A 70,269-nucleotide genomic window follows, 5' to 3' on the forward strand; every position below is an offset into this window, starting at 1 on the left:
GTGTGGGTAGACTGGTGGAAGAATGAGTGGATAGATGTGTGAGCGGATGGGTGAAGAAAAGAAGGATGAGAAGGAAGGCTGGAAAGATTGGGAGGAAGTCCAAGGTTACCCCTGAGAAAATTAGCATTTCAAATGATCCCTCTGGGCAAGAACTGGGTGCCAAAAGGAGGGAAAGTGAGATACAGGATACCCTTTCAGTAACAACATTGCAAACTTCAGTGTCTCAAAGGAATACAGAAAACCGTCTGCCACAAAGGCAGTGGGAGCTGAGGGGACAGAAAGGAAACTGGTGGTGGGAAGGGTGCACTGGTGAAGGGATGAGTGCAGGAGCACTATATGCCTGAAACTCAACCATCAGCAACTTTATAACTGTGAATGTCATGGTGACCTGAGAATAAGAAATAAGAAATAAGAAAATAAAATAAGAATAAGAAAAACAATGTCATATGGGGCCGGAGAGATAGCACAGAGGTGGAGCGTTTGCCTTGCATGCACCAGACCCAGAACGGAAGGTGTTTCGGTTCCTGGCATCTCATAGGGTCCCTCAAGTCAGCCAGGAGTTATTTCTGAGTGCAGAGTCAGGAATAACCCTTGAGCACCATGGGATGTGACCAACCAAAAAATGTTAACAAAAAGAAGAAAAAAACCTATTCAAATATAAAAAAAAATTTTTTAAAAACTATTCAATCTCACTAAACTTGTTTCTCCTTTAGTAAAATGAACAGAATAAAGTATTTACCTTCAGATATACCTCCACCCCCCAAGAATCTACTGAGCACACACCCTTTAATCCTGAGACAACCCATGGGCTATGTTATTGTCTCCCCATCTTTCTCACAAGGAGATGCCCCATCCTTACCAGGTTGGGTTTGACCCTGGAAGGGCTCTCCACACTCTTGGTCCAGCCCTGCGTTGATCTACTTGGAAGATTCAGGGATCCCAGGGGTGGTGCGTGGTGCTGTTCCCTGAACCCCAGAAGCCCAATGGGCAAGGCTGTCAAGTGACAAACTTAATCAAGGGACACATTCATGGTGAAGCCTACCCCCACATCTAGAGAGGCACCCCAGACCCCAGATACTGGGATGGAAACAGATCTCCCCTCTTTATCACAGATGCTGATCATCTGCGAAAGAGATTGAGGGGACAGATGAGCCATTGGATCGGGGATCTCACCCCAAACTTTCTAATTGACTGTCTGGGGGTCCAGCTCAGCAGCTCTACCCTAGCCCCTGGGGGGTTAGAGGTAAAGTTTATTCCCAGCATCCTATGGGCCTTCCTCTGTCATGTGACCAATTTTGGACAATGATAAGCAAGGAGAGGCTGGGGAACAGGGGAGTTGAGACTCTCAGCTGGTGCCCAGCTAGAACCCAATCTGGAGGCTTGTGGTCACTACCTGGTACTGTCGCCTAGGTAAACTAAAGCAAACACCTGAATACCCAACGGAAATGTGGGGGCAGCTGGTTTAGTGGTGGTGAGATGCTGAAGGAAACTCCAGAAACTGACCTTGCAGTCCTTGCACCCCAAATAACATAGAAGGCTTGCACTGCAAAATGCAGAGAGAGGAGATTGAAATTGAGTCAGATTCTTTTGGGGGGGGGTTGTTTTTGTTTTGTTGTTGTTGGTGGTGGTTTTTTGTTTGTTTGGGTTTTTGGTTTTGGTTTTTGGGTCACACCCAGCAGCGCTCCGGGATTACTCCTGGCTCTATGCTCAGAAATTGCTCCTGGCAGGCTCGGAGGACCATATGGGATGCCAGGATTCGAACCACCGACCTTCTGCATGCAAGGCAAACGCCTTACCTCCATGCTATCTCTACTGCCCCCAGATTCTTTTGTTGTTGTCAGGCCACACCCAGCAGCTCTCCAGGTTCCTCCTGGCTCTGCACTCAAAATCACTCCTGGCAGGTTTAGGAGACCATATAGGATGCTGGGGATCAAACCAGGGTCACTTGTATTAAGGCAAACTGCTATATCTTTGACCCCTTTAGTCAAATTCTTAAGTTTATAAACAAGGACATTGGGTCTGACCTTGCACCCGGCTGACCCAAATGTGATGCCGGCACCCCATATGGTCCCCTGATCACTAGCTGAAGTGATCCATGAACCTAGATCCAGGAATAAGTAAGCCCTGAGCACTGGCACTTGATTGATCCACCAATCAATCTATCAGTAATAACAATAATAATAATAATAATAATAATAATAATAACATGGATGAGTATTCCTGAGCCCAGCATAAGCCCCAGAGAGAACTGGAGAAAGGTATAGCCCGATTCTCCCAAAGACAGTCCTTGTACCCCATGGAGACATTGCAAAGGAAAGCAAAGACTAGATCAGTGTTGGGGTCCCTGCAAAGGGAACAAAGACTTCCCAGCAGGTATTGGGGTGCCTGGGGCTCAAGGGGGCATTTGTACCATGCAAAGTAAAGCCTTTGCTCTGTGACAGTGACATGAGGGCCTTGGAAGACACCCCCAGCTCAGTGAGTCCCATGCACCCACAATTGACAAGTGCGTGCAGAGAGGATCTGGGGATACCCACTGCAGATTTGGGGAGACCGAGCTGAGCATGGACTGCCTGGGGGGCCCTTAGGCTGCCTGAACTCATGATAGTAAACCCCTCCCCAACCCAGTGCTGCGCAGAGATTCCTCCTGGCTCTGCACTCAAGAATCACACCAAGCTTTCTCTGAGAACCATATGGGATGTTGGGGATCGAACCCTTGAACCCCTGTTGGCCTGGCCATATACAAGGTAAACGCCCTTCCCACTGTGCTTTCTCCCAGCCCCCTCCTCTCACTTTTTGGTTTTTTTTTTTTGGGGGGGACACCTCTCCAGCAATGTTCAGGGGATACTCCTGGCTCTGTGCTCAGAAACCACTCCAGCCAGGATCGGGGGACCACATGAGATGCTGGGAATCGAACCTGCTAAGGATTAAATCTGGCCTCAGAGCAAGCCCACCCATTGGGTTCTGTTACTCCCCCCAAAGGGAATAACTGTCCTCCAGATAAAAGAGACCTGGAACTCTATTCTTGCCCCTTACCCTGCAGCCTTTCAGAGGGTCCCTATTTCTTTGGGTCCCTGAACCCCAGTGACTACTTCCTTCCACCCACACTTCTACCAGAGACTCAAACTCCAGCAAGGATCTCTGGAGCACCACCCAGTTCCTACTCCCTGCTCCTGAAGTCTGGGCTCCACCCCGGGCCTACATCCTCTCCATACACACACCCCCTGGAAGTTTTTCCTTCCACTCTGCCCAGTTCTGCCCACCCCTAGCCCGGGCCAACCGCCTCCCTCCTTCCTGTCCACGTGGCATAATAGTGGCAGCAGCCGGTTTCCAGCACCCCAGCCAAGCCGTTGGGGTTCTCATGAAAGCTACTCATTCATTCAGGCCTCCAACAAGCACCCCTCTCACACACCAGCACCCCATCTCCTGGAGCTGTCCTAGCACAGTGGAGGACAACTTCCCCCACCCAACCCCCCCTACACACACACACATACACAGGTGACAACAAACCAGTGCTGTTGGCTTGGAGTTGGGACAGTTCTTTTTGTTTTGTTTTGTTTTGTTTTGCTTTGCTTTTGTGCCACACCCGGTGATGCTCAGGGGTTACTCCTGGCTATGTGCTCAGAAATCGCTCCTGGCTTTGAGGACCACATGGGAAGCCTGGAATCGAACCGAGATCTGTCCTAGGTTAGTCGCCCCAGCCTGAGGGCCAGAGAGATAGCATGGAATTAAGGCGTTTGCCTTTCATGCAGAAGGACAATGGTTCGAATCCCTGGCATCCCATATGGTCCCCTGTGCCTGCCAGGGGCAATTTCTGAGCATAGAGCCAGGAGTGGCCCCTGAGAGCTGCAGGGTGTGACCCCCCCCCAAAAAAAAAACTAAAACAAAAAAAAAAAGAAGCCCCAGGCTGGGTCTCCTGGCTCTGGCTCTGACATGAATAGAAGTCCTTCTTGACAACTTCCCAAACTCCATTTCATGCCCTTTACTTTTTCTGACACCTTCTGCTCTCATGTTAGATGATGAATCCTGACTTGGGGCTTCTGGAAATATGGGAACAAAAAAAAAATGGGAATTTTTGTTTGTTTATGGGCCACACCTGGAGGGGCTCAGGTTATTCCTGGCTCTGTGCTCAGGAATCACTCCTGGTGGTGCTCAGGGGACCCTATGGGATGCCGAGGATTGAATCTGAGTTGGCTGCATGCAAGGTTTCAGCTTCAAGAGAGGGGATTTTGCTTTTGATGAGACAGATCAGGAGGATGAGACACTGAGGAGATCAGATAAGGCACCCATTGACCTTAGTCAAGTTGTTGAGGGTACAGCAGACATGGGGCTTCCCTGCCACTGTCGGGGAGACAAAGTCTGGCAAAGTTCACACTTGGAACCTCTCACCTAATCCCCATTGTCCCGTTTCATAAACAAGGAAACTGAGGCTCAAATGTAGGAACCTTGGGGCTGAGCAATAGCTCAGTGGGGAGGGCATTCGCCTTGTATGCAACCAACAGAGTTCAATCCCCTGATGCGATCCTCAGCATCCCTTATGATCGATCCCCTTGAGTACCAGAGCCAAGAGCATTGCCAGGTGTGGCCCACAAACAAGTAATGCAGGAACTTGGCCTTGGGGGACACTGTAGGCTCCAAGATACAGTCTGAGTATCAAGAGACTGGTTTCTTTTGGGTGCAGAGTATGCGCTAAGGGAGTTGTCCTCCCTATACCTAGGGTCCTCTTGCTAGGAACAGTGCCCTAAACTCTCCCCTTCCCAAAGGGGGCCGAGATAAAACACAGTAAGGACCATAGTAAATCATTGATGAAGCTGCAGGGCAGCTTTTAAATAGTGCTGGGATAAGGCAGGACAAGGAAAAGAGTTGGGGGACCCGGGGGACCCCCAAGAGAGCCCTCAGCTTGGCCCCTTGAGCCCAGCACTCCTGAAGAGGAATGTGCATAAGCTCCAGAGGGTAGAAACCATGCCTCTCTACCGAGGGGTAGGGTCAGGGCCCCTGGGGTGGGGGTAAGGGGGTCAGGGCAGGCGATAGACCCAGATGCCCTGGCCCATGGCCTCCTCCTGGGTCAGAGGAGGAACCCCTAATTACCCAGTAGGAACCAACTCAGACCTGCTGAGGGCACCAAAGCCGGTGAGGAGCCTAGGTTCGGGCCCAGAGTTTCTGGGTGTCTGGCCAGAGCCCCCCCCAATCCCCATCATAGGAAAGGGACCTGCAAGCATAAGACAGCTTGGGGGGGGGCAATGGGAGCCCACCAGCTCCGCAGCACCTTTCTCGGAGCCTGCAGCACAGGTGCCAGGCCGGAGGGGGACAGCGAGCACCTGGGGACATGGGGGAAACTGAGGCCCTGTCCAAGCTCCAGAATTAGGGCCAGCAGAGGGGAAGCAGTGATGTGGTCTGAAACTCCCAGACTGCTGGACCAGCTTTGTGGAGTGCTAAGTCTGGGCTCCCTTCCTCATGAGTCTCCTACACCCCAGAATGTTACACGAAGACCTGAGTCTTCCCCTTGAAGCACCGTGGCCTGAGGCCCCACTCTGGGATTGACCTGAATGACAGGCATGAGCAGGAAGGAGAGGTTCTGGCAGGGACCCACTTTGGTATCTTTGGGGACCAGTGGGTGACAAGGGATTGCAGGCTGGAACACCCAGAATCCAGATTTGTGTGGTCAAGTTTCCTTGTGTTTTCCTGTGGTTCGGTTCCCAAATATGGTGTCTCCTCAGAATCTGAGTTCTTTTCCTACTGCTCCCCCCAACTGAATACTTGGGTTTTCTGAAGTGAAAAAAGTGAGAGGGGAGGGGTAACAGAAAAAGGAAAGGGGCCAGGGAGTGGGGCAGAAGGTTCTTAGAAGGATGAAAAAAATGAAGGAGTCTGGGAAGATTCTACAAGGTCTGGAAGCGTCCAGAACTTTCTGGAACATGAGATTGTTGTGAAAGTTCTAGAACCTGGCCTTCAAGGGGGGAACCCCTCTCAAAAACCACAGCAGACTCTCCTAGAATTTACTTATCAAGGCAGGCTCCTGGGCTGAGCCACCGCCGCCTGATGTGGGCACACCTACCCTACATATAAAGAAGTGATGAGCTAAAAAATGAGGAATGTTCTGAGCTAAAAGATGAGAATGTCTAGAACATGGGAATAGGGACCTGTCGTAAAAATGTACCCAAGACAGGCTTGGAATGATAGCACAAGCCAGGAATGACCCCTAAGCAGAGAGCCAGGAGTTATCCCCTGAGCACCGCCGGGTGTGGCCCAAAAAACAAAACAAAACAATAAACATATTAGGGGCCAGAGAGCTAGTACAGTGGGCGGGCACCGGCCTTGCATGCAGATGACTCAGGTTCAATCCCTGGCATCCCCATATGATCCCACAAGCACCACCAGAAATAATTCCTGAGCTCAGAGCCAGGAGTAATCCCTGGCCCCCAAACCAGAAAATAAAATAAAACAAGAGCATTAAAAACAGTACCCCTAAAATATAAGACAGAGGGGAAGGCACTTAACTTGCCTGGCACAGGCCAGATTGGGGTGCAAATCCCCAGCACCCCTGACATGGTGGAGCACCACTTAGGAACAATCCCTGAGTGCAGAGCCAGGAAGGAGTAAGCCCTGAGCACCACCAGGTGTGACCCCAAAATAAAACAAAGAAAAAACTTATTAGGGGGCAGAGAGATAGTAACAGCGGGTGGGGCATCGGCCCTTGCGTGCAGGCTGACCAGATTCAACCCTGGCATCTCCTAGGATCCCCAAGCACCACCAGGAATAACTCCTGAGCTGAGAGCCAGGAGGAACCCTTGAGCACTGTTGGGTGAGACCCCAAAACCACCACCCATCCACCCCAAAAAAACACCCCACAAAAAAAAAATAAAGAGAAGGAGAGAGGCCTAAACAGAAGGTGAAGAGAAGGTGGCAGGCAGGGAGGGAGGAAGGCATTTGCCCACCTCCAGGGGGGCTAGCCCTGCTCCTCCTCCTGCTCATCGGGCTTGACCAGGTGGCCGCTGAAGGTAATATAGGTGTCCACGTCGTCGCTGTAGATGGCATTGTCGCGTTCACGCTTGAGAGTCGCACCCAGACGCTATCTCCAGGGGCCAGAGCCAACATCACACCTCTGGCTCTGCATGATGCTTCGGTCGCTGGGCTGCTTTGCCATACAGGATGACAGCGGCCTTCTCGTTGATGCACACGTGCCAGGTAGGTCTCCTTGAAGTTCCAACTGTGCACGTTGAGGCTGAGAAGTAGAGGCCCCCCAGGGTTGCCACGAAGCGGCCCGTGTCCATGTCCAAGTGGCCATCGGGGTTGACGAAGACCGTGTCGAAGACCAGGTGGCTGGGAAGCCCTCACTGCTGTGCAGGGCGGCCTTGCGACCCACCGAGAAGGCCGAGTAGTGCGTGCGACAGGGTGGTCCGGGGGCTGCCCGCCTGCCCCTTGGCCCCCTTACTGCCCTGGGCCACCCGGTCTCCCCGGGGACCCTCCCTGCCCAGCTTCCCCGGCGCACACCAGCGGGCCCACGGTCCCCCTTGTCACCTGGAGGAGCAAGAAGGAAAATAAGAAGCCGTCAGCAGGGGTGAGGTGGGATGACAGGCCCCCCTGTTTGCAGTCCAGGCCAGAGCCTAAGGTGGCATTGCTTGACTGATTTATCTCTTTATTAATTTGTTTTTTTTTGGGGTCACACCCGGGGATACTGGAGGGGTTATTCCTGCCTGACTCTGCGCTCAGGAATCACTCCTGGTGGTGTTCAGAGGAGGACCAAATGCCTAGTGGCTTCTGTGGTTGTCTGTCCCTGTTGGGAGAGCCTGTAGGAGGGAAACTCCCCCTTCTTCGAGACCCCCCAGGATACCCTCAGGGAAATGAGCAAAAAGGAGCAGGGAGAGAGGTGGCTAGGGAGAGGAACAAAAGGGGGTCTTTGGGTTAAAAAGCTGAAAGGAGGCGGTCAGACGGGCTCTGATTTACACCCCATGGGGAGAACCACTTTATCCTGAGCACCCCCACATTACAGTTGGCACTGTAAGAAGACACCCCACAACAGAGTGTGGAGGAGAGGTTATTCTAACACCTTGGTCTTTTATAGTGAGAGGTTGAAGGCCACACTGGGCAGGGCTGGGCAACTGTGCTCAGGGCTCTGCAGGGCAGGAAGTGGGCACCTAATGCCAGATTGCAAGCCCAGGGGCCCCTGAAAAAACATGGCACTTGCTGTGGGGGAGACTGGGGGCTTGGGGTACTTAGGAGGGTCCCTCACCCTCAGAATGGTGATGTTGATGTAAGGTCTGATTTCAGGTACCACGTAGGGGACGGCGGATGGAGACGTGGGCAGCATCGTTGGCCGGGAGCTCTCCGGGCTCACAGCACCGACGGCACTTTGGATGCGGGGTCAAGGATTCCCCAGACAGGGCCCCATAGGTGGGGACCCCCAACACCAAGAGCGGGAACAGAAGCACCAACCAGGGGAGGCCAGGGGCCACTCTTCTCCCCATGGCGACCTGGAGCAGGAAGGAGAGACTCAGATCATCAACTTGTCGCCTTGGGGAAGTTGAGGCTCAGAGGGCCACGTGGACACTCAAGGATGGCCAAAACCACTCCAAAGCCAGGAAGTGGCCCCAAAGAGCAGATGGGCAGATGGAGGCCTATCTCCAGGGTCCCTAAGGAGCTCTCTCCCACCAAACCTGGGCCTTGAAAGACAAAGGCCTGGCAGAATGTGGATGGAAGAATTCCTAATAGTACACGGTCCCCCTTGTCACCTGGAGGGACAAGAAGGAAAATAAGAGCCGTCAGCAGGGGTGAGGTGGGATGACAGGCCCCCTGTTTGCAGTCCAGGCCAGAGCCTAAGGTGGCATTGCTTGACTGATTTATCTCTTTATTAATTTGTTTTTTTGGGGTCACACCCGGGGATACTGGAGGGGTTATTCCTGCCTGACTCTGCGCTCAGGAATCACTCCTGGTGGTGCTTGCCTTGCTCACAACAGACCCAGGTTCGGACCCCAGCATTCCACACTCCTCCCAACACTGCCAGGAGTGTTCCCTGAGTGCAGAATCAGGAGTAACCCCTGAGCACTGCCAGAAATAAAATTAAAAAAATAAACAAGAATTCCAGACAGTCTTTGTGTGAAGCAAGCAAAGAACATCCACGCAGACCCTCCAGCCAGAACGTTTGCAATCCAGGGGGAGGCCTCTCAGCTAACAGGTTGTCCATGAGGTAGAATGTGGCTCGTTTCGAGCACCATTTGCAGGCCGCCTTCTGCACAGGGTCCCAGTTTTGCCTGAGTGTAGTGACAGGTCCAGACAGAAGAGCTGCGAGGGTCCTGGGCAGCATCCTGGGGACCTTTATTGTGCATTTGGGCAGAAAAATCAGAACCCACTGTGTTTACCCAAAGCCTTCAATTTGGGGGGATCCCAATCTTGCACCCACCCCTGAAGCCCTGGGCCAGAGAGTTCAGTCATTGAAATTGTAGGCGTATCAATCATGGGAGACCTGCCAATCAGTTGCCAGGGTGTTCCACCGACTCAAGGGGGCAGGATGTGGTCTGGAAAATCCAAAGAGATGCCACACGATGGAGGGCCTGGTCCAGGCTTTTGGCTCTGACCTTGGGCTGGAGAAAGGATCCCCGAGTGCCAGGCTGGGGGGCCTGATGGAGGAGGGGCAGGAAGAGGGTGCCCGCCTTATCGCAGGATCAGAAACTTGGCTTTTGAAACCAGCCTGGTTTCTTCTGCACTTCTGGCATTTCTCTGTTGATTTCCTTTTTTGTTCTCCTTTAACATTTTGTACAATTTAAAAATATTTTTCTGTGGTTAATACACGTCGAGAAGGTAGACTCGTGGCGGGCCAGGGCACGCCCCCCCCTTGCTTAAGGCCAACTGGGTTTCCATCCCCCTACCCTGCACCCCAGCACCCCCAGGAGTGAATCCTGAGCACAGAGGCACGAGTAAGCCCTGAGTACTACTGCTGGGTAGTCTCCACCACCACCACCACCCCCCCCAAAAAGTGGAAGCATTATTTTTAGGTAAGTTAGGTTCTTTCTGCAGGACACTGAGGTCAGAGATTGATACCAAAGGGCAAGGACACCCCCCCCCCCATTTTCCCATAGACACACATCAGGGCTGGGATTAAGGGAGAGAAGTGGAGAAGGAGAGGATGTGGGCACCTTTTTTGGGAAAAAAAAAAAAAACCTTTATTTCTGTTGGTTGTATTTTTACACAAATCACAGGGGATCAAATATCCCGGCTCTCTCCTACCTAGCTCAAGAGGACCAGCAAGATCAGAGTTGTACAGGGAACCCCTCGAAATTTCACAAGCTGGGATTTAGGGCAAGAGACTCATCCCTCGAGGGTTGGGATTCCCTGACTCCAAATGACCTCACTCCAGGTCCTAGCTGCCTCTCCAGGTCCCGGAGAAGAATGAAAGAAAGAAAGGCAGGCTGGGGAAAAAAAGGAACTTTATAAAAGTTGGTTGCTTCCTCTGTTTGCAGGAACTGTTCCCGGGGTCAGATTCAGAAAGCAAGAGTCCAACTCCTCCCAGATGCTGCTGGGGGGCCCCATGGGGTGGTGACTGGTGCAGGGATGTCCAGCACCTCCCAGAAATTGGGAGACAAAAGGGCTTAGAGATAGAAGCAAAGCACTTAACTGGACTGCAGGAAGCAGAGTGACTTTGAGAAGACTCCCCTCATATCTGATGCTGGATTGAGGGGGGGGGTATCTGCAAGGGTCCAGTGTTGGGGATCAGTGATTTTGGGGTCTCCTCGCTGGATAAAAGGGGTGCTGAATTGCTGTATGTCCAGGCAATGGCTCACCCGAATGGAAACAGAGGACAGGGTGCCTTGAGGAAAAGTCCAGGGAAGGAGAGAGGTGTTCTGGGCTCTGTCCCCCAGCTCCCCCACTCCCAAAATAACCAGACCTCACTCACCGGCGATCTTGCAGTGCTCCAAGCCCCCACAGTTCACAGTCACGGGGCTGGGCTCCTCCCGGCTTCTGGGTCCATGACCAGAAAGGCAAAGCGGTTGCCGGCTGGGAAGGACCCCCAGGCTGCAGGAGGAGGCAGGCTGGAGGCGGGCGAAGGAGTGCAGAGGGAGCTCCAAGCTGCTCCGGAATCCCTCCTCCCTCCAGTTTCCCTCCTCTCTCCCCACCCCTCCACTCCAGCCTGGGATTCTGCGGGATTTCCTGGGCTTAACCCTTTGCTGGGGTTGAGAACAGGGAGGGAAGAATTCCGGATGTTCCAGTGGAACACACACACACACACACACACACACACACACACACATACACACACACACACACACACACACACACACACACACACACGCATACACACATACATTCAAGACTGGACTCCCAGTTTTCAGTCACCCCGGGCCAGAGAACGCTGGACATTCAGTCCTGCAGGCAGATATTGGTCCAAATCTGGCCCTGCCACCCACTACCCGTATCAGGGCTCACCTCTCTCAACTCCCAGACCCCCAGCACCAGTCGACAGGTTTTGGGGGAAGAAAACAGGACCCTGCTTTTCCTTCAGGGCTGCAGTTGTTCTAGGAAACAGCCCTAATAAAAGACAATGAATAATCTTGCAGGACCTTTCATTCCATGTCTGTGAAGCTGAGGCCCTACAGTGAGACCCCAGTACCTCTCCCAAGCCAGGGTGGGGGTTCCTCTGCCCCTGATTTGCTCTCTGGCCTTCTAAACTAGTTCAGAGGGATTGTAGGACTGTCTGCCTGTCCTCCTGGCTTGCTTGCTAGCTCAGGAAACAGCAGCACCCAGTTTAGGATCCCACACTCATGAGGAACCAAGACATTGTGCCAGACAGGTTGGGGGCCGGTGGGGGACAGTCCTGACCCTGCACGGAGCATTTCTGACCAGCTCTCGGGCTTGATCTCAGTTTCCCTGCTAGTCTGCAGGCACAAGTTTAAAAGCAGAACATCTGGGCTGGAAGGAAGCCATCATGATGAAATTCATGGCTGGCCCAGGACACAGTGATCCAGGCTAGGCCCATTTCAGGCTCCGGTCAGCCTGGAGCAGAGCCAGTTGCTCTCAAAGATGTCAACTCAGTGGCCCTCACCTCCACCCCAATTTCAGGGCTCAAAGCAAGCCAGGGGAGATTCTTTGGCCGCTGGGAAGGGCTCGATCCACCCCACTGTGGCCTCTGTGGCTTGCACCCAGGCTGCATTCCCAGACCCAGCAGAGAGGCTGCCTCGGGAAAGGCTGAGTCAGCACCCCAAGTCCCATTGCAGCCTCCTCAGCTTCCAAAGAAAGAGGGGGGCAGGGCTAGGGCGGGCCAGGACAGCTTGTCCAGGCAGCCAGCAGCAACAGAGTTCTGGGCCTTTGTCCAGGAGACCCAGGGCGCCCAAGGAGCAAAGGGCAGAGGTCTGGAGAGGCCAGGATGGGCTCCTGTATGCTGGGTACAAGGCCAGCATGTAGGTGCCCAGATGACATCTTCACCCCAGAAATGCCCCCCCCACCTTGAAGTGTAGCTGGTGGGGGACATGGCAGAGGGGAAAGTGGGGGTTTAGGAACCAGAACACTCAATCTTTTTTTTTTTTTTAATTTTTTCTTTTATTTGTTTTTGAGCCACACCCGGCAATGCTCAGGGCTTACTCCTGGCTCTGTACTCAGGGATCACTCCTGGCACTACTTGAGGGACCATCTGAGGTGCCTGGAACTGAATCCAGGTTGGCTGCATGCAAGGCCAACACCCTCCCCACTGTACTATTACTCAAGCCCCCAGATCACTCAGTCTTTGGCCGTCAGCTCTGCCACCATCCCTGAGTCCCAGACATTCCAAGGGACTTCCCAGATGTCCAAATAGCTTGGAGAAGGGGTTTCTAGGACTGGAATAGGGAACTGGGCAGCCTCAGCTCCCCAGGCATCTCCCCCTCTTTCCCAGCTGGGGTGTCCTGGGACCAGAGCCATAAAGAGGCCAAGGTCCTCCCAGTACTCTGAGCAGAAAGAAGAGGGGCAATTGGGTTCTTTCTGAAGACCATTTCCAGGAGAGCAAGAAAGTTGGTACTGAAGCACACCTGGGTATGGAAACCCCAAAACCCAGATCCACAATTCAGACACCCCTTATTGTTTTTTTGTTTTTGTTTTTGGGTCACACCCAGCAGTGCTCAGGGGTTACTCCTGGCTCTACGCTCAGAAATCACCCCTGGCGGGCACGGGGGACCATATGGGATGCCGGGATTCGAACCACCATTCTTCTGCATAGAAGGCAAACATCTTACCTCCATGCTATCTCGCCGGCCCCTGGACACCCCTTATCTTAAGTCATTGCCCCAGAGCAGAGGCCAGAGGTGTTAGTCTCTGTGTGTATGTCTCTCTGTATGTTTCTCTCTTACACGCGCACACACACACACACACACACACACACACACACACACACACACACACTTGTGCTCCTGTCCGGATCTTTGCACAGAGGAACCGATTTATCGAATCCTCTCAACAGTCTGCCAAGGCAGGCTCACACTGGTCTGTTCATTATACAGATGAGAACACCAAGGTTCCAATTTGCAAGAACTCAGAACCCAAACTCTGGTGCCGGGCCACGGAGTCAGTGCCCAGGTTGCGCTCAACGCTGACACTTCAGTTAACCGGGAGCATTCACTCGCAGCCGAAGAACAAAAATGAAAATCAGCTCCTAGAATAAAATTTGGGTTGTCAGCCTGGATTTCCCCACAACAACCCCGCCCCTACTCATTCCAAGAAATGGACAAAGGAAGTGATGTTATTTGAGATGGGCTGGATAAAAATAGCGGCCTAGAGTCAGTGTTTACAATGCACCAGGAAACCTTCGTGTGTGTGTGTGTGTGTGTGTGTGTGTGTGTGTGTGTGTGTGTGTGTGTGTGTGTGTGTGTGTGTGTGTGTGTGTTTAAAACCAATGGGTGAGTGTCAACAGTATGACGAGAGGAAAACTTGATTCTCGCTCTCAGCTGAGCTAGGGATGGGACGCCCCCGAAGAATCAATTCCTCCTGGGCAGAACTGTAGAAAGACTGTGAGCGATGGAAGCCTCGAGTGCCGCCTGCTGGGCAGAGCCAGGCGCAGGGACCTGTGCAGTTCCCAAGGTCCCTAAGCTTTGGGGGTTTTTTTGTTTGTTTGTTTGCTTGTTTGTTTTATTGTTTTTGTTCTTTGGGAGTCACCCCTGAAGATGGTCAAAATTTTTTCTTAAATTTCTTTAAAAATGTAATAGATTATATTCAGCTTGACCACACAGAAAGTTTATTTTCACAACATTCCTTTCTTATAGTCATTCTATTTTTTGTTTGTTTGGTTTTGGTTTTGGTTTTGGGTCACACTCGGCAGTGCTCTGGGACCACTCCTGGATCTAGGCTCAGAAATCACTCCTGGCAGGCTAGGAGGACCATATGGATGCCGGGATTCAAACCACCGTCCTTCTGCATGCAAGGCAAATGTCTTACCTCCATGCTATCTCTCCGGCCTCAGTCATTCTACTTTTTCATATTCACATTGTCTTATATAAATTTCCTTAATTACATTTCACAACCATTTTTTTTCATTTTTATTTTGACCAAAGTGGATTACATATCTTTCACAGTAATATTTTAGGTACATAGTGACATTGAATCACGGGCGTTCCCACCATCAATGCTGTCCTCCCTCCACCCCTGTTCCCAGCATGCATCCCATATCCCCCTCCTTTACCCCTTTGGGTTGCTAGTATAAGTGGTCCCCTCTGTGTCTAGCATGTTGTAGATTGGGTATCAATTCTGTTCTCGTTGGCTTTGGATTTGATGTTTAAGTCTGATCATTGTTTTATTTCTACTTAATGTTCATACGACTGTTTGGTCTTGGAACCCTCCATTATTTCCCCCTCAATTTGTGAGGCGGAACAAGATGGTTCAAGTTAGGTGGTTCTGTTTGATGGTTATATTTTACTCCTGGCTCCACACTCAGGGATCACTCCTGGCTGTACTTGGGGGAATCATATGGGATGCTGGGGATCAAACCCAGGTTGGCCACGTGCAAGGCAAGTGCCTTTTCCACTGCACTATCTCTGGGGGGCCCACTGCTAAACTTTTTTTTGGAATCTAAGGCTATAGGGAGAGGGAAGGAGGCAAGGGCTAGCTCAGATGTGCTAGGGACCCATGTGTTTTTTCCTGAACTTCACTCTTTTATCAGCTGGAAGAAGGTAAGACAGGGCCCAACCTCTCTCAGGCAGGAGCTCGCCCTGAAAATGGTATTTTTACCAAGCTGAGTGGCTCTAGATCTGTTTCTTGAGAGTGTTGGAGCTGAAGAAATTCATTTTTATTGTAAATATTTTAGTTTGGGGCTATATCCAATCGTGCTCAGGACTTAAATCCTGGCTCTGGTGCTCAGAATAATTCCTGGTGAGTTCATGGGACCACTTGGGGTGGGAAGATCGAATCTGGCAAAGACCCCTCTAGAGCACTAGCCCAGTTGGGGGGGGGGTTAATCTCATTTTACAGAAAAGGAAATCGGAATCCCTGCGAGGTTCAGAGAAGCAAGGAGACAGGTCCTCCCACTCCCCACATGATGATCCTTTTTTTTTTCATTGAGGGGGGGAAACTGAGGCACAGACCAATTAAAGGCAGAAACAGATGGGAGGTGAAGGCCAACCTCTGAAAAAAAGGGGGCAACTCCCTGAACCCTAAGTCAACCCACTTCAGCCTTCCTATTCCAGCTCCCCAAAACCACCTGGGGCTCAGGCACTAGGACCCCCCGCCCCAAACTCGGGTTTGGAGGGGGACCTCTATCCAGGAAAATGATCGCCCGGGAGGAGCCTCCATCACCCACCACCAGCCCCGAAAGGAGTTGAGCGGATCCCAGCAGAACCGAGAACCTGGCCAAGCCCACAGATCCACCCAAACAGGGACCAGGCACGGATCCCTAAAGAGCCGAGTTTAGCCAAGAGGAGTTGGGGCGGGGCTGGAGAGATAGCATGGAGGTAAGGCGTTTGCCTTTCATGCAGGAGGTCATCGGTTCGAATCCCTGTGCCCCATATGGTCCCCCGTGCCTGCCAGGAGCAATTTCTGAGCCTGGAGCCAGGAATAACCCCTGAGCACTGCCGGGTGTGACCCAAAAATCACAAAAAAAAAAAAAAAAAAAAAAAGAGGAGTTGGGGCAAGTAAAGGAGGCTCCGCGGCACCCCCTGGAGGACCCAGTGAGTAACATCCTTTGCAGATTTTCCAAACTCCAAAGGACATGTTACTTGCAAAACCGCTTTATGGATGGGTAAACTGAGGCACCCCGTCCATTTCCAGGTCTGTCAAAGGCTAAGAAGTGGAGATACTGGCTGCCAAACCTGATTGTGTGACGAGTGGAGCCTTGTGTCTTGGCTGTGTCACCCCTCCCAGGTGCCCCACATCCCAGACACACCATGCCATTATTAATTGCTAGCATTTATTTGGCCAGAGGAGACAGGAGACCGTCCTTCTCCATTAGAGATGGAGGCCCTGGGCCAGCTCCAGTGCAAATATTGACCTAGTTTGTGCTCATTAAGGCTGAGCCCAGAGTCCACCTCACCCACGCATGTCTGGAGGAGTTAGGCTCCTGGAAGGCTGTGGGAGACAGGACCCCAGGAGCCTGGAAGATGACAGGGGTGTGGCTCTGTGCAGCTGGCCTGGATACAGGGCTCCATGCAGGGGGCCGGAGCATGGGAAGTAACGGAGGACTGAGTGCCCAGTGCTCCTGAGCCCAGTCTGCCGTTGTCTCATGGCACCAAGGGTGGTAAATGGCCTGTAGAACATTCTAGGTCTCAGACCCAGCTCTGACCCTCTCCAGGAGCAGAGAGATCATACATTTGGGAATGGACCCAAAACCCTCCAAGAGTGATCGCTGAATGCAGAGACAGGAACAAGCCCTGACCACTGCCCCATATATCTCCCTCCCCCACCCCAAATAATAAAAAATACTGGATCCTGGGAACCCAGACTTGGTAGAACTGGGCTCTGGGGATGCTATAGACAAGTCACTTAACCATTTGCTCTGAACTGTATGAGGGTGTCTGTCCTTCCTTTCCTGGTCCCAAAGGTCCTATCACTTTGTTTATTTGTTTGTTCAGCAGCTCTCAGGGGTTACTCCTGGCTCTGTGCTCAGAAATCACTCCTGACAGACTCATGGATCGAACCCAGGTCAGCTGTGGGCAAAGCTAACTTCCCACTGTGCTATCACTCTGACCTTTTAGGGGATCACTTTTAGGGGATGCAGTTTTCCCACAACTTGGGGACTCATCAGTGGCTAAACTGGAAGAAGCTCCTAAACTCAGATTGGGACAGTGGCCTGTGAAATTCTGGGGGGATCCTCATACTGCATCTTGGGGTGCTCACTTCCCCTGGACTATTTGCTATAGCATCTGGGCTGTCTCACACACACACACACACACACACACACACACACACACACACACACACACACACACACACCTGGCCCCAGGACACAAATCTTGATGTTCCTGTCTCTTGGCAAGTGACAATGGTCTGACGCCAAGGGTCTTGGCTGCCCCTACTCCGGGCCCTGTGGACTCTCTGCTCCTTTATTATATTTCATTTTATTTTATTTTTTGTCACACCCGGTGACACTCGGGAGTTACTCCAGCTCTACACTCAGAAATCACTCCTGGCTTGAGGGACCATATGGGACACGGGAATGGAACTGTGGTCTGTCCTGGGTCAGCCTCGTGCAAGGCGAACGCCCTACTGCTTGCACCACCGCTCCGGCCCCGGACTCTCTGCTTCTTTTCTCCGCAGAGCAGAGACCGATACCAGGTTCCAGTCCAGAGCCCCGTGGTCCTGGACTGTTGCCTGGCAACCGTCTTTGAGCATGAAGTTCAAGGTAAGGCCTCAGATCTGTGTGGGAGTCAGGCAGGAAGGATCGTGGGCACACAGCCCAGCTCAGGCTCACAGCCCGAGTCTATCCACAGCCCCCTACCGTCCCCCTTTTCTATATCCCACATATCCCTGCCCTAATCTTTATACCAGCTCCTTCCACCCACTCTGGCGACACCCCCATTTATACAGACAATCACATGGCTTTCATCGGAGGAGGCTAAAATCCAAGGGGAGCAGGATTCTTGGAGTGTATATTTATTCATTCATTCCCAAAACTCAACAGAAGGTCCCCTCCTCCCAGAGGAGGCCCTGGGAGTACAGCTGCATTAAGCCAAGTCTGGCCTAACAACCCCCATTTGCCCCCAAATTCTCAGGTGCACACAAAGTGTGTAGGTACAGAGGGGCACACCATCAGACACCATGAAGATCTGGAAACCATAGTGAGGTGGCTTGAGAAAGAAAGCCTGGCAGCAGGTGGGACACCCCCTCTTTCTAATTTCCATCTGTCGCAGAGTGCATGATAATTTACCCCCAAATGACTCATAGGTCCCACAAGACCTCAGGGATAGATTTAAGGGCACTCAGACACCTCCAGTGATGGAAACTGAGGCCTAGATCCTCAGTGAATGAAGACCGTTGTATCCTAGCTTGCATTCCCTGAGCTCCCAGCACCCCTCTATTTGCACCCATGTGCACCCCACCTACACAACAGGCCCTTGGTTGTAAAATCCACATACTTCTGGCTGCAGCCAGAAATGCCCTAAGCTCCTATTCTGTGCACTGAGCTCCCTTTAAAAGCTTATTGCTTACTGGCCTGCCTCCTTGAACCTGATCTCTACCCCTATTGGCCACATATCACTGTCTCTCACAGTGCCTTACCTTCTCTCTGGCTGAAGGATAGGCACATCTGGCCAATCACGGCACGCTACACACTGAGTCTTTGGTGATTGGCCTTGGGGAAGATGATGTGACCCTGCTGCAGCCAATAGCTTTCTTCCATGAGATTTGTGCTTTGGGAGATGTAAAGATTTTGCATCATGGTCCATAAAAGATGTGGTCGAGGCCTGTTGAAGTGTCTTCCATGGCCCACCCAAGGTTGAAACTCTGGAGGCCATGCATAGAGGCCTGGATACACAGAGCTGATGAACAAACAGGAGAGGTGGACTCTAGTGTACATTCACAGCCCCCATCAGCCACTTGGTGCCCAGTGGAAAAATCAGCCAGGTCTCTGCTATAACCATGTGTTACCATCTTTATTGACAGGAGCTGGCGCAGAAGCAGCAAAGGATTCCGTTGGGGTGCTCCCACTTGGCCCAGGAGCCGGGAGCAGAGATCGAACCCAAGCAGGTTGGAATAGCAGGACACTCTTCACCTCTAGGAACCCCAGATCCTCCTCAGGGAGGTCCAAGACGGGGGGTGAATTACCATCACAGAAGTTCTGGTTCTGCAGATTTCTTCCCCTCTACTGCCCACCTTGGTCCCATCTCATGCCGGTCTCACACCTGTGTCCTATACCATCTCCCCAAACACCACCACCACCATCACCAAGATCTGGAAACCACGGTGAGGTGACTTGAGAAAACCTAGCAACAGGTGGGACACCCCCACTTTCTAATTCCCATCTGTCGCAGAGTGCATGATAATTTACCCCCAAATGACTCACAGGTCCCACAAGACCTTAGGGATAAATTTAAGGCCAAAAAGTCACCTCCAGTGATGGAAACTGAGGCCCAGACCCTCAGTGAGTGAAGAGCCAGGTATCCTAGCTTGGGATCCCGGAGCTTTGCCTGAGGGCCTCTCTGCCCTGTGTGATTGGGCTGTGCAATCCAGCCCACCTGCCTCTTTGGGAGGGAGAGCAGGTTCACTGAGGCCAGACCGATCTTTTCTTCTCTGAACCTCTCAGACCTTTATCTACCTTCTGGAATAGAAAAGAGTTCTGTCCCCCGCTTGTCAGGAGTGTTCCCCTCTCCACAGTTTCTTAGGCAGCAGAAATCCCTTTCCCCCAGAGCTTCCTCCTCACATGGTGGGCTTTCCCTGGGGGGCTGCCAGGAACTTTCCAAACATTTGCTTTCTCACTTTTGGTGTTTTTTAAAAACAATTATTTATTTGAAGCTTCCCTAGCAGTGGCCAGGGATAACTAGAGTAAACACATTATAGTCAGGAGATCCTATGGTACTAGGGATCAAACCCAGGGACCTTCACCCACCAAGCATGAGATCCTTCATTTCTATATGTGTTCTCTTCCAGGCTTAACAAAGAAATTTTTTTTAGGTTTTTTTTGGGGGGGTCACACCCGGCAGCACTCAGGGGTTACTCCTGACTCCAAGCTCAGAAATCGCTCCTGGCAGGCTTGGAAGACCATGTGGGATGCCGGGATTTGAACCCCCATCCTTCTGCATGCAAGGCAAATGCCTTACCTTCATGCTATCTCTCTGGCCCCTTAACAAAGAAATTTTACTTTGGGATCCCACCCAGCAGTGCTCATGGGTTCCTCCTGGCTCTGCTCTCCAGAATCACTCCTTGGTGGTGCTCAATGGACCCTATGGGATGCTGGGGATTGAACCCAGGATGACCATGTGCAAGGCAAATGCTCTCCCCACTGTGCTATCTCTATGGTCCTTCTCTCTCTGCCTTGGTTTGTCCTCACATTGGACTAGGCACCTCCTGAGCTTAAGGTCAAAGTCTCAGAGTGGATATTTTCTCTTCACTCCTCCTCTCACCTCCTCTCTCTTCTCCTTTCTTCCTCTCTCCTCCTCCTCTCTTTCTTTCTCTCATCTCATTTCTCTCTTCTCTGTCCTCTTCCTCCTGCTTCCTCCTCTTCCTCTCCCTGCCACCAGGGTTGAGGCACCCCTCATGGCCCTATCAGCCTCTGGGAGGGACAGGATGACCCTGCTGTGAGGACCCTCCTCAGCTACCAGGCACAGCAACAGCAGCTTTGGGGAGGAGTTGTTCTCCCCTCCCAGGGGATGAGTGAGGCCCCAGGGTTCCTCTGGCACTTATATTGGAAAATATAAGTACAAAATGGCCCGCAGGGCCCACTGAGCCCAGCAAAGAGCCCCTGAGCTGGACTTTTTCCTCTTCTCCTGGATCCAGGAGCACTTGGGGGTGAGCAGTATCTGCTGATGTAGCTGCTCAGCACCTGGAAGACCTGGGAATAGAAGTGCAGCCAGTGGGGAGACCTATATGGGGGAAGCTGAAGCAGCCTCCACCCCCAACAAAATCCAGGCCTGCCCCCTGAAAACCTGGGACCCCAGCGCTTTTCCTGAAACTGTCTCAGAGCCCAGGCTGTTTCCCAACAACCAAATTCAGGGGCATCCCCGGGAGGCCCTCTGACCTCTCAACCTTCCAGGCTCCCAGACCTCTCACCTGGGAGTGCTCCTTCCTGCGGATGATACTCATCCCTGAGTCACAGAGAGTGCCAGGCCCAGAGAGGGAATGCGCCTCAGTGAGGGTCCCACAGCAAATGGAGTGGGGCTCAGTCCTCTGGGACGTTGGCACCACCTTGGGTTCATCTCGGGGCCACACCTGCCCTCTGCAGGGCCCCTAGAGATAGCTGGTCCGCAGTGTCCCTGCCTGGTCCCCAGGACGGTGTTCCTGGGGCAAGAAGTGATGCCCCTTAGCCCCAGAGCCACTGGGCAGCCTCTCCTGCCCGCTGGGGCCGGGCTGCGCCATAATCTGGTTGACCTGGCCGTTGGCCTCCTGCCCCTCTCCTGGCTTCCGAGTCCCTTCCTCCGCCTCCTCCTCCTCCTCTTCCTCCTCTGTCCTCTCTGGGGGCCCCAGCGCCGGCTCGTGGCTGCGTACCCGGCGAGAGGGCCGCAGCAGGATTCGACGGAAGCCCTGCTTGAAGCGGTAGGAGAGGAAGCCATAGAGGATGGGGTTGGCACAGCTGTTGGCATAGGGCAGTGCCACCACCAAGAAGTAGAGGCCGAAGAAGGCCGGTTCCTCAGGCAGTGGACACACCACGTTGACTATATTGAGCACGTAGAAGGGCAGCCAGCAGAGCACGAAGAGGGTCACCACGGCCACCACCATGCGGGTGACGCGTCGCTCCGAGCTCCGCCGCCTCTGCTGGCAGGTGGGTGCCCGCACCCTCCGGCCAGCCGAACGCACCTTGACCACGATGAGCAGGTAGCAGAGGCAGATGACCAGCAGTGGCCCGAAGAAACCCAGCGCCGCCGTGTAGATGATGAAAGCCGCTCGCCAGGCGGCCGCTGGCTCGGGCCACTGCATGTGGCATGTACTCATGCCACGGGGCACCCCCGAGAAGACCACCACGGGGAGCACCACCACGGCCGATGCCACCCACACGGCCGCACTCACCATGCGTGCCACGGGGGCCGTGCGCCAGCGGGCCGAACGCGTGGGGTGGACCACGGCCAGGTAACGGTCCACGCTCATCACTGTGAGGCAGAAGATGCTGGTGAACTGGTTGATGCCATCCACGGCCATCACCAGGCGGCACATGAGCGAGCCGAAGGGCCAGTAGGAGAGTGCGTTCTGTGCCGCCAGGAAGGGCAGCCCCAGCATGAAAAGCTCGTCGGCCAGGGCCAGGTTGAGGATGTAGACGTTGGTGACCGATGGGCTGGCCGTGTGGCGCAGCACGACGTAGATGACCAGGGAATTGCCCAACAGACCCACCACGCACACCACCAGGTACACCAGAGGAATGAGGATGCCGCTGAGCGCCAGCCCGGCCACGCTGGGCGCCACTGATGCGTTGCCATCTCGGGGCCAAGTCCAGGAGGAGACGTTGTCTGGCTCAGAAGTGACCGGTGTTGGGGAGGAAGAGGCCAAGATGTCCATGGTGAGGGGAAGGCTGTCAGCAAGTAGCTATGGGCCTAGGGGAGGAAGGATACAGCTTGGTTAGGATCCACCAATAGTTTACTTGTCTTGGAAAGTTTGAGGTCTACCAGATGGCCACCTGAGACTCATCTGTTCCTCTCTGCTCAGTGCCAGCCACTAGAGGAGGGCAAGTCCCCCCATTTCTCAGATGAGGAAATTGTGTCTCAGAGGGGTGAGGCAGTGATCACCCTGAATCTCAGCAAGGGAGGGGTCCCTGGATCCTCAGCAGCTCCATGACTCCTGGCATGAGGGGGAGGCACATCCCTGTGCCAGTCTGCACATCCCTGGGCAGAACGTGTGTCCCCAACTCACAGTTAAGTCAGCTCTTTTCTCTGCACCACTCGACATTCTGGGAGTGCAACATCCCTGAAACTGCCCCCCCCCCAGCCTCCCGCAGAGTTAGGGATTCCAAAAACAACTGCTTTTCTTTCTTCTTTTCTCTTCTTTCTCCTTCTGATGAGCACAGAGCCAGGAGTAAAGTCCTGAGCACAACTTGTGTGATAAAACAAATAAACAAAGGTGGAATGAGCATCTTGGAGTGAGAGAGAGCCCAGCACTCTGCTCGCATCTCCAGGGCTCTGGGTACCAAGCCAGGTGGCGCTGAGTAACAAAGATGGTCAGGGCTGTCACCCTGAGACATAGGGGCACCCCTTCCTGCTCCTCCAAGCCCAGGTGATCCTACCTTGCTGACCTCTTCCCAGACATTTCTCAGGGTGTAGCTCCTAGATCCTTTTTTTTTTTTTTTTTTTTGGACCTCACCCAGCAGTGGTCAGGACTTACTCCTGGCTCTGCGCTCAGGAATCACTCCTGGCAGACTCAGGGGATCATATGGGATGCCGAGGATCAAACATGGATTGGCCGAGTACAAGGCAAACACCCCCCACTGGACTATCGCTCCGGTCCCTGTCTTGAGGCCCCAGCAGCAGGTATGAGGTTATCAGGCAGGGCAGTGGGGAGGGGGGGCTGTGCCAACACCCCGTCCTCTGTGCCCAAGGCTGGAGTCTGAAACTGGCCACCAGGAACACCCACTAGGGCTCTGGGGGTGTCTCTTTGGGCTCTGTCTTTGGGGGCCACTCTGGATGGTGCTCAAGGCTGACTCCAGGCTCACTCAGGGATCACTCCTGATGAGACTCGAGGGATCCTATGGGGTGTCATAGATCAAGTGCAACGCAAGCTCCTTTCCTGCTGTACTATCTCTCCCACCCCCAGCCCCCCTTTTTGGATCAACTTCATCCCCCAGACTTGAAGAGATCTAAAAATAAAATCTTAGATGCCTGGAGAACCGAGTCCCTGCTCATCGGATCAGTGAATCAGAAATCAGGATTCTGGGTGGTTTGTATGATCCCACTGAAACCTGAAATAGTGGGGTGTAGACCCCTCTCAGAGTCCCATTGCTCATCTTTTGTCCTTTTCCTTCAGGACCACCTCCCAAGCTTAGATTCCGGGGTCCCCAGAGAGCTGCCCTGGGCCATCTACTGCTGCTGATGCTGCGGGAGGGAAGGAGAGAGGGAGGAGGTACCAGACCACTTTGCAGGCTGCAGGGAAGATACTCCTGATGGGAGCCTAAGGAGGAGCCCCAGCACAGCCCCCCGATACTCCTCCCCCATTCACTGCAAACCCCTATCTTCCCAGCACCCCCAAAATACCTTGTACACTGTGTCTGTCCAGAGAAAAGGCACTGAAGACTTTGCAGATCCCCATCCTCATGGCTGGTCCCTGAACCCCCAAATGGGAGCCTCCTTCTCCTTAGGGAGCTACATCCTAGGCCTGCTCTGACTCTTGCGGGGGAAGGACGTGCCTGCCTGTCTGGTTTATCTTTGGTACAAGCCAGCCTGGAATGTGGGGGCGGCCTCCTGGGAACTGCTCCAGGGATGGGGACGCAACAGCTGCTGTGAACCCCCTCCTTGGCCCTCTTTAGGGTCTATGGAAACCCCCCCGACCATTTTTCATGTCTGTGCCCTCTTTGTGCTTGAGAGGACCCCAAGTTCTCCATCTCTTTACTCTGAACACCTGGAGAGATACCCAGGGTCTGGGCATGGGTCGTTCCGCCATTTCTGGGGTTTCCTACTCACAACCTGACACCCTGTCTAGGGTTTAAAGGGGAGGTCACTGGAGTTCAAAGGGGTGCAGTCACTTGCCAAGGGTCCCCCAGATGACAAAATGCTAGGGGGCTCATTGCTGGGAAGCCCCGGGGATATCCCCCGAGCCTGAGCTGGAGATGGAACAGGGAGCACCTTACATTCTGCTCCCTGGCACCTCCGGTGGGCATTCTGCATCCTGCCTTGATCCTCCCCTCAGAACCCACCACTCTCACAGCCCCAGCTAGTGGGGTGCAACCTGCAGTAGTGAACCCCACAAGCCCTGAGAGCTTGGTAAATGGAAGGGGGTGGATCTGCGGATGTTGCTAATGGCCAAGTGACCTTGGGACAGTCCCTACCCTTTCTGGAGCTCAGGCCTCACCTATTGAAACACAGGAAGCCACCTGGTCCCATTCTGTCCAGATGATGAACCCCATCCCACACGAGGCCCTGAGAGTCTGGGACTCCCGGTGTAGGATTTGGGTCGCTTCTTTTTGCGCTTCTGGCATTCCAAGATTCCAGAACTGAAGATTCTAAGCGAGAAACAACCCCCCCCCAAATATACACACCTCCTATAGCCCACTAGGAAGATGCCTCCTTGGGTCTCCCCCCTGCCCCAAGTTCCCCCAAGTTCATTCCACCCACCACCACCCCGCACAGACCTCAGACTCCTTACCTGCCCATGGGGTCAGGGTCTCCCTCCGTCGTTGGGTCAGAGCAGCGCCTGTTGTCATGCCGCAAGTCTGGCTCCCCACAAAGCCCCAACGTGCTCCCTGAGCACCCCTTGGCCAGGATCCCTACCAGCTCCCACTGCTTGCAGATTCTATCAGCCCCCCTCGGCCCACGGCTTCCCACACAGCCTCGCCCATCTGGTCTTCGGCCCTGACTCCCCAGCACGTCTGATGCGTCACCTCCACATCTTCTGGACACGTCCTGTGGGGGAGGATTGGGGGGGGCCAATGTGGGGGTTCAGCAGGTAGGTAGAAGGGGGGCCAGACGAGGCTGCCTGAGAAAGAGAAAAAGAATGCACAAGGGGGAAAGGGGGGGCAGAGAAGTGAATAGAAAAAGAGGAGAAAAGGGTTCAGTAGGAGGGAGAGAGAGAGAGAGGAATAGAGAGGGTGGAAAGGTAAAATGAGGGGGTGTAATGAGAAATGGTGGCAGAGCAAGGAGGAGGAGGAAAGATCGGAGAAGTGGGGGAGAGAGAGAGAGAGAGAGAGAGAGAGAGAGAGAGAGAGAGAGAGAGAGAGAGAGAGAGAGAGAGCGCAAGGAAGGAGGAGGAGAGGAGGTGGCAGGAGAGTGACAGAGAAGGATGGAGCCACAGATGGTGACAGGGAAGCAGGGAAGGAGGGAGCTGGGGGGGGGGTGTTGCGGGAGGGCCCCCCCCCAGAAGGGACAAGCCAGGTGGCCGGGAAGGAGGTGGACTGGGGGGGACAGACCCTGTTACCGGGGAGATTTCAGCCACCCACGCTGACCTTCGAGAGGAGGACTGCGGTGCTGGGAGCTGGGGCGCCCCAGAGACAGGCGCCCCGCGGGTGACAGCTGAGCTGGGTCTGGCTGGGCGGCTGTGGGCTCTGCGGTGCCCAGTCGGGGCTCCCTGCCAGCCTGCAGGAAGCAGACCCGCCTCGGGGCCAGTGAGGGGAGCGGGGTGGAGTGGGGGGGGCTAAGGGGAGATAGGACCTTCCAGGGTCCCAGTGCCCAGAGGCGGAGGAGAACGAATTTCCAAGCTGGTCAAAATGCAGAATGCAGTCATGAAGCTGGTTTTTTAACACCTAGCACTGCCCTGGCCAGATAAAAGGACTTTTTCTCCCTTTTCTTGTCTCCTTCCTTCTCTTCTTCCTTCCTTCCTTCCTTCCTTCCTTCCTTCCTTCCTTCCTTCCTTCCTTCCTTCTTTTTTTCTTTTTCTTTTTTCCTTTTCTTTTTTCTTTCTTATTTCTTTCTTCTCTCCATTCTTCTTTCTCTCCCTTCTTCATCTGTCTCCTCCTCATTTTCTCCTCTTCCTTTTATTTCTCCTTTTCCTCCTCCTTTTCCTTCTCCTTCCTTTTCCTCCTCCTTCGTATGGAAGCAACTTACTTTTGCTAAGTTCTCACTTCCTATCTTGGAGGCAAATGCCATGTCTTTCCTCTGTGGCATCCGTACCCAGATGTAGCCTGCAAGCAAGCAAGCTGGTGACCCCACCGTGCCATCCCCCACATCCCGAGTCAGCTGTCTCTGACAGATTGGTTCTCCCCACTCTGTAGGGTGCCAGGGTGAAAACTGGGGGACCCAGAATGGGCTGCATCCAGAACAGGAGGCATCTCCCCAGAGATGGGGAGTAGTGAGCTGAGTAGAGAGAGAAGTTTGGGGTAGAAGGAATAAACCTTGATTTTGGGGGTTAGGGCTGGGGAGCTAAAGGACAGGCCAAGCTAACAGGCATTTCCTTTCTTCTGTTAGGTTGCACCCTATTTTACTTAAAACAAAGATCTCTCCTGGTTTGTATTTGTTTGTTTACAACTTGGATTCACCCAAAACAAATATTGTCTTTTTTTTCTTTTTTTATTTAAAATACGTGATTACAAATATTGCCTTATATGTAAACCTGGGTGGAACTGGCTCGAAATAGCCTGAACTGGGGCCGGGCGGTGGCGCTGGAGGTAAGGTGCCTGCCTTGCCTGCGCTAGCCTAGGACGGACCGAGGTTCGATCCCCCGGCGTCCCATATGGTCCCCCAAGAAGCCAGGAGCGACTTCTGAGCACATAGCCAGGAGTAACCCCTGAGCGTCACAGGGTGTGGCCCAAAAAAACCAAAAAAAAAAAAAAAAAAAAAAAAGAAATAGCCTGAACTATATGTCCTTATTTTATCCTTAGTCCTCAACCTGGGGTGGTCTCTGTACTCAATACTCTGTACTCTGTACTCTCTGGTGGCCAGAGAGATAACATGGAGGTAGGGTGTTTGTCTTGCATACAGAAGGACTGTAGTTCAAATCCCAGCATTCTATATGGTCCCCCGAGCCTGCCAGGAACGATTTCTGAGCTTGCAGCCATGAGTAACCCCTGAGCGCTGCTGGGTGTGACCCAAAAACCAAAAAAAATAAATAAAAATAGAAATAAAAACAGTTCTGGCAGGCAGCTTGGGGGAAATACAAGATAGAAGACTGCCAGACTATAGGTGTTTCACCCTATAATCCACCTGGTTTGGATTATTTCATGCGCACCCCTGATTCAGACTCATTCACCTGGGTTTGGAGATATGGTATGTGGAGTGATTTTACCTTCTTCAACCTTCTGAGACTCTCCAGGGTGAGGGAGAAAAGTGGGAATAGAACCCCACACCTGCTCCTGACCCTTTGCATTTGCAATGCCCACCAATCCCCAGGGATCATCTGGCAGTCAGCCTCTCCCTCCCCTGGGCAACCGTGTTATCTGTAATGCAGTTATTTATCATCTGATTTTCATTTTAATTGAATATTAAATATGAATAACAGCCTGCTAAAAAGATTTCTTGCTGCAAAGAGCATCCCCATGGTCCTGGCCAGGTCCGCCACTGGTCCTGTCCCATCCATCTCCACTTAGGTATTTCTTTGCCATCTTGATGAATATTATGAATATTGTTTTTAAATCTCTCTAGTCCCCAATTTTACCCATTAGCTATTGATTTCTAGTCATGGTAGATGAAGATTTTAGATTCCTCCTTGCAGTGTGGGGTCCCAAGCAAGGGTCAGGAAACCTGGGTCACCCCCAGGTTAGGGCCTGGTACAGCTTGAACCCTGCAGTCTGCAGATGACCGTGGTCACCCCAACAGAGAGGCTGCACCCAAAGGGGGTTGGGGGAACCATGTGATCCCAGGGATTGAACTGGGGCTGCTGCAGTTGAGGCAACAGCCTGAACCCCTCTACTATCTCCCAGGCTTTTAAACTTCTTACACATTTTTGTTTCTTTCCCAATCTTCTCAATTGAATATAATTTTCTGCTAAATACATCTTCGGTGTTTCTATTATTAATACAGTGTAAATATAATTTCCTGCTCAGCTAGAAGTTAATAATTGCCTCATTTTTTATCTGTTTGACTTTAAAAAAAAAAATCTTCATTTTGTTATATACTCCTATAGCTTTATAGAAATCCTTCTGTGAGGGGGCCAGGGAGATAATCCCAGGGTTCAGGCACTTCACTTGAACATGTCAGTCTCTGACAACCCAAGGGACCCCCACGCACTGTCAGGTGCGATCCTTGAGCACAAAGCCAGGAGGAAACCCCAAGAATTGGGTATGACCCAAATAAAAACTCAGCAAAATGTGGGGGAGGTAACAAACCAACAGAACTTCGAGATGTTTTGGGTTGTTAGTTTTTTTTCTTGGAGACCCCAAACTTCTCTTTCCCCCAGCTATCTCACATGGCAAATGCTCTGAATCCCCATTTCCCACCTTTCCCCTGTATTAGAACTTTTTTCTTATACCCCGTATCTTTCTCTGGCCTGCCTTACCTCCTTATTTTGTTTCTGTACACCCTTTGCATCGATAGACAGATCAGCAGTGTGAACCACCCGTGGTGCATACCATCCATGGGACAAACCAGTGGACAAACCAGTGGACAAACCAGTGGACCAGCACCTCACGCTGCCCTTCGTGACCTCTGTCCTGTGTTTTTCTTCCATCTTTGTGCAAGGTAAATGCCCTCCCCACTGTGCTATCATGCTGGGCCCCTACTGGGCACTTTTTTGTTGTTGTTGTTGTTGTTGGCACAAGACAATGTATGTGCCAAGGTGGCAAACAAGTCCAGTCCTTCCTGGCAATGCCTGCGTGACATCCCATTGGCCAAAAGCCAAGGTTAAAGGTCAACATCAGGAGGAAATAGTCCACAGAGGTGGTAACTTGCATCCCTGGCTCCATAGCACCCTGCTTGGATGGTCTCTGCCTAGGTGAGGGAGGAGGGTGCCAAACAAGAAGGGCAAGGAATGAAGATGGACAAGGGACATCTCCAGGCTCTGGACCCTTCCAAAAAGCCTCCCCCCCTCGCCCTCTGTGGGGTCTGGGTCCTGCTCCTAACTCCCCTGGGTTTCCTCGAGCCTTTAGTTCTGCATCTCTCCTACCCCACTGCACCCCTACTGTACCCCGCCACAGAGCAGCAGGCACTTTGTTGGCCTTGTCTGATCTCTGTTCAATCATTTACTAGCTTCCATCTGCTGTGTTTTGGGCCCACTGGAGGCTCATAGGCGCAGGAAACTGTGTGCATTGGTGAGAGTGCTAGGTGTGCACGTGTTTTGCTGGGAATGTGTATACGCGTGTTGCTTTTTTATATTCTCCCATATTCTGGCTCCAGCTCAGACGAGTGGAAGCAGCGCCCTAAGCCCAGAATCTTTGCCCTTCCGTGCTGAGTTCACTTCCAAGCTGTGGAACAGGCACTATTCTGTGTCACCCTCTGGCTTCTGAGTCCCTCTGGAAATGGGATGCAGCCTGTCCCCGCACCCCCGGCTCCCCGCAGGACACGTGGTTCTTGGAAGGGAGCTTAATGGACCTGAACTCTCCTCACTGCTGAGGAAGAATTTAGGTCACAGCCTGTGGTGCTCAGAAAGCTACTGTCAGATCTGTGCTCAGGGGGTCAGTCCTGGAGTTGCTGCAAGATCATGCGATGCTAGGAATTAAATCAGGGTGGCCCCGTGCAGGGTAAGTAAGTGTCTTAACCTACACACCATCTTTACAATGCCTTGACCTTATATTGTTTAGATTCTTACTTGTTCCATTTTTTGTTTTTACCTCTTAAGATTGAACCTGGAAGAATAAAGCCTTGGGAGTCACCTGGCCTGAGATTGGCGGATCACCCAGCAGGAGAAAGAGCAGAGATTCAGGAGCCCGGCGACGCCATTTCCGCCCCTTGATTACTCGGCACCTGAAGTCAGACTGTTTCCAAATTTAAAACAATATATTTATTTCCTGCTGAAGCAGATTAAGGAAAGTTCTTCCATGGGCAACAGCTCAAATAATGGCTGGGAGGGTCTGAAAATTCTAAAATGCGGGCCCGGAGAGATAGCACAGCGGCGTTTGCCTTGCAAGCAGCCAATCCAGGACCAAAGGTGGTTGGTTCGAATCCCGGTGTTTCATATGGTCCCCCGTGCCTGCCAGGAGCTATTTCTGAGCAGGCAGCCAGGAGTAACCCCTGAGCATCGCCGGGTGTGGCCCAAAAACCAAAAAAAAAAAAAAAAATTCTAAAATGCTCACTCACTCTCGATCCCCGCGGAAGCAGAGCAAAGACATGAGCAGCAGGACCCAGGTTCAGGAACACCTGAGCCTCAAAACTCAAAGGGGTGGGCTTGTTTTCTGTGGTCTTCCAGATGGGAACTAAGCAGAGGAGAGGACTGCAGATTCTGCATCGAGTGTGTGTGCGGTGGGGAAGTGGAGTGGAGGTGGGGAACTTATAGCTGAGTGCAAGTGGGAACCAGCAAGGTGGCCGGGAGGGTCCAGAGGGGAGTCAGGGGTGATCCAAGAGCTGGTACCAGCCGCAATAATACAGTGGTGACTGAATAGGGCGTGGATCACCCCTCTGGTCTGGGCTCTGGTTAGGAAGAAGCATGAGGGGTTCGGGACATGTCATTTACAAATCCACCCCATTCCAGTCCTGGAAGGGGCACAGCAAAGGTCATTCATGCTCCATCATCAGGCATTGGGGTGGGGGGTGTGTGTGTGTGTGTGTGTGTGTGTGTGTGTGTGTGTGTGTGTGTGTGTGTGTGTGTGTGTGTAGGAAGATCACAGCCATCTGACTGGGCTTTTTTGCAGGGGATACCGCACCCTAGAAAAGAAACAGGCAGGGGAGTGGAGAAATGGGGTCACAGAGGGTTCACGGGGTAACCCCACAAAGCTCTACTCCAAGCACCTTTCTCTGCTTCCGTCACACTGAGAGACTGGGAGTACTCCAACAGCATCACACCCCTCCAGGGAGTGGGGTAGGTGCTCCCTGCCCCCCAAGCCCCACATTCCTCCTGACACCCCGGTTTTCTTTCACAGCTGGACCCAGATTTGCAAGCCACTGGTCCCAGTACCCTGGGTCCCTCCACCAACCTCTACTGAGACCGACCCTCTGGCGCACCCCCTGGCAGTCAAGCCCATTCCTACCCCTACAGGAGGCTGCAGGGTCGTTTCTGCTGGCGGGCGGGCTGGGGACAAAGGACAGCTCGGATGGCCTCGTCAAAGACGGTCTTCAGGCCGCGCTGCGTGAGCGCCGAGCACTCCAAGTACTTCACCGAGTCTATAATGGACATAGGGTGAGGGGCAAAGAAGGGTCTTTGGGTCTCAGCAGGCCAGCCCAGCTGCAGTCCCCGGGGGGGGGGGGTGACCATGGCCACCTCTGTGCCTCAGTTTCCCTGTGCTGAGATTGGCGTGTGGATCTGGGGGGACAGGACTTTCCAGGAGTCCCTGGGCTGAATGGGAGCAAAGGCTCCTGGGAGCAAAGGCCAATACCTTGCTCTTTGATCTGAAGCAGCTGCCTTCCTGCCTGCCTCAGTGGTTCCCAGGAGGCCAAAGACCCTCAGGGACCCTCGGAGGACCCAGACCCCAGCACCTTCTGAATGTGATGGGTCGCCACCTGCACCTCAGCTTGGCCCACCGCACAGAGGAGTATAAGGTTCGTGGTGGCGCTGCTATATGAGCACTGCGAGGGGAGTGGGGATTGAGGAGCTCCTGCATCTCCTGCAGGGAGCCCAGTCTTCTGGGTCTGAGGCTCATGGTGCATGGAAGGAGGACTGAGGTCCCTGGGGGATCCAATGCCTCTAGGATGAGCCAACCTGAGTCCCTTCAATGACTGCAGACTTTCTGGGAGGGGCCCTGCCCTGAGGTCCGTTTGAGAGTTGGAGGGACAACTTCAGAAGCAAGAGGAAAGAGCGGATAGGGGGACCTGAGCTCCCCCAGGAAGTCCCTTCTTTATGTTTTGTTGTTCAGGGCTACATCGGGCAGAGCTCAAGGACTGATTACTCCTGGCTCTGTGCTCAGAAATTGCTCCTGGAAAGGTTTGGGGGTTATACGTGGTGGGTAGATTTGAGACAACAGAGCTCCTAGTGCTGCCGGGGACCCAGGGCCAGGCCGGAGAAGACACAGGCCAGGAAGGTGGAGGCACTGCGGCAGGAAGGACGGACGCAGTGACTGTGGTTTCTCTTCCTGTGAAGGCAGCGAGTCCCCGCCCAGTTCCGGCAGCAGGAAGGGGTAGAGCTGGGGCAGGGAAAACATGGGGGCCTCACCCACCCGGGCCGGTGCCTGGGGTGGACATGGGGGCAGCTCACAGCAGGCCTGGAGGCTAGAGTCAGGCCACAGTCCTCAACTGCCACCCCCTGGGGTTGGCCTGAACCCCCTGGGGAGCCCAAGCAGGATTGTGCCACCCAAGGGACACACCTGGGTCTGCCACCACTTCTTGGGGTTCAGGGGTAAATTTGAGAAGGTGGAGCGCAAAGGAGACAGAAGGCAAGGGCCTCCCCTTTCAGACCTGCAAAAACACCTCCTCCAGGCAGCCTTCTTGGTAAAAGTACAGGCTTGGCTGGCTGCTTATGCTCTGAGCAGCGCCCTCCAGCGCCTGCTCTTTCTCTCCTCATGGATGAGCCCATGGGCAGATTGTTGAGGTGAACACAGGGTGGCCAGGACCCTCCCTTCCCTCACTCCCTCGTTGCAGAGAGAAGGTTAGCAACTGGCCCAGAATTACACAGCGAGCAGGTCCAAAGGGCACAGCCTGGCCCCCATTGCTTGTGCCCCAATTACCCTGCAGCTGAGTCAGGGACCCCCACCCCAGTCACCCCACCTCAGAGACTGAGCATCTCCTCACCGATCTCCTTGGCCAGCGCCAGGCCCTGCGGATAAGTGATAGGACTGAGCTTCTTCTCCTTCAGCTTCTCAATGGTGTCCTTGTCATCCCGCAGGTCCAGCTTGGTGCCCACCAGGATAATGGGCGTGCTCGGGCAGTGGTGCCTCACCTCAGGGAACCACTGGGTGAGGGAAACGCAGAAATAGAGTGATTTGAAGGGGTCCGGGACAAGAAGAGGAGTGGGCCTAAGATTGTGTGGGAAGGGGGAGAGGATGGAGGACAGGGGCACTGGGTTGTGAGGGATTAAATGGTAGAGACCGAGGGAGGAGAATATGGAGGGGAGGAGGTGGTGCGGGCAGGAGGCACGAGGCACTGCAGACAGGAACCAGAGGTTGTACAAGACGGGAAGTGAGATGGTGAAGACAGATCAGAGGCCAAGGAGAAGATTAGAAGGGGTTGTATCATGCTCAGTAGTGGGCCCCTCCAGAGCCCCTCTGGTCTCTGGGTGGGTCTTGGGGGACCCTCCATCTCTGCTCATGTTGTCTGCAGTCCCCTCCCTCCATGGGCAAACCAGAAATTTCCCCTCTTCCCTCCTTCCTTGGGGGCATCTCCTGATCCCATCCCCATCCATGCTCCTCGCAGCCCACCTTGGCCCGGACATTCTCGTAGGAGGCAGGGCTGACGAGGGAGAAGCAGATGAGAAAGACATCCTGGGGAGAGAGAAATAGGTCACCTGGGGTGGCCTGAGGGGTTCCTGCCCCTCCCCGCACACACATACACACATAAACACACACACACACACACACACACACACACACACACACACACACGCCTTGAGCCTGGGACAGGGCAGGGAACATCAGCAAGTATCACTTATCTTCTGGCTTTCTTTTTTCTTTTGTGTTTGTTTGGCTGGGGCCATGCCTGGCGATGCTCAGGGTTGACTCCTGGCTCTGTGCTCAAAATTCATTCCTGACAGTGCACAAGGCCCCCTATGGTATGTCGGGGATCAAACCAGGCCGGCTGCATGCAAGGCAAATGAGCTTCCTGCTATGCTCTCACTCCTGTCCCAGCCCTTCTGAGCCTCCCCCAGAGCACCCAGGTAACCACAGTCCCTATAATAGAGGGGAAACAGCTTGCAGAGCTGCCTGGCTCTGCCCTCTGCCCACCTAGAAACCCTCCTCACCAGCCACTGCCCTGCCACCCAGAGGGTGAGAGATCTAGATCTCACCCTTGAGGGTCAGAAACCGGGCAGCCAGAGAACCAGCGGCAGGCAGCGCCCTGCTCTCCAGGCTCAGGCTGACCAAGCAGCAGGATGGGGTCAGAAGGGTGTCGCACCGTCTGAGGGTAGGAGAGAGGTCGCAGGCGGTCATAGTCCTCCTGCCCTGCTGTGTCCCACAGGCCCAGGTTCACGGGTTTGCTGTCCACCATCACATTGGCCGAATAGTTGTCAAACCTGCAGGAAACAGACCAGCCAGGGTGAGGCTCCAGCCCAGGTCACCTGGTCCCCCTGCCCGTCCTGGGTTTGTTTATTTATTTATTTATCTACTTATTTGGTTTTTTGGACTACGCCTGGTGACACTCAGGGGTTACTCCTGACTATGCGCTCAGAAATTGCTCCTAGTTTGGGGGACCATATGAGATGCTGGGGGATCAAACCGTGGTCCATCCTAGGTTAATGTATGCAAGGTAAACCCCCTACCGCCTGCGCTACATTCCGGCCCCTATTTATTTATTTATTTATTTTCGTACCACACCTGTTTGATACTCAGGGGTTACTCCTGGCTAAGTGCTCAGAAATTGCCCTGGCTTGGGGGGACCATATGGGATGCCGGGCGATCGAACCACGGTCCTTCCTGGCCCTAACCCTTTAGCCACCCAGCCAGAGAACACTCGAAAAGCATCAGTTACTGGAAGAACTACAGAAAGCATGGGGTGTTTGGCCCTGGGACATCCAGTGGCACCTAGACTGACTGTTTCTTCTGCCCAACTTTTATCCCCATCCATCTCTCTCAGAGCAGAAGGAGTCTGAACCATCCAGACCAAGCTGGATCATTCTTTCCTCTCAATATTTGAGGGGGGTGGTGATGAGCGAGGACTCTGGGCACCAGTGGGCAGGACAGGGCTGGCTCTGCCACTGTATCTCAGGCCCAGCCACCACTCAGCACAGGTGGAAGGGAGCAGGCCAAACCCTGGGCTGCTACTTCCTCCAGAAAGTCTCCCATCCATGCTGCTCAGTGACAGCTGCCTATGCCAGAGGGCTCCTGGGAAACTCCGGTGACTTTTCTTTCCAGTAAAATCCCCTCATGCCTAACAAGGTGGGCAGCTCGATTTTATTTTTGCTGTTTTTTGTTTTGGGACTACATCCAGCTGCGCTCAGGGGTTACCCCTGGCTCTGTACTCAGAAATCACTCCTGGCTGTGCTCAGGAATCATATGGGATGCCAGGGATGGAGTCCAGGTTGGCCAAGTGCAAGGCAAGTGCCCTTCTAGCAGTGCTGTCGCTCCATTGCCATGAACTCCACTTTCTTCACACACAAAAACTCCATCCTGGGACTGTTAGAAGGATCCCAAGAGACCCAGGATGTCTCCTGCACCATTCATGGGAGAGGCAAAGCAATGCCATATTTGAAGGATCCCCCGAGCCCCCACTGGACCCTCCTCCTGGGACCACCTGTCAAAGCCCTGGGGCTTCAGGGGAGTAGCCCAGTGTCTGACTCCTGTGGGGGGTATTTGGGGGAATCTCTAAACCCCTGCAGACAGAGTCTGAGGTCTGACTTAAGTGCTTCACCAGGCCTCCTGACCATTTATCGGAGCACTCTGGGACTCAGGATCCCAAAAGGATCCGCCCAAGAGCTGTCCAATGGCAGGGACTGGCAGATGGAAAAGGCCTGCATGAAAAACAGCTGCAATTTCAGAGAGACTCATGGAGATGGAGCTGCTAGGGTGGGGCACCCCTAGGCTACATGCCAAGTTTACCATGGGCCCAGTGCTATTCCATACCCCATAGCCTCATCGTAATAGTGCTTGTTTCACAAAGAGGAAACAGGCCTAGAAACTGGCCATGCCAAGAATGTGGGGTTGTCACCCAGACACATTTCTATATTCCTGCAGCTCCAACCTGAGCCTGGAGTGAATGGGTATGGGGCATGGGGGCTCAGCAACCCAGCACTGTCTGACACCCCCTAGAGTCCCACCAAACTCTCAAAAGAAAGATGGATTCTGGGAACCAGAGCCTCTAAGATCTGCTTAGCTGGTGAGGTGGGGACAGGGCAGACTGGCCAGGGGAGGGGTGGACAGATCACTACTAGGACCCTGGCGTTGATACTTGGGGGGGGGGGGTTCCAGGGGGTTTCAGGGTTAGATATGCTGTAGTGCATGCAGATTCCTCGTGGCCCTCGGTGGAAACTTGGGGTAATGGTGGCAGACATCAGTTCAGGGCTAGAGAGATAGTACCCTGGTTACAATGCTCACGATGCATATGGCTACCTCATGTAGGGTCCCCTGAGCACCTTCAAGGATTACTCTCAAGCACATATCCAGGACCCCCCTCAATTGGATTCCTGTTCCTTAGCTGGGTTTCTCTGATTTTCCCTCTCCTCCCCTACCCCATGGGATGCCAGAACAATTGGAGCTCGGGAGAAATATTAGTGGGGGAGCCATGATACTGGGGCGCCCTTTCCTGTTCTAAATCTTGTTCTTGAATCTCCTGAATATAACAACGATGTGAGAGAGGAACAAATGAGGCCAGTGTCCAGGAACTGGCCCTGTGCCACCATTTTAGGGCCTCAAATTAAAAACAACAACAAAAAAACAATACCCTCTTCTTGTTGGTAAGACAAGGATAGAATGTGCAAGGTGCTGTGGTTGAATGAGGGGAGCCCCAAACAGCAGTTGGACTGCCCCGGTCTTGGGAATGATCCCCAATAGAACATGGGGAAAGCTGGAGCAGAGCAGAGGGACGTGTCTCTTCATTTTAAGGCTAGATCAGGAAAGCTTCCTGGAGGAGGCTCCGTAGAGCATCATTGACCATGGACATAAAAAAATGCAGTGAAGATGCTCCAGGGGGAGCACTTGCAAAGCACAGGGGTGCAGGAGCACAGGGTGGGCTGGCAGGTGCCCTGAGGGACGGGCATGAGGGTTTGATGAGGAAGAAGCAGGTATTTCCCCACTGGTGGACAGACAGCCCTAAAACTACCCCAGAGCAGGAAAATGGCGGCCCTAGCTCTGGGAGGCCAACAAGAAGGGCGGAAGTGCCTCGTCCTAGAAGGATCCAGGGTCTTCCGGGTCCAATTAAAAGGCAGAGCCTCAGTGTCCAACCAATAGGAAAGCAGAGCCTCCTGTCCACTAGGAAGGCAGGACCTCCAACGTCCAATGAGAAGGCAGGTCCCAGCTAAGAAGGCGGGGCGTCTGCATCCAATAGGAAGCCAAACCTTCAAGTAACAGGAAAGAGGGGCCTCGCGTCCAATAGAAAGGCGGGCCCTCCAATAACCACGCCCTCTATCAGCAGCCAATAGGAAGGCGAGGCCTCCAATAGCCCCGCCCACACCAACACCTCCGCATGCGTCCTGGTGTCCACAAGTTCAGCCTCTCTTCCCTGCATTCCTGCAAGTGCTTCTCTGCCTGCCCTCCCCTAGACCAGCTTTGGTGGTCCCCAAGTCCCCCACTCTGCACCCACACATGGCTCAGCTCACAGGAAGTGCCTGGAAGCTGATGTCTCTGGTGTCTCACCCCTTCTCCCTGCAGATGTCTCTGGTGTCTCTCCCCTTCTCCCTGCAGGTGTCTCTGGTTTCTTTCCCCTTCTCCCTGCAAATGTCTCTGGTGTCTCTCCCCTTCTCCCTGCAAATGTCTCTGGTGTCTCTCTCCTTCCTGCAGATGTATCTGGTGTCTCTCCCCTTCTCCCTGCAGATGTCTCTGGTGTGTCTCCCCTTCTCCCTGCAGATGTCTCTGGTGTGTCTCCCCTTCTCCCCAAATATGTCTCTGGTGTCTCTCCCTTTCTCCCCAAATATGTCTCTGGTGTCTCTCCCCTTCTCCCTGCAGATGTCTCTGGTATCTCCCCTTCTCCCTGCAGATGTCTCTGGTGTCTCTCCACTCATCCCTGCAGATGTCCTTGGTGTCTCTCTCCTCCCTGCAGAAGTCTCTCATGTCTCCCCTTATCCCTACAGATGTCTCTCGTGTTTCCCCTTCTCCCTGCACACCCCCACACACATCCCCGGGCCTGGAACTCACACGGTGGGGATGTATTCTCCAGGGAAGGCATTGGTGGTGTAGCTGATGAGAAGGCAGGTCTTCCCCACGGCTCTGAAATGCAGGAATTTGGAGAAACGAAGGTAAGGGTCACGGCCACTCGCTCCTCAGGCCTCTGTCCCACCTCATCTGACTCATTTGGGATTTGGGTGCTTCTTCAAGTCGAGATTTGGGGGTCCCACTGCAGACATCCTGATCCATGGGTCTGGGACCCGACTGGAGCTTGTATTTGAGGATGGAAGTTAAGGGGAGTGGGGTGGATCACACCCAGGGGTGCTCAGTTCTCTGTGCTCGAGAGTAATCCCTGACAGTGTTCCCGACTGTAATGTGGTACTGGAGATTCAAACCAGGATTCCCAACAGAGAGGAAATTTGTTTATAAACAGACTCTACCAGCTGGCCTGCAGGGAGTGGTGAGGGTTAAAAAGCCTGGAAGCTTGGGGTCAGAGAGATAGTACAGCAGGTAGGGTGATGGCATTGCATGTAGCTGCCCTGGGTTCAACCCCCCAGCATCCTATATGATCTCCCAAACCTTCCAGGACTAAATCCTGAACCAGAAATAAGACCTGAGCATTGTCAAGTATGCCCCCCCCAAATAAAACAATAAGCAAAAAATTTTGGGTGGGCAAAGGGTGCCCAGAATGATAATACAGTGGGAGGACATTTGCCTCGCACACGACTCACCTGGATATAATCCCTGGCACCTCATATGGTCCCCTGAACATCACCAGGAGTCATCCCTGAGTGCAGATCAGGAGTAAGCCTTGAGCACTACTACCAGGTGTGATCCCAAACAATAACAAAAAGCCAAAATACCCACAAAAACAAACTCTTCTACTCCACCATCAAAGGGAAGGAGGAGGCGAAGGGGCTATAACTTAGATCAAAGGGGCTGGTAGGAAGGGAAGAAAATAGGTTGTGGAGATGTTATCACGATTGGCACAGATATCACTGAGTGAGGCCCCCACACACCTGGAATAGACAGTAATGTCACAACCTGATAGTGGGTGCAATTAAAAAAAATGCTTTAGGGGCCGGAGTGGTGGCGCAAGTGGTAAGTGGCAAGTGGTAAGGCATCTGCCTTGCCCGCGCTAGCCTAGGATGGACTGCGATTCGATCCCCCGGCATCCCGTCTGGCCCCTCAAGCCAGGAGTGATTTCTGAGCACATAGCTCAGGTCACACCCAGTGACCCTGAGCGTCACTGGGTGTGGGTCAAAGACCAAAAAAATAAAAACAAAAAAAAGCTTTAGGCGCCTGAGTGGTAGTACAGTGGGGAGGCCGTTTGCCTTGTACACAACAGATCCAGGTTTGATCTCTGGCATCCCGTATGGTGCTCCGAGCCTGCCAGGAGTGATTCCTGAGCGCAGAGTCAGGAAGAACCCCTGTGTGCAGCCGGTGTGGCCTCAAAACAAAACCAAAAATGCCCAGAAAACACATTTGGACTTTTTTGGGGGGTTAAGCACACCCTGTGGTGCTAAGGGGTTACCCCTATCTCTGCACTAGGAAATGATTCCTCGCAGGCTTGAGGGACCATATAAGATGCCAGGGATCGAACTCGGGTTAACTGTGTGCAAGGCAAATCCTGTGCTGCCTGTACCTCAGTTTCCCATTTTGAAATAGCTCTCAGGAATGTGTGCTGAGAGCCCTTAGGAGGAACCCTTAGAGCCCCAAACCTGGCATCCAGTAGAGTCTGGGGGACCCAGAGACCTGGGTTCTAATCCCAGGAGATTTGGGCACATGACTCAGAATGTCCGTTTTCCCATACACAGTAAGCACTGACTAGAAAGTTCCTGTCTCCCTGCTCGGCCTCCTGGCCTGGGCAGTCCCCCTCGGGGACCGTGGGGGGAAGCGGCAGCCCTGGGGCCAGGCTGGGGCCTTCCCCAACTCACTGAGTTTTGTCACTTCCTATCTGGCCCCAGGAGGCCCCCCCCACTCCCTACCCCCGTGAAGGTGACTTCAAGTTGGCCTTTGCTTCCGCCTCCCCTTCCCCCCATCAGAAGCAAAGCAGAAGTGAGGGGCAGGAGAGCAGGTCAGGCTATGTCTGAGAGGCAGCAGCGGGTCACCAAGGGACCCACCGGGGTTCTTGGAGCGGCGGGCACCGCCAGGAAAAAGTGCTGGGTAGTATCGTCACTATTTCTTGGGCTGGATCCCAAGCATGTTGGCCTTGTTATCTTGCAAAGGGGGAAACTGAGGCCCATGAGGATCTCATAGGATCAATGAGAGGCTAGGTTCCTAGAGATATGGGAAGACCCCAGTTTGCAACAAACGGACTCTCCCCATCCTCTGGTCTCCTGCAGTTCCTTATCCTCCCCCAATGTCCCTCTGTCTCCCCCAGTTTGCACTCTAATAGACTGAGGGGATGCAGGGAAGGGCCTAGGATACCTTTTCCATTTTTAGAGAGTGTATCAAACCAGGTGATGCTTAGGGTGTACTCCTGGCTCTGCACTCAGGAATCACTCCTGGCAGGCTCTAGGGACCATATGGGATGCTGGGGACCAAACCTGGGTCAGCTACTTGCAAAGCAAATACCTTACTTGCCGTGCTATCTATCGTTCCAGCCCGGGATGCTGACATTTCTGAAGGATCCCCAGTGCACCCCTCATTCTCAGGGTTCCCCCTGAGGTTTAGACCAGGAGACGTTTCCTAAAGCCAGGTCAGCCTAGGACAAAGGCCAAAGCTCGGGTTCCCTCCCCCATCAGCAGCTGCAGGATTGAAAGTTAAGGTCCCAGGGGAGATCTTTTGCAGTTCTCGGGGGCCCAGACAACCCCACACCACTGGGACCCCTTCTACAGAGCCAGTTTCTGAAGCCAAAGGGCAGGAAAAGTCGGTGAAGGTCCCTCAGTTTACCCAGGGGGTCCCCAAGAGAAGACAGTCCTGGGGTCCCCCTTTTTCCTCAGGGGCTCCAGGGGTGTCTTGGTGGTCCAGGGCAGCTCTGGTACTCACCCATCGCCCACCACCACACACTTGATGGCCTGCATCGGGTTGGGGGCCTGGGCGCGCCGGGGCCAGATAGCAGGAGATTCTAGATGGTGTGGGGAGCACTGGGGTGTGGGGAGACAGTGGCGCCCCAGCAGCAGCGGCAGAGCGGGTGGGGTGCAGAGTGAGCGAGCGGGCAGGAGGAAGCGGAAGGGGAACTAACTTGCCCAAGAGCTGCCTCCAGCAGGTTGAGGGTGGAGCATGTAGGCTCAGGAGATGAGGGACCCCAGGTGCAGCGCTGGGGCGACTGCAGCACCCCAAACCTGGGGCCTGTGCTGGAGGGGACACAGGGCACCTGGTGACCCTCTAGGGGGGCTTCTCCTACCCTTGGGAGACCCGCCCTATCCGAGATCTTGGGGAGCCTGAGATCTGAGCATTCTACTTCCTAAGTAGCAAGCACTGCAGGAGAGCCTACTCCTACTGTATATCTAGCACCTACAGGATGCCCAGTGCTCCTCTCTGCCTAGAAGGGAGGTGAGTGGCTGCCCACCAAGAAGTGGGCACAGAAGAAAAGGAATGGGCCAGTGCCCAGTTGGAGGTGGGGACAGAGGGTACGAGGACCAACCCACTAGAAACCAGACCCCAATCAGGTGAACCCCAGTTCTCTCGATCCTCCTCACTCACTGTTTGGGGGAGCGACCCCAGAGCTGAGAGCTCATGAGGAGGATGAGGAGGCTCAGGTTTGCACACAACTCCATTCCAGGGATGGATTTCAGTTCACCGGTCCCGAGCCCTCTGAACTCTACCTGCCGCAGGGGAGCTGTGACCCTTCTGCCCTGCAACTACGGGGAAACTGAGGCAGTTGCAAGGAGAGTGCTGCTTCTGCCCCATTCTGGGGGGCAGAGTCCAGGAACCCCACTGGCACCTGTGCATGGCAGCCTAGGGTTTTTCCAGAAGCTTCCATCACGTCCATAGTCCAAGGGCTAAAATGGGATTCCCCCTGTGCTGAAAGGCAAGAGCAAACAGAACATGGTGGTGGCTCCCAATTGTCACTTACTCCTGCCAAGGTGTTGAGACACAGACAGCTCGAGGGAACCCAGGCCGGACACAGACCCCCAAGAACTTGAGGGTTTCTCTGGACCTGCCTGCTCTCCGGCAGTAGAAAGACAGTCTTTCCCGGAGAGATAGCATGGAGGTAAAGCATTTGCCTTACATGCAGAAGGACGGTGGTTCGAATCCCGACATCCCATATGGTCGGTCCCCCCCCCCCCCCCCCGTGCCTGCCAGGGGCGATTTCTGAGCATAGATCCAAGAGTAACCCCTGAGCGCTGCCGGGTGTGACCCCTCCTCCCCCCAAAAAAAGAAAATGAAAGACAATCTGTGATCATCAAAAACAGAAAACCCAGAGACTGAGAGGGATAGTGCCTGATCTGGGCCCTGGAAGGAACCAAACAAGAGCCAAACCCAAGGCCTAGCTAGCTAGAAGGTTCTCTTTTCTTTTCTCATTTCTTTTTCTTTTTTTTTTCTTTTCTTTCTCCTTTATTTTCTTTATTTATTTATTTATTTATTTGGGGGGGGGGTCACACCGGGCAGCTCAGGGGTTATTCCTGGCTCTACACTCAGAAATCGCTCCTGGCAGGCACAGGGGACCCTATGGGATGCCGGGATTTGAACCACCATCCTTCTGCATGGAAGGCAAATGCCTTACTTCCATGCTATCTCTCCAGCCCCTCTCCTTTATTTTCTTTTCCTATCTTTCTTTTCTTTCTTCTTTTCTTTTTCTTTCTTTCATTTTTTCTCTTTCTTTCTTTCTCTCTCTCTTTCTCTCTCTTTCTTTCTTTCTTTCTTTCTTTCTTTCTTTCTTTTTCTTTTTTCTTTTTTTTTGGTTTTTGGGTCACAGGGGTTACTCCTGGCTGTCTGCTCAGAAATAGCTCCTGGCAGGCATGGGGGACCATATGGGACACCGGGATTCGAACCAACCACTTTTTGGTCCTGGATCGGCTGCTTGCAAGGCAAACGCCACTGTGCTATCTCTCTGGGCCCTCTTTCTTTCTTTCTTCCTCCTTCTTTCCTTTCTTCCTTTCTAATTTCCTTCCTTTCTTCCTTCTTTTTTTTTTTTTTTTTTTTTTTTTTTTTAGTTTTTAGGTCACACCCGGCATTGCTCAGGGCTTACTCCTGGCTCTATGCTCAGAAATCGCTCCTGGCAGGTCTGGGGGACCATAGGGGATACCGGGATTCGAACCGATGACCTTCTGCATGAAAGGCAGAAGGCCTTACTTCCATGCTATCTTCTTCCTTCTTTCCTTCCTTTCTTCTTCACTTCCTTCCTTTCTTTTTCACTTCCTTCCTTTCTTTCTTCTTCGCTTCCTTCCTTCCTTCTTTCCTTTCTTTCCTTCCTTCCTTTTCTTTCTCTTTCTTGCCACATACAGCAGCAGTCTGGGGCTACTCCTGGCTGTGCACTCAGGAACTACTCCTGAGTAATTCAGGTTCAAGGGACCAAATGGGATGCCAAGGATAGAAGCCAGATTGTCAGTGCGCAGGTTGAATCAACTACCCACTATGCTATCACACTCCAGACCTCTGAATTTTTTTTTTTTTAGACCATACCCGGTGACACTCAGGGGTTACTCCTAGCTATGAGCTCAGAAATCACTCCTGGTTTAGGGGACCATGTGGAATGCCAGGGGATCGAACCGTGGTCCGTCCTAGGTTAGCCGCATACAAGACAAGCGCCCTACCACTACGCCACCACTGAATTTCTTAGTTTGCCCAGAACTTGATGGTTTTGGAGAGGAAGGGATGCAAGAAGATAGGGAAGACCCTTTATGACTTTTCTCTAAATCAAAGAATTCATGATTCAAGCCTGCAGTGGCAGAGGTGCGTAGGGGTCTGGGGTCACACCCAGCCTTAGGGGCTGCTCCCAGGTTCATGTGATGTTGGAGATTAAACCTGGGTCTTTTCCATGAATAACGTGTGCTTCAGTCTTTTGAGCTTTCCCTCTGGCCCGAACATTAATAGCTTTTTTTAAAGGAAGGTATGAATAATAGTATAGCAGGGAGGGCTCTTTCCTTGCATGGGGTTAATCTGTTTTTGATCCCCAGCACCCTATAGGGTCCCCTGAGCACTGCCAGGAGTGATCCCTGAGCCAGAAGCAGGAGTGATCCCAGAGCACTGCCAGATGTGGCCAACACCAAATAAATAAACCAAAATATAAATAAATGCAACACAGAAGAGCAGAAAACTGCCCTCAAAGACCTTGTGACCTATACTGGGAGGGCTCTCCAAAAATACCTCCCACAGAAAAGCCAGTGGGCCACAGGATTGGGAAGATGGGAGCAGTGACTGCCAGAACCTGGGCCAGGAATAAGATCATTTCCCCCAGTCCCACTTTATAGATGAGCAAACTGAGTCCTCCAGACAGGCACCCACTGCCCAGGATCATACAAGCGCTGGGCCACTAACCTGCAGGGGATCTGGTTTTTCTAATAGCCTAATTTCAAAGGAGGGGAAACTAAGGCCAGCTGCTGTGAACCAGGTCCCGATGCAGCAGCCTTGGCTTCTCGGCTTTTCCTTCACCATTTCTTCTCCTGTGCGGAAAGGGGCTACATGCAGTCAATGAACCGCACGCACCCCTGAAGGCGCCAACAGGCTCAGGATGCAGTGACACACGCGATGCAGAGAGATGCAATCAAGATGCCAAGCACATCCTGCACTGCACCAAGCTTTTCCACATCCCTCTCTCCACCCCCCCAAGGGGACACTCTCCCCAGCTTGCTGCTTCTGCAGGTTGCTGCTTTGGAATCCAGAGTACACAGAAATGAAGAAACCGCCCTGCATGGCCTCTTGGCGAGGGCATCCTTGGCTTGGCAGGTGCATAGGCACCATAATCTCCCGCCCATCATGGACTGTGTCACCTTGGGTTATTCCCTATAAAATGACACCCAGCTATTAACCCAAAACAAAGCCCCCCCCCATCTTCCTCTTTTCCTTAAACCTCTTTCTTTGGCCTACATGTCTTACTCTGCCCTGCCCTCCCCTGGAGGATTTTGTTCTGGGAGAATAAAAAACAAAGGACAGTTTGGTTTGGAGCTCAGACCGAAGTGTCTCGAAGCTAAAAGCAGACTGACTCCATGACTCTCCCCTGACTGTCGTGGCTTATTAATTCCTTACAGATACCCCAATTCTTCAGACCCATTTGCCTGGGGTTGGAAATGCAGTGTGTGGGGGACGTGATCTCACAATGTGGGGGTTTGTTGTACAATTCACTTTCTCCACATCTCTCGACCACACTGTACCCAGCTGCTGAATCAGAGATTCACGAGCCTCCTGGGCGTGCATCAAAGATCACAAAGGCTATCTTTTTTTTTTGGGGGGGGGGGCCACACCCGGTAACGCTCAGGGGTTACTCCTGGCTATGTGCTCAGAAGTTGCTCCTGGCTTGGGGGACCATATGGGACACCGGGGGATCGAACCGTGGTCCGTCCAAGGCTAGCGCAGGCAAGGCAGGCACCTTACCTTTAGCGCCACCGCCCGGCCCCACAAAGGCTATCTTGTTCAACTCTGGCGCAGCTGCTGTCTTAAGGCTTGGTTTGCTTCCTCCACCACCCCCACCCTGATCATCTGCCCCAATTCCCTGCTTGCATGCCTCCAAAGACCGGGAACTCATTCCCTGCAAAGAGACTCTGTGCCATCAGATACAGCTGGACCTGTTAGAAAACCCTTCTGTGGGGGCCAAAGTAATATGACAGTGTGGTAAGGCACTTGCTTTGTGTGTGGCAGAGCTGGATTCAATTTCTGGCAATCTATATGGGCCTCTGAGTGAGTCTTGTTGGGAGTAATTCCTGAATACAGAGCCAGGAGTAACCCCTGAACATTGGGAGGTATGGAAGAAGAGGAGAGGAGAAGGAGAGGGGAGGGGAGGAGAAGAGGGAGAGAGAGAGGGAGGGAGGGAGGGAGGAAGGAAGGAAGGAAGGAAGGAAGGAAGGAAGGAAGGAAGGAAGGAAGGAAGGAAGGAAGGAAGGAAGGAGGGAGGGAGGGAGGGAGGGAGGGAGGGAGGGAGGGAGGGAGGGAGGGAGGGAGGGAGGGAGGGAGGGAGGGAGGGAGGGAGGGGGGAGGGAGGGAGGGAGGGAGGGAGGGAGGGAGGAAGGAAGGAAGGAAGGAAGGAAGGAAGGAAGGAAGGAAGGAAGGAAGGAAGGAAGGAAGGAAGGAAGGAAGGAAGGAAGGAAGGAAGGAAGGAAGGAAGGAAGGAAGGTGTAGCAGGACAGCCCCTGAAGAGGTTGACTGATGGAGGGATGGAGAATGAGGCCCTTTTCTTCCAGCTGGGAGCACGTGTCTGCCACCCTGTCTAGCCCACTGTTCTGAGGTGAAACGGCGGGTAAACAGCTCGCAGACAATCAGGCTCGTGGAAATATTTGCTTTATTCGGATGGACAAAACTGAAGTCCAAAGACTCAGATTCAGTTCCAGCCAGAAAAAGCCTCTCGCCTTCCACAGACCCTTGCTCCTATAGTCCAGAGTCAGGTCCCACCCAATGGTGGGATCAGATACCAACCAATGGTGGAAGCAGAATCAGGTCCTACCCTAGGGTGGGGGCAGAATGCCAGGTCACACCCTAGGGTAGGGCACAATCACCTAATCAGATTAGGGTGAGCAACATAGTAATCCCCCAAAATATTTACATACACAACAATTCCCCCTTTTGTTTTTAGTAAACAAACAATATTGTCTACAATTATTAAAAGAAAAATTAGTCAATAATAAAAGAGCGGCTGTTTGCATAAGCGCATCACAGGAAAATGTAAAGAAAAACTTCTAACCTAAGCACAGGGTGTCTAAAACCAGAAACATGTATCAAGGAATCAACTACAAGCTCCTGAGAAGATAAATCTAAGACGTACATAGATCTTTCGAAGAGACACCAGAAAGGTTGTGTAGCAGGCAAGAAGAAGCACCTTTTCTTTATTTGTTGTTGTTGTAGGTGGTGGTGGTGGTCGTTTTTGGGTCACACCTGGCAGTGCTCAGGAGTTACTCCTGACTCCACGTTCAGAAATCGCTCCTGGCAGATACCAGCATTTGAACCAATGACCTTCTGCATGAAAGGCCAACGCCTCGCCTCCATGCTATCTCTCCAGCTCCATTTTCATTCAAGTTCAGGTAGACCAGAAAGCCCATCTTTGAGGGCATTGAACTAGGCCTTTATTTCGGAAGAAGTGGCACATACACCCTCTGCACAGTGGGGAGCCACTGCAATGATGATCAATAGGTATCTGAACTTAGTCCAAGTTCTTAATCCGGTCTGAAGTCCATAAGATGTCTGAAATTGATGTCGACTATTTATAGATGGGAGCTTAAGTCACAAATCAAAACAAAATGTTTAAGGCAGAGACCCTCCCTGTGTAAATAAACAATTTGAGGGCCCATCCAAAATGGATGGAACCTTCTATAAACCTAGTATTTTGCCTATGATGCGCCCACGCAAAAAACCCTGAGAACAGACAAAAATATCATTTGGGAAATTATAGACAATAATATATAACTCACAAACCTAAAGTCAAGAAAGCAAAACCTTAATGTAATACAACATCGATTCCTAATATTAAAAACTAAAATAGAAAAACATTAATTACGATAGTCAAAAGAAGCGTAGTACCAAACATAACTTCAAAGGATTACAGTTATAGGAAAAACAACAGATGTAATTTCTACAGAGTTCAATACCAATCTGTAAATATGAGGGGTCTGGAACTCCAAAAAGACCGGCAGAAGACACTTGATGGGTCTGGAAAAGCCGGTTGAAGCCTTGTACAGGAGATAACATCAAGCTGAATGAAGAAGGAAGGCCAGTACAGTCATCCATGTGTTGGGGATCCCCAAGCGTTACATCATTACATCATAAGTTGGTTGGGCTTCTGTATTTCCTTTGGGATCGGTGCAATCTTGGGGTAGCCATTGTAGAAACGGTCAACAATAGCATTTTGTATGTGGATGGAAAACCAGAAATTCAGATAGCACAGTTTAACTGGGATCCAGAGACTGTGGGTCTTGTCCATGGATCTTTTCTCTGGTGTTACATTGTGACACAAATCCCAGGTGGCTTCATTTCCAACAAGTTTGCAGCATATATGGTGTAAAACTCCAACAGTCATGGATTTCTTCTTCCCGCCGAGATCAGGAAGCTTGTAGTTGTGGGTGAAGGAGATGGGTTGCACATGTGAAATCCTGAAAATTAAAATGTTAAGGACTAGGAAGAGAGAAGGAAGGATAAGGAAGACTAATTTGGGGAAGATAAAGTTAGGAAAAAGGAAACTATATACAAAATATGCAGAACAGACAGACACTAAACAAGACATACATACACAGACTTCACAAAAAATATGGCCATAACACTCACTCATACTAAAAAATATTTGTTGGAAAGGATCCAAAATAGAGCAAAAGAAAAGAGAATTCAGCTGAATCAATTAAAAGCTCCTTAAAATGTAATAGCCGGCAATTGTTTAGATAAATCATTTCAAATTCACAAAAAAAAATTTTTTTTTATGGTTTTGCCTAGCAGATCTGAAAGAGAATTTCATGCATAATACAAACATGGACAACTCTACTATACGTGTATATCAGTATATATACAAAGTTATTGTATAACAGTAACTTTATGATAATCAATCATAGGCAAGAAGCACTGTGAAAAAAGTCCACCTAAAATTATCATTATGTAAGCGTCTTAAAACCTAAATTGAGGGAAATAAAGCAATGATGTTAAAATAAAAAGAGTGAAAGTCGTTAAATGAGTATACCTAGAAAGAAAAACAACATTAATATGATGAGAAATTTCTCTTTCAGGTGAACCTTGACTAAATTAATTTGTAAAATTTCATGATTAACTGAGACCTAGAGCAATAATGAAATTAAGACATAAATCCATCCTACAAGGAAACACATTGGGGATTCATGATTTTCAATCTATATTCATTGATCATGCCTGTGGAAAGAATCCTAGAGCATTAATAGCAACTGATAAGGAAGTAAAATGATTATCTGGTGTTCATTGTAGATCTCTAAGAAGTATAAAACAGGATGTATGCTGCTGTGGATTTCACCAATGTATTAGGGACTTTTTTGATCTTCTTGTCATCAAAATTTATCCAGTGTTGTTTTGCAGCAATTTTACAGTATGAAGTACAGTGTCCATAGTGAACTTTACCATAATGGTTTGACACCGATGATAAGTTGTATTTCTTAATCTTGCTTTTATTCTCTGAAGTGAATTCCTCTAAATTGAGGTCTTCTAAAGGAAAATCTACGTAAGTATGCAATTTTTTTATTTGTTTGCCATCAAAAGCAAAACGTTTCAAGTGTATTATAAGTACTGGTGGCAGTTTCCATAAGTACGTTTTCTTTGAAAAATCCCTTCTATTTTTGCAACTGTTGCACAGAACTTTGTTGTCATTTCTTAATTCTTCTTCTTTAAAAAATTCAGAGAGGCATTCCTGTAATGTACATTTATCTGTAGATGTAACAGCCAAAGACAAATGAACAAATGTCTCATAAACCTCAGACTTTTGGTGGCAAGTGAGACACTGGAGTATAGATTTGAATTGTCCTTGAAAGAGATCATAAATAATAGATTTATGAGCCTTTTGGTGTTCTGGACTAAATTGTTCATAATTTTCATTTCCCATGAGATGTGTAGTTTTGTCTGTCATTAGATTTACAGTAAGCAAGTCCTGATGTAATCCCTCTATTAGGAACATCAGTAGTTCGTGAGGATCCTGCTGATTGTGTCCAGCAAACTGGTCATTAAGTAAACCAATTGTTACTTTGAAGCTTTCAGGGTTAATATATCTATGAAATCCATTTCCCATGGTTTTGATGAGCCGACCAAATTCTTCGGCTAATTTACCTTCATGCCCCATCGGATTTTTCTTGTTAATATCCTTTTTATAATGATCTTTATAAAAATACTGAGTTAAGTCTGAAATATTATACAAGCATTGCAATATTGAGTTCATGTAGCAAGAGTTTCCTATATTTTGGAGCCCAGTTAAGACAGGTTCCTGTCTTTCCTTTTGCATCTCGGAGTGTAAGGGTTTATCACTACCATCAGTCTCACTCATTGTATGGTGTGTGACAGCTAAATCGTTCCCTGCCCCAGAGACCTTAGTAATATTACTGCTGTTAGTGTCTGAAGTATTCTGTTTTTTCTCTGAAGGGGAGTTTGTAGCCTGAACCTGATCATTTGTGCTAGCCCGATTTCTAACAAGACGTAATGGAACCCAAAATTTCTTGGGAGGGTCATCATTTATAGAAACATAGGCATAACCCCTTCCTCTTAGGAGAAGATAGCCAGCTATCCATTTTTCATCCTCCTTGATCCAAATAGGTTTATGGGTTGTTTCTTGTCTCTGAATATCTTCTTTAAAATGTCTTTCCGCTGCAGTGTAGCTTTCCCCTTGGGGTAAGTTAAAGTAATTTAGTGTGATAAGAGTCAAAGACAGCAAATCCGTTGGTGGTAAACCTCTTTTTCTATTTTTTTGTAATTGAGTTTTTAAGGTTCTGTGAGTCCTTTCTACAATGGCCTGTCCCCTACAATTGTAAGGAATTCCTCTGAGATGTCTTATCTGCCATTCCTTACAAAAAAATTCAAAAGTTTTGCTAACATAGGCTGGCCCATTATCAGTTTTTATAGAATATGGAATACCCATCACAGAGAAACATTGTAAAAGAAAACTACAAGCAGCCTTAGATTTTTGAGAAGACATGGGAATTGCCCACATAAACCGAGAATAAGTGTCCACCACAACATGAAGATAAGGTTTCCTTGGAAATAAATCTGTTTGAGTTATATCCATTTGCCAAAGTTCGTTAGACTGTAAGCCTCTTGGGTTTGCTCCTGCTATGTGAGTCTTTTTTGTTAACGGTGCACATACGTTGCAGTTTTCTACGATTTCTCTAGCTTGCCTCCATGGAATTTGGTAATTCACATGTAAACGGCGAGCATTTGTGTGTAGGGCTGAATGTTCCTCTATAGGTGATTTAAATATAGGCATTGCTAGCAAGTCAGCAGTTTTATTTCCTTGAGCCATAGGTCCTGGAAGACCTGAGTGGGCTCTAATATGTGTGATGAAGATGGGCTCAGTTCGTTTTTGAAGAAGCTGCTGTAATTGTTTAAGTAAGTCCTGTATGATCGGGTTATTAGCATTAAGGGATGCAGTGGCTATCACATGACATAAATTTACCACATACAAAGAATCAGAAACTATATTCATGGCTTCAGATACATTTTCTAATAGGTAAATTAACGTTGCTAATTCAACTTTCTGTGCAGATTTATATTTGGTATCTATGGTCATATTAATGTTGTCTCCAGTTATTCCTCCTTTTCCATTTTGGGATCCATCAATGTAAAAAACCTTGGCATTGGGAATAGGGGAATCCCGAACAATTGAAGAAATAACAAACTGAGTTTTCTTTAAAAAGTCCCAAATTTTTCCTGCTGGATAATGGGAAGATATTTCTCCTGTGAAATCTGAGAGGGCCCTTTGTAGAGATTCATTAATTGGCAATATTGACTCAATTTCCTTTTTTGGTACTGGCAAAACTATTATATCTGGATCAAAACCTAGTAAAGATATAGATCTGAGTCTTGCCTTGATAATAATCTCTGAAATCAGTTGTAAGTAGGGGACAACTGAGCAAGGTTGTTTGTTATGTAAATACACCCATTCCAAAGGTCCTGACTGTTGCATCAAGGCCCCTGTGGGGGTTTCTATATTAGGGAAGATTAACAGTAATACCTTTTCTCCTGGGATGAATCTTGAGAGAAACGATTTTTGTAATCTGCTCAAGAAGATGTCCAATTCATTTTTTGCAGCTGTTGTTAAATTTCTCGGGCTATCTAAAGCAGGATCACCCTCCAACGTTTTAAACAGATTAGATAACTCTGCATTTGGGATTCCTAGTGCAGGGCGGAGCCAATTTACGTCACCTAAAAGTCTCTGAAAATCATTAAGCGTTCTGAGGTTTTCTTTTTTGATAGAAAATTTTTGTGGACGTATAGACGTCCGGTCCAAAATAAAACCCAAATATTGATACGGTGGCATTATCTGTATTTTTTCTAAAGCTATTTTCAGTCCTGATGTTTGTAAACAGTCAGTAACATAAGAGTATAATTCCTGTAAATCTGTTTCGTTGTTCATTGTGAGCAAGATATCATCTGTATAATGAAATATCCTGGCTTGAGGAAATTTTTCACGAGCAGGGCTCAAAACCTTATCTACAAAAAACTGACACATGGTTGGGGAATTCAGCATGCCTTGGGGGAGAACAGTCCATTGGAAACGTCTGCAGGGATGGGTATTATTGAGAGAAGGAACTGAGAATGCAAAACGTTTTTTATCATCTGGGTGGATAGGAATATGGTAGAAGCAGTCTTTCAGATCAATTATAATTAGTGGCCATTCCTTTGGAATAACTACAGGTGATGGTAAACCAGTCTGCAATTTGCCCATAGGTATCATGGATAAATTTATAGCTCTAAGATCCATCAAAAGTCTCCATTTACCGGATTTCTTTTTTATAGTGAATATAGGTGAATTCCATTGAGAAAAAGATGGTTCAATATGTCCTAAACTTAGCTGTTCCTCCACTAATTCTGTCAGCACCTTTAATTTATCAGTTTTAAGGGGCCACTGACCTGTCCAAATTGGTTCATCAGATTTCCATTTTATTTTTATTGGTGCTGGTGTTTTTACAGTAGTGGCCCCCACTAAAAATTTTGGGTTTTTAAATCAAAAGAAGGTTCGGACTCTTCTGGAGCTAATGGGATGTGGAATTCTGCTTTCCACTGTTTGTGTAGGTCACGGCCCCACAGGGATGGTGAAAATGGGCCCACGTGAGGTCTGATTATTGCTTTTTGATTTTCTGGGCCGTAAAATAGTATAGTCCTCGTACTCAACAGACAGGAACTCAGGCCTCCTATTCCTTCTAGGGAATACGGGATTTCCTGAAGAGGCCAATTTTCTGGCCATTCTTTATCAGAAATTACGGTAACCTGAGCACCCGTATCTATCATTCCATCAAAGGGTTTGCCTTCCAAGTGAAGTTTGATCATTGGGTGTTCATCTTTACATTTAGTAACCAGAGCCACGATTGGGTTTTGAGCAGCACCCGGATCTGTGCTTCCAAAACCTCCAATTCTAGTCTTATCTGAAGTCCCAAATTTGACATAAGGCACTATTACTATCTGGGCAATCGCTTCTCCTTTTTTAAAGGTCCATGTAACTGGTACAGTAATAACTACAATGATTTCTCCCATGGAATCTGAGTCAATGACACCAGTGATTACTGATATACCCTTTATGTTGAGGGAACTTCTGCCAAGAATCAAACCCATGGTATCTGGGGGTGGCGGGCCTACAATGCCAGTTTCTAACATGTAAGGGCATGCTCCTGGGTAAATTGTAATGTCCTCTGGGCATAATATGTCTAATCCGGCACTCCCTGAAGTAGAGTGGATTAATTCCCTTATTGTGATGAATTTTCTTGGGCTGGGCTTGGAAGGATTATTGTCTGTGAACTTTGCCCCTGATTTGGAAGGGCCTGGGGGGAGGCCCTGTGGGCGTTTCCCTGCATCTTGTATGTGTGTTCTTGGGGAGCTGAATTTATAAGGAGACGACAATTTCTTTTGATATGTCCCTGTTTTCCACAATGGTAGCAGGCGATTTGCCTCCTGGGGACTGTGTTGAAACCTCTACTTAGGTTATTATTAATGAGGTTTCTGGATCTGCAATCTTTCGCCCAGTGGCGACCCCTTTTGCATTTTGGGCAAAGACCTGGTTTCCGGAAAGTGTTCTGTCCCCAAGGGGAGTAAGACATTGTTCCCTTGGTAACTGGGAAGGTTTGTACTGAGTCTGAGTGGGGTGGGGGTTGGGGTTCCACATAGACATTCCGGCAGGCATAAAGGTAATCATTCAGATCTGACTTTTCATTTAATGTATTCAATACTAATCTACAGGCTGAATTTGCATTATGATAGGCCACAGATTTTACTAGGAAGTTTCTAATCTCCTCATCTTCCACCTGTAACTTCAGAGCATCTTTAATCTTACCTACAAACTCTGCAAATGACTCATAAGGGCCTTGGGTAATTTTTAAAAAGTTTCCTCTACCAATGCTGTTAGAATCAATTTTTTCCCATGCTGACAATGCAATCTCCCTGACTAAATTTAAGATTTCCTTAGGTAAAGCTGCTTGTGTCTGAATATTTGCAAATTGATTTTCTGCCATCAATAATTCATACGATAGAGTAACACCTGCCACTTGCTTTTTCATACCATCCGGACTATATAATTTAGCTTTTACGCCTTCTGAATAGTACATTTCCCATTCAGTTCGCTGTTTAGACGACAGGCATATTTCAGCGATTCTTTTAAAATCATACAAAGTCCAAGATGAGTTATGACTCCAAAGTCTTAATAACTCCACACTGTATGGCGATTTTGGCCCATTTTCTTTACATGATCTTTTAAATCGATCTAATTCTTCCATCTGATAGGGTACATAGTTAGAAACATTTACCCCGTCTATAGGGGATAAGGCCTGATTAGCAAAATTACTCTGAATAGAGCTCTGAGACTGAGCATGTGGTTCATTTTTTGAATCTGCTCTGCTCTGCGATTCAATTTTGTGACTAGAAGGAGGCATACTTCGTGGAGTTAGCACTGGAGGTAGATCATTATCTGAGTCACTACTGTCAAGCAATTCACTAGAATCAGGCTTAACATTCTGAGTTGTTTTTCTTCCAGCAAAAATTTCTATATTGTTGATGGTGGGGCTGGATTCGTCAGCCTGCACCTTGGTCTGAGTTTTCGTCAGATAAATTTCCTTATTATCTATACTGGTTTTAGCCTCACCATTTCTACACTTTCTATTTCCTAAATAGAAATAACAGCAAATAACTATGCTCATAATAATAACGTTAGTCAACACAGAAATTCCACAAACTATGATGGCTAGAGACACTACACTTTTCATTTGAAATATAGACCACAACCATCCAACTGCAGTGATTGTCCTTAGATCAAAACCAATTAGTTTTAAACAAAATGGAATGATCCACTTGTATACTAGAGCACCAATGCGTAAGACTAAGGGTGGTAAAATCCACATGACTAACCACAGAAACCATTTGATGGTCAGCATAGGAAATTTTCAATGAAATATTTCACTTACAGTTCTGAGGGTCCAGGGTTCAGGTCCCTGTCCGGGCGTCATTATGTAGCAGGACAGCCCCTGAAGAGGTTGACTGATGGAGGGATGGAGAATGAGGCCCTTTTCTTCCAGCTGGGAGCACGTGTCTGCCACCCTGTCTAGCCCACTGTTCTGAGGTGAAACGGCGGGTAAACAGCTCGCAGACAATCAGGCTCGTGGAAATATTTGCTTTATTCGGATGGACAAAACTGAAGTCCAAAGACTCAGATTCAGTTCCAGCCAGAAAAAGCCTCTCGCCTTCCACAGACCCTTGCTCTTATAGTCCAGAGTCAGGTCCCACCCAATGGTGGGATCAGATACCAACCAATGGTGGAAGCAGAATCAGGTCCTACCCTAGGGTGGGGGCAGAATGCCAGGTCACACCCTAGGGTAGGGCACAATCACCTAATCAGATTAGGGTGAGCAACATAGTAATCCCCCAAAATATTTACATACACAACAGAAAGGAAGGAAGGAGGGAGGAAGGGAGAAAAATAGGGCCGGTGAGGTGGCACTAGAGGTAAGGTGTCTGCCTTGCAAGAGCTAGCCAAGGAAAGATCTCGACCGCGGTTCGATCCCCCGGCGTCCCATATGGTCCCCACAAGCCAGGGGCAATTTCTGAGTGCTTACCAGAAGTAACCCCTGAGCAACAAATGGGTGTGGCCCCAAAACCAAAAAAAAAAAAAAAAAAGGAGAAAAAGAGAAAGATGAAAAGAAGGAAGAAAGAAAACAAATGGAAGAAAGAAGAAACCGGTTCTCATTTTCAGATGAAATTACCACCTAAATGGTCCCCACTGAGGCCCCCATTTTTATCTAGAAGCCACCCAAATCAACAAGCTCCCATCTCCCCCAGCTGCAGGCTGGATGTACTACCCCAATGGAGGGTGTGAGTACTGTTACCTCTGCCTCTGCTTAATCACTCTGGTGTGTCTGCTCACCATCAGACCTGGCATCCACATGGCTCCATTCAACTCGGTTTGTCACCTCAAGCTTGCTGCATGGACAGTCAGTCCTGCAGTGGGTGCCCCAGGCCCAGAAACTCATAGCAGAGTTATTTAGTGGTAGGACAAGTGTCTCCCACCTCAATGAAAGTGGGATTCCAGAGCCTTCCTGATCCCATGCCCACAGATGCCCCTGAAGGCATTCAGACATTAGTTAACTGTAGGGGTTCTGAGCTGGCGTCTCACTTCTAGTGACTCTATGTGTCTGGCACATCTTTCTGGAACCTCTCTGTTTCTTGCCTGTGTTGTTGGGAGTTTGGTTCAGGGGTCACACTCAGTGGCTCTCAGGGTTTTTAACTCTTGGTTCTGTGTTCAGGGATCATTGTTGGGAGAGATCAGAGGGCCAAATGGGGGTGCTGGGGATAGAATCCAGTTTGACCTCATGCAAGGCGAGCGTCCTTCCTGCTGTGATATTGCCCCAGCCCACCTCCTAATGTTTCTTATAAAGTTTCTCAAGTTTCCTTCTTTTCTTCCCTCCCTCCCTCCTACCTTCCTTCCTTCCTTCCTTCCTTCCTTCCTTCCTTCCTTCCTTCCTTCCTTCCTTCCTCCTTTCTTTCTTCTTCCTCCTTCCTTCCTTCCTTCCTTCCTTCCTTCCTTATTTCTTCCTTCCTTCCTTCATTTTTCCTTTCTTCCTTCCTTCCTTCTTTCTCCTTTCTTCCTTCCTTATTCCTTCCTTCCCTCCTTCCTTCCATCCTTTCTTCTTCCCACAGCCTCAGTCACACATGCAAAGCACTACTCTTACCACTGAGCCACATGCCCAATTAATTAAATCATTACAAACATGGGAAGAATTTTTTTTACTATATGGCAAGTAATGAACCTCCAATTTTGTGGCGTGGCTTTCATACCATCATCTCATTGACACAGTTCCCCTTTTCCCAAGGGAGCTGGCTCGTGACCGCTGTCCGGGGCATCGAGTCTATTCCTAGCTTCTCTGCCCGCCTGTGTATTAATCATCCCAGGGCCAGCATAACCAACTGTGTCTTTGTGAGACATATTGTAGGTCAGGCCACAGTGTCCAATAGGGCAAAGGGCTCCCCTGTTCAAGTGCTTCCAGATGGTTTTAGTGAACCCTGGCCTCTGTTTTCCCTCTCAATTTGAGAATAAACTTGTCAAGAGTCAAAGAACAAAAATGTCAGAGATGCTATTAGAATTCTCTTCCTTTTAGAGACAAAGCCAGGCGTGATAGACATCTTGGTACCATTCTGTCTCTCTGCCCATTAACACGATATATTTCTTTTTTATGCCTTTCAATAACGTCTCGTATTCTGTCTCATAAAAAGGTCAGGTACATTTCCGCACAAGATTTATTCCTGGGTGGCTGAAGACTTTTACAGTGCTATTTTAAATGGCAATTTTAAATTACATTTTCTAGCTGTAGCTCGTGGGGGCGGGGGAAGTGTCCAGTTTTGCATATTGGATCAATATAAATGTCAACTTGAGGGGAAATTCTTGTGCGCTCTGTCTAACACTTTGCTACCAACACATCAGGGTGCCTTGGTAGCTAGTAATCCTGATTTGTGGACATTTCAATTTTGTCTCTGTCTTTCTGATTTTTTAATCACATGAATTCTTTGAGTTGTCTGGGCCCCCACGGCAGTGTTTGGTGGGTTTTCTGCTCCAGGATCATTCCAGATGTGATTCTAATCCAGCAGAGGATGGGCAGAGACCCAGTGCAAATATGTTGGGGCAGCTTTCCCTGCACAAAGGAACCTCCAGACAGCACATAAGCATTTCCCGACTAGAATGGCCATGTTGGTGGCTTCGTATGGCTTATCCTCTCTGGAATCAGGTCACTTCTGGCTTAATTTTAATTCAGCTGTCACTTGACTGAGACAACAGGGAAGAATTTCTGATCATCAAGATCGGGGAGGGGGGTGGGGAGCAGAGAAATAGCATGGAGTTAGGGCGTTTGCCTTGCATGCAGAAGGACGATGATTCAAATCCCGGCATCCCATATGTTCCCCCGAGCCTGCCAGGAGCTATTTCTGAGCATAGAGTCAGGAGGAACCCCTTAGTGCTGCCAGTGTGGCCCAAAAACAAAACAAAAACAGACAAACAAAAAGATCCATGATGGGGAATATGGCTGATCCCACTTCAATCCCCAGTGCCCCATAGGGTCCTCCTGAGCTATGTTCACACTTATCCCTGTGCACAGAGCTAGAGGTAAGAGCCCTGAGTAAAGCTGGTGTGGCCCTGAGTAAACCAAGGACAGGGGAAAAAAGAAGGATAGCAACCATTACGGCTTCCTGAATGGGTAACTACATACTTCAGAAGCTACACATTCTGGCGCCGGTGAGGTGGCACTAGAGGTAAGGTGTCTGCCTTGCGAGCGCTAGCCAAGGAAGGACCGCGGTTCGATCCCCCTGGCGTCCCATATGGTCCCCCCAAGCTAGGGGCAATTTCTGAGTACTTAGCCAGTAGTAACTCCTGAGCATCAAACGGGTGTGGCCAAAAAAAAACAAAAACAAAAACAAAAGAAAAAAAAACTGCCTGAGAAGCTACACATTCTGTTTATTTATGTGTTTTTGTAAAGAATAAAGATATTGGGGCCAGAGTGATAGCACAGTGGGTAGAGCATTTGCCTTGCATGTGGCTGACCAGGGGTAGATCTCCTGCATCTCATATGGACCCCTGAGCATGCCAGGAGTGATTTCTGAGTGCAGAATCAGGAACCCATATGCCCACAAAAGAATTAAGTTATTGAGTAAAAAAAAAAAAAAGAAAGAAAAAGAAAACGTTTGGAGAAGTGCTTGCCTTGTGTTTGGTTTCCTGGCAGTTCTGAGATGTTATCTGGAGCTTACCCGCTAGCTACATCATTGTCCCAAGTGATGAAAGGGGTAATTCTGGGAACAGATTGCCGAGGGGAGAGGCTATACCAGCAAGTGACAAGCTCAAGAAAAGGGTCCTGGAGCAAGTCAAAGGGAGCACTCCATTCTTTGGATTACTCTACCTTCCCTGTGTGGAGGAGAATTAACAAAGGGGGGTCATAGGAGCTAACTTCTTTTTCGTTTTTGTTTTTGTTTTTGGATTTGGGGGCCACACCTGGCAGTCAGTGCTCAGGGCTTTACTCCTGGCTCTGCACTCAGAAATCACTCCTGGTATGCTGGGGGACCGTAAGGGATGCCGGAGATCGAACCCAGGTCGCCCTCCAGGCTATGTGCTACTGCTCCTGTCTCTCAGAGCTCACATCTGATGCTTTAACTTGGTGACAGGTTCAGTGGAGGGTGGGGTGGGATGGGAGACACATGCAGGGTGTTGGGGTGCATCCCCAGGGTCTTGCTTCTGCAAGAACTGTACTCTGATACACGCCCCCCCAAACCTCCCAACCCCAACTTTGACTTCTGGGTGGCAAGACAACCAGCCTCGCCTCGTGTTTCCGCCCCCAGCTCGACCCAGACTTGGGTGCAGATACCATCAGCCTCCTTCTAATCTTAGCAACTGACAGTTTGAGTCACACGCCTTGGGTCAGGTGTCACTTGATTTCTGTATCTCTGGCTGTGGGCTCCAACAGGCCTTTCCGTACAACCAGGCCTTTCCGTACAACGCGGCAATGGCGGCCTCCTCTTTCACCCTACAGCAGGTCGCCATGATTTGGGACAACCCGGAAATACAGACAGCCAATCCCGTGTGTCTCCCCCCTCTTCCCTAGTCTAAGCCCCGCCCCTCCCCTGCAGGGCGCTCGTCCCAATGGTGCGTTGGGAGGAAAAGGCGGGACTACTTCTGCCATGACCACGCCCCCTCTATAGCGAGGTCCCTCCCTTCAGGGCGGAGCTAAGAAAGTTGAACTGTCCCGCCGGTGTGGTTCAGCCTGCCGTCCACCAGGTGGCGCGAGAGAGCAGCATCCTTTGTTTTATCAAGGCCCTAAATTTTGGGAGGTTTTTTTTTTTTGGTTAAACAGCAGCTCCAGCTTAGGCCCAAGTGACTGCTATGGAGGCTGGTTGGTTTGTCTCTTCTCTTTGGTCGGCTTCAAGAGATCAACATGGGGCTGGGGGGTTTCAGTGTTCCTCTGTGAAACTGGCCAGGCATTTTCTTTTCTCCCTTTGTCCTTGACTTTGGGGGAGACAGTATTAAGAAGATGACAGTTTCATTAAATGAAAATGGTTGCTTTCCTGTTTACAGAAAAGCCTGGAATCCTTTCTTCCTTGATTCTTTGATAACATTGGCGGCATCACCGGACCCTGACTTGGGGAGACAGTGGCAGGTTTCGGTAATAAATATTGGTCCAGTTAGGGTTTCTGTTATTTCTTGTATGTATGTTTTCTAAAATATTTTACATATATATATAAAAAAAATATATGTTATGTATGTAGGTCACACACCCGGCAGTGCTCAGGGGTTACTCCTGGCTCCATACTCAGAAATTGCTCCTGGCAGGCACGGAGGACTATATGGGACGCTAGGATTTGAACCAATGACCTTCTGCATGAAAGGCAAATGCCTTACCTCCATGCTATCTCTCCAGCCCCTGTGTATGTAAACATTTTATGGGATTATTATGTTACTGACCCTACCCTGATTGGTGATTGTGCCCTACCCTAGGATGTGACCTGGCATTCTGCCCCCACCCTAGGGTGGTACCTGATTCTGTTTCCACCATTGGGTGGTATCTGATCCCACCATTGGGTGGTACCTGATTCTGGGGGATAAAAGCAAGGATCTGTGGAAGGTGAGAGGCTTTTTGCTGGAACTGATGCTGAGTCTTTGGACTTCAGTCTTGTCCACCGAATAAAGCTAATATTTCCACAAGCCTGACTGTCTGCGAGCTGTTTACCCACCGCTTCACCTCAGAACCATCGGCTAGACAGGGTGGCAGACTCGTGCTCTGAGCTGGAGGGGAAAGACCTCATCCTCCATCCCTCCATCAGTCAACCTCTTCAGGGGCTGACTTGCAACAACTATATATAGTTTTTGGGCCACACCCAGCGGCACTCAGAGGTTACTTCTGGCTCTGTGCTCAGAAATCACTCCTGGCAGGCTTGGGGGACCATATGGGATGCTAGAAATCGAACCCGGGTCTGCACCAGATCAGCTGCATGCAAGGCAAAAGCCCTACCGCTGTGCTATCACTCTGGTCCAAAATTTTCATATATTTTTTATTTTTATTTTATTTATTTATTTATTTTGGTTTTTGGGCCACACCTGGCGACGCTCAGGGGTTACTCCTGGCTATCTGCTCAGAAATAGCTCCTGCCAAGCACGGGGGACTATATGGGATGCTTGGATTTGAACCAACCACCTTAGGTATATCACCACTGATTATTTTGATAGGTAGTATCTTGTTGTCTTATTCTTAAGTATCTTTACCCATTAATTACAATTTTATTTTGATCGGAGTGACTCAAAAGTGTGCTACTAGGGGCTGGAGCACTAGATCAGAGTGCTGGTGCATGCAGAAGGCCTGAGTTCCTGAGTGCATTGATGGTCCCCAAAATAATGTGTGCACAGAACTGAGGTATCCCACAAACACCAGAGATGTCCCCCCAAAATGAAAAAGCATGTTGAAGATTTTTGAACATTGAGACAAAAAATGGATACCCTTTTGTAATTATTTTCCTTTGTCTTTTCTCTCTCCCTCTTTTTTCTTTTTCTTCCTTTTCTTTCTGTCTATTCTTCCTTTCTTTCATCTTTTCTTCTTTCTTTTGGTTTTTTTTTTGTTTTGTTTTGGTTTTGGTTTTGGTTTTTGGGCCACACCTGGTGACGCTCAGGGGTTACTCCTGGCTATGCGCTCAGAAGTCGTTCCTGACTTGGGGGACCATATGGGACGCCAGGGGATTGAACCTGAACCTCGGTCCATCCTAGGCTAGCGCTGGCAAGGCAGACACCTTACCTCTAGTGCCACCGCAACAGCCCCCTCTCTTTCTTTTTTCCTTCCTTCTTTCCTTCCTTCCTTCCCTCCTTCCTTCCTTCCTCCCTTCCTTCCTTCCTTCCTTCCTCCTTCCTTCCTTCCTTCCTCCTTCCTTCCTTCCTTCCTTCCTTCCTTCCTTCCTTCCTTCCTTCCTTCCTTCCTTCCTTCCTTCCTTCCTTCCTTCCTTCCTTCCTTCCTTCCTATGACTTTTCCTGGACAAGAACTTCTATTTTGTTTGATTTTTGTTGTTGTTGTTTTGGGACTACACCCACTCAGCGTTCACTCCTGGCTTTGTGTGCTCAATGATCACTCCTGGTGGGTTCAGGGGTCCATATGTGGTGCCAGAAGTTGAATGGTTCAGGTGTGCAAGGCAGGCAGGCACCTGGCCTGTCTCTCCAGGCCAGCTCTTGTTCCTTACCTGTCTGTGGTGAGAGCTCAGGGTTCCAGGAGGGGATTTTCTGCTGAGGGACCCCACTGAAATCCTAGGTGTGGTCTGCGGGTGTCCCTTGGTGCAAGACTAGTCCTTCTACCCTGGGTCACTATCCATGTCCCACACACACACACCTATAAACTCAAAAACCCAACAAGCCAGGATCCCACTGACTTCTCCTGCTACCCCAGGCAGGTGACCCCCAGTAGGTGAATGGATGAGAGCTGCCACCCCAGTCCTGCTCTCCCCCACTCACCTGGTCCTTGCCCTCTGCACCCATCTCAAACCCAGCGGGGGTTTGTGTGTGATGACCCTTCCCAATGCCTGCAGAAGTACCACCAGACACCCCATTGGTCCCTCCACATCAACTGTTTTTCCCCCACCCAGCATATCAAAGCACACCTCTGCCCTAAACTGGGACCTTCACAGACACTTTTTGCTTCTTTGCTTTTAAAGTTTTGCAGCTTCCTCTTAGTATCTGCAAATTCCTTTGCAGCACAAATCCAGACGGTAGCAGCAGCAAAGAGCCGGATGGTGGCTGGAGGACAGTTTCCTGCCCTCTGCCCGCAGCTCTGTGGCTGTCTTGGGTGTCCCCCTTCCACTCTCAGAGGCTCCCCAGAGGGGTAAAGTCATCGTTTCATTTCTCAAAGCCCCAACCCGAGGCCAGGCTAAGCTGTGCTCCTCATGTCCTGGTTCCACTAATGTTGGCTTCTGCTCTGTCTGTCCCCTGTTTTTCCTAAGAAGCTTCCCCCTTCATTTCTACAGTGGAAACAGAGCCCCGTTTTGCCAGCTTGGACTTGTCACCTGCTTTTTCCTGCACCAAAGCAATTAATGTCCCAGCACAAGGTTCAGCCTCTGTGTTCATGGGTTCGTGGGTTTGCTCCCTCACTTCCTCCCAGGTTCCCCCTATTTTTTAAATTTTTGTTGTTGTTTGTTTTGGGGCTACACCCAGAGATGCTCAAGGGTTACGCCTGACTCTGCACTCAGAAATCACTCCTGGCAGGCTCTGAGAGCGGGTGTTGTGTTCAGTGTGGAAAGTTCCCTTCCTTACACCCCTGCCCGCCCCCAACTCCCCATTTTGGGCAATTTCCTGAAGTTAGAGACCAACCCTGGTGGGAAAAGGAAACAGGACGTTGCAAGATCATTTGCATTTCTTGGAGCCCTTTTCCTGAGGGGTCAAAGCCCTTTGTATTTTCTTATTTCCCTGAAGTGTGTGTTCTCAACCTCATTTTTTTTTTTTTTTTTTTTTTTTTGGTTTTTGGGTCCTACCGTCGAACCACCGTCTTTCTGCATGAAAGGCAAGTGCCTGGGCCCAGAGAGATAGCACAGGGGTGTTTGACTTGCAAGCAGCGGATCCAGGACCAAAGATGGTTGGTTCGAATCCCGGTGTCCCATATGGTCCCCCGTGCCTGCCAGGAGCTATTTCTGAGCAGACAGCCAGGAGTAACCCCTGAGCACCGCCGGTGTGGCCCAAAAACCAAAAAAAAAAAAAAAAAAGAAAAAAAAAAAAAGAAAAGAAAAGAAAAGAAAGGCAAGCACCTTACCTCCATGCTATCTCTCTGGTTCCGTCAACCTCATTTATTTTATGATTTTTTTACACACACCCCTTCACTAATTTCCATACTGGACTTTTCACTGCTGTGAATTTCCTGCCATTAAAGATCCAACCTCAGGCTGACTCTGCAGACACTTGTCCTCTTCTTCCTCCATGATGGAGTGGGGTGAGCTTGGAACTTTCTAGAAAGTGAGGCAGCCTATTCCTTCAGCCCCCCCCAAGGCCCCCATTCTCGGTGCACCCCCATTTCTCTTCTCTCCCACTAGCAGCTTTCACAGAGACCTTCCACTTTCCTCCCCAGAAATGTATAAACCTGAAAGATTTCATGCTATGGGAGGTGGGACTTCGAACTTTCTGGAAAATTAGATTACACCTTATTTTACCAAAAATAATGATCAATCCCTGGTTTCTCTGTATTGGATTGTTTACAATGTGGTTTAAGATTAGTTTGCACCGGGAAATTCATATTTTTGTTAGATTTTGTTTTTGTTTTGGGGTTACACCTGGCAGCGCTCAGGGGTTCCTCCTGGTTCTATCTAGGCTCAGAAATCGCTCCTGGCAGATTCAGGGGACCATCTGGGATGTCAGGATTTGAACCACTGTCCTTCTGCATGAAAGGCAAATGCCCTACCTCCATGCTATCTCTCTGACCCCTGTTGTTAGAATTTTTAATGGTTCTCTGCTGTCCTAGGGAATGTTTCCCAATTGCTATGCTGTTTGGTTGTGTATATCATTTAGTAACTTATTCTCAAATTAAGTATGTCTGCAAAAATGACTTTGTCCACAGAAGCCTATGGGGAAAGGGACTTGGATACTAGACTTTTTTTTTTTTTGGTTTTTGGTTTTTGAGCCACACCCGTTTGACGCTCAGGGATTACTCCTGGCTATGTGCTCAGAAATCACCCCTGGCTTGGGGAAACCATATGGGACGCCGGGGTCCTACGCTAGCGCTTGCAAGGCAGACACCTTACCTCTAGCACCACCTTCCCAGCCCCGGATACTAGACTTTTACTACAGTGCTCATTATAAGAATGTTTTAGCAGACTCATTTTCAAATCATGTATGTCTGCAGACATGTTCTAATAACATTTAAAATAATAACATTTAACATTGGTTAAATCTAAATTTAAATTTAAATTATTATTTTGGGTGGGGGGGCTTCCGGTGGAGACCAGAAGGCCTGCTAGACAAATTCTAAAAGAGCTGTAACACTTAAATTTAAATTGTTAAATCTGATAATCTTTAACATTGTTTAGAGAGGTCTATGAGAAGGAACTTAGATGCTCCAGACTTGTATTGTAGTGCTCGGTGTAAGAATGGTTTAGGAACTTGTTTTCAAATTAAGTATATCTGTGAAAGGTTCTAATATTTATGTTTGGAGAAGTCTATGAAACAATTTTGTGATACACATAAGATAAGGATATGGAAAAAGCTGATTGTTTTGAGAATGACGTATACATAGTCTAGCCTAGGATGCTTTTACAGCCAAGTCCTTCTTTACTAGCAGTGATTTTGCTAGGAATGAGCTACAACAGTCACTGGTTTAAAATTTCCTCACCACCTTACTTGATGCGAAAAGTTGTTTTTTTTTTTGTTTTGTTTTTTTGTTTTGGTTTTGGGGGCCACACCCGTTTGATGCTCAGGGGTTACTCCTGGCTATGTGCTCAGAAATTGCTCCTGGCTTGGGGGATCGAACCGCGGTCCGTCCAGGGCTAGCGCTTGCAAGGCAGGCACCTTATCTCTAATGCCACCACCCGGCCCCGAAAAGTTTTTTTTTTTTATTTCCCCAGCTTTTACCACACCTATGCAAAATAACAACCACTTTGAGGGGGGGGTGTGGGACACACCCTGTGACGCTCAGGGATTACTCCTGGCTATGTGCTCAGAAATCACTCCTGGCTCCAGGGACCATATGGGACACCGGGGATCGAACCCAGGTCCATCCTGGGTCAGCCACGTGCAAGGCAAACGCCCTACTGCCATGCCACCACTTTGGCCCCAAAACAGCAACCACTTTTAGTAGTTCTGATCTGGGGTTCCCGCCTCTTGCAGAGAACAATAGAACATGATTTATATACCCCCTCTCAATTTTTTGAACAAAGAAAAGGGGAATTGTTAGAATATATCTTGTTTTTACCCAAAACAAAAATTATCCCTGGTTCCTTTGTATCTATTTGTTTACGACTTGTTTTTTGGTTTGTTTGGTTTTTTTGTTTTGTTTTGTTTTTGGGCCACACCCAGTGATGCTCAGGGGTTACTCCTGGCTGTCTGCTCAGAAATAGCTCCTGGCAGGCACGGGGGACCATATGGGACACCGGGATTCGAACCAACCAACCACCTTTGGTCGTGGATCGGCTGCTTCCAAGGCAAACGCCGCTGTGCTATCTCTCCGGGCCCTACAACTTGGTTTTACCCCAAAACAGAAGTTGTCTTACATGTAAACCTGGGCGGGACTGGCTCAAGATAGCCTGAGCTATCTGTCCTTTGGTCCTGGATCTGCTGCTTGCAAGGCAAACGCCGCTGTGCTATCTCTCCGGGCCCTGAGCTATCTGTCTTTACTCTGTCTTACTCCCCACCTGGGATGGTCTCTGTACTCAAAAGAATGACAGTTCTGGCAGCCAACTTGCTCTTGATACAAGGTAGATGATTACCAGACCACAAGTGTTTCACCCTCAACCTGGTTTCTTTTTGGTTTTGTTTGTTTGTTTGTTTTGGGGCCACACCCAGTGACGCTCAAGGGTTACTTCTGGCTATGTGCTCAGAAATCGCTCCTGGTTCGGGGGACCATATAGGACTCCGGGGGATTGAACCTCGGTCCATCCTAAGTTAGTTCGTGCAAGGCAAATGCCTTACAGAGTGTGCCACTGCTCCGGCCCCAACCTGGTTTGGTTACTTCATGCGTGACCCTACTTCAGACCTGTTCACCTGGGTTTGAAAATACAGAGCAGGGTTTGATTTTACAAGCCTGGCTCTCCTGGGTGGTGGTGGTGGGGTCCCTGTGCTGTTCTTTATGCCCCAGCCCTCCTTCTCTTACTTCCCTGTGTCATTTACCCACCCAGAAAATGCCACCTTGACTCCATGAATCCCTCCATCCAAAAGCCCACTCCTGCATCAAGCCACAGTTGCACAGAAGTAGCCAGGAAGTGGAACCCCACAGTCCCAGAAGACCAACAGACAGACAGACATAGAGGTTGAGTCTTAGACCACTTCCTGCTCCAGCCCTCAAACCCACTCCATTCCTCCAGGCCACTGAACCCCCATTTCTGCTTCTGCCTGAATGTCTGCCCATGGGACAGTCCTTTCTTTTTTTTTTTTTTTTTTTTTTTTGGTTTTTGGGCCACACCCGGTAACGCTCAGGGGTTACTCCTGGCTATGCGCTCAGAAGTCGCTCCTGGCTTGGGGGACCATATGGGACGCCGGGGGATCGAACCGCGGTCCGTCTCCTAGGCTAGCGCAGGTAAGGCAGGCACCTTACCTCGAGCGCCACCGCCCGGCCCCATGGGACAGTCCTTTCTAAGATTTTTTTTTTTAAAGGCCACACCTAGCAAAGCTCCTGGGTTACTCCTGGCTCTGCATTCACTCCTGGTGGGTTCAGGGGACCCTATGGGGTGCTTAGAGCAAACCGGGTCCACTGCATGCAAGATAACTGTCCTCCCCCCACTGTGCTATGGCTCTGATCCATCTTTCCCACTCTTGACTCCCGTGTCTGGTGGGGTGAAGCTTCTTAGACTGATAGGGAACAGACGATGGAGCCTGGCCAGGGGAGCCTGGGGAGGGAAATGGAGGCAGAAGGCAAGTTCCCTTTGCAATGTAAGCAACCATGCACGGATTTTTATTCCACACAGATTGCAACAAGGTGGTCTTGAGATGGGGCTCAGTGGGGGAGAACCCCCAGAGGGCCCCCTAAGCCTCTCCAGGAGAGACCCCTGAGCACTTCTGGATGTGAGCCCCCAAAAAAGAAAGCAACCAAAAAAAAAAAAGAAAGAAAAAGAAAAGGAAGGTAAGGGAAGATGGAAGACAACTAAAGAATATAAAAATCATGTTCGGGGAGAGAGAAAGGGGGGGAGAGAGAGGGAGAGAGAGAGGAGAGAGAGGGAGAGAGAGGAGAGAGAGAAGAGAGAGAGGGAGAGAGAGGAGAGAGAAGTAGAGAGAAATAGAGAGAGAAGAGAGGAGAGAGAGGTAGAGAGAGGAGAGAGAGGGAGAGAGGAGAGAGGGAGAGGAAGAGAAGAGAGGAGAGAGGGAGAGAGAGGGAGAGGAAGAGAAGAGAGGAGAGAGGGAGAGAGAGGAAGAGAGGAGAGAGAGGGAGAGGAGGGAGAGAGAGGAGAGGAGAGAGAGGTAGAGAGAGGAGAGAGAGGAGAGGAGAGAAGAGAGAGGTAGAGAGAGGAGAGAGGGAGAGAGAGGGAGAGGGAGAGAGAGAGGAGAGAGAGGGAGAGAGGAGAGAGAAGTAGAGAGAAATAGAGAGAGAAGAGAGGAGAGAGAGAGGAGAGAGAGGGAGAGAGGAGAGAGGGAGAGGAAGAGAAGAGAGGAGAGAGGGAGAGAGAGGAAGAGAGGAGAGAGAGAAAGAGAGAGGGAGAGGAGGGAGAGAGAGGAGAGGAGAGAGGAGAGAGGTAGAGAGAGGAGAGAGGTAGAGAGAGGAGAGAGGGAGAGGGAGAGAGAGGAGAGGAGAGAGGAGAGAGGGAGAGAGAGGAGAGAGGGAGAGAGAGAGAGAGAGAGAGAACAGATCCTGATTGTTGGCTGAGGGTGAGGGGAAGAGTGGAGAAGCAGAACCCCACTTCCCCAGGGGATAGACCACACAGGAGATAATAGAGACTATGATGAGGAGGAGGAGGAGGTGATGAAGAGAAATCTTGGAAGAGTGATAAGGAAGCTGAGGAGGGCAGAGGCATCTTGGGAGGGAGCAGATGGCACTTGGCCTGATCGCGAAGGGCACTGCAGCTCGGGCACCTGCCAAGGGCAAAAGCTCTGAGTTGAAGTCTGAGCCATAGCACAGAGGGCAGGGCGTTTGCCTTGCATGCAGAAGGACGGTGGTTCAAATCCCCGCATCCCATATGATCCCCAGAGCCTGCCAGGAGTAACCCCTGAGCGCCCCAGCATGTGGCCCCAAAACCAAAAGCTCTGCGTGGGGAGGAACTGCGGTGGGGTCTGGGGCAGCCCAGAGTAGGATGCAAAATGGGAAGCAAAGGGGTGGCAGGAGGGTGCAGAGCTGACTTTGCAGTGCGCCTTCGGGTGGCTGTAGGAGGAACAGCGCCCCGTGGGGACCAGGGCAGAAAGTGGGGGGGACCCTGCAGGCAGAAGTGGGAGGTGGGGGGCCAGCTCAGTCCTGCAGAGAGGGAATCGAGGCTTGGTCCAGGAGGCTGTGGTGGAGAATATGAGAAGGGGCCAGAGCCAGGATGTAATTTGGGGTGTCGCCAGGGCTTGCAGAGGGGTTGGAAGATGCTGAGGATGTGTAGAATTTAGCATGGTTTGGCCAGGTGGGTGAAAGAAGTGGAGGCTCAGGAATGGAAGCTTCACCCCACATTTTGCTCCAGGAGTGCCCTCCCCATCTCTATCTCCAGTCCCCCAGATGTGGGGGGTCGCTGGA

General features: G+C 50.4%; 2 protein-coding genes and 1 non-coding gene across 3 annotated transcripts; all 3 read right to left on the minus strand.

Moving 5' to 3' along the window:
* Nucleotides 1–20,913: 20,913 nt before the first annotated feature.
* On the minus strand, nt 20,914–25,537 carry SSTR3 (somatostatin receptor 3). Its single transcript, XM_049771636.1, has 2 exons — nt 25,372–25,537; nt 20,914–22,613 (listed from the first exon to the last, which is right to left on the minus strand). The coding sequence occupies exon 2, from the start codon at nt 22,576–22,578 to the stop codon at nt 21,319–21,321; it is 1,260 nt and encodes a 419-aa protein (XP_049627593.1). The 5' UTR covers nt 22,579–22,613; nt 25,372–25,537; the 3' UTR covers nt 20,914–21,318.
* A 5,840-nt stretch (nt 25,538–31,377) lies between these two features.
* Nucleotides 31,378–41,746, minus strand: RAC2 (Rac family small GTPase 2). The gene is made up of 7 exons (XM_049771775.1): nt 41,636–41,746; nt 38,675–38,746; nt 34,785–34,902; nt 34,094–34,156; nt 33,468–33,627; nt 31,775–31,907; nt 31,378–31,451 (listed from the first exon to the last, which is right to left on the minus strand). Exons 1-6 carry the CDS (start codon nt 41,668–41,670, stop codon nt 31,777–31,779), a joined length of 579 nt encoding a protein of 192 aa, XP_049627732.1. The 5' UTR covers nt 41,671–41,746; the 3' UTR covers nt 31,378–31,451; nt 31,775–31,776.
* Nucleotides 41,747–65,840: 24,094 nt separating this feature from the next.
* LOC126007667 (U7 small nuclear RNA) lies at nt 65,841–65,902 on the minus strand. The gene has a single exon (XR_007495169.1). It is a non-coding gene; the product is annotated as a U7 small nuclear RNA (small nuclear RNA).
* Between the last annotated feature and the right edge of the window lie 4,367 nt (nt 65,903–70,269).

Source organism: Suncus etruscus, chromosome 4, assembly GCF_024139225.1.
Source record: "Suncus etruscus isolate mSunEtr1 chromosome 4, mSunEtr1.pri.cur, whole genome shotgun sequence".
Taxonomy (NCBI): domain Eukaryota; kingdom Metazoa; phylum Chordata; class Mammalia; order Eulipotyphla; family Soricidae; genus Suncus; species Suncus etruscus.

What these genes read in the sequence shown, in the direction of transcription:
- SSTR3 (XM_049771636.1), bottom strand. Translation starts at nt 22,578, where the DNA reads ATGGACATCTTGGCCTCTTCCTCCCCAACACCGGTCACTTCTGAGCCA.
- RAC2 (XM_049771775.1), bottom strand. Translation starts at nt 41,670, where the DNA reads ATGCAGGCCATCAAGTGTGTGGTGGTGGGCGATGG. An exon ending in ACGAGAATGTCCGGGCCAAG is followed by an intron (nt 33,628 to 34,093) that starts GTGGGCTGCGAG and finishes TCCCTCACCCAG; the next exon opens with TGGTTCCCTGAGGTGAGGCA. An exon ending in GGCGCTGGCCAAGGAGATCG is followed by an intron (nt 31,908 to 33,467) that starts GTGAGGAGATGC and finishes TGTCCATTATAG; the next exon opens with ACTCGGTGAAGTACTTGGAG.